Raw genomic sequence first — 65,297 nt, 5'->3', positions numbered from 1 at the left:
ATGCTTAGATGCACGGGGGGTGGGGGAGATAAATAGAAAAGAGAACGGTTTGCAAAACCCAGCACAGAGACATCTCTGCACCAGCTCGCCCTAGGGGAGAAACCGATGTAAACATCTCCCCCCAGGGCTGAGCACCCAGCAAGAATGTGGAGGTGAAACTGATCAGCCCAGATTCAGCATCTGCACTGAGTGATCAAGGCTCATTCATAGATTCCAAGGGCAGAAGCAACTGCTGGGATCATTTAGTCTAACCCGCTGTGTTACATAGGGCAGAGAACTGCCCCAGAATCATTCCTAGAGCAAAGCTTGGGAAAAACATCCCATTTTGATTTACAAATGGTCAGTGATGGAGAATCTACCATGACCCTTGGTGAGTTGTTCCAATGGTTAATCACCCTCCCTGTTAAAAGTTAGCTTTAACTTCCAACCATTGGATCCTGTCATACCTTTCTCTGCTGGACTGAAGAGGCCTTTTAAAAATATTTGTTACCTTCTCTTTTTTAAACTAAACAGATTGATTCCTGTAAGTGTGGCCGACGTTCTTTGTTCCCAGATGGAGACACTTACATTTAGCCATATTAAAACACATTGCAATGTTGTTCCCAAACTTTCCAAGCGATCCAGGTTGCTCTGTTTCAGTGACCTGTCCACTTCATTATTTACAAAAAGAAAAGGAGTACTTGTGGCACCTTAGAGACTAACCAATTTATTTGAGCATGAGCTTTCGTGAGCTACAGCTCACTTCATCGGATGCATACCATGGAAACTGCAGCAGACTTTATATATACACAGAGAACATGAAACAATACCTCCTCCCACCCCACTGTCCTGCTGGTAATAGCTTATCTAAAGTGATCATCAGGTTGGGCCATTTCCAGCACAAATCCAGGTTTTCTCACCCTCCACCCCCCACACAAATTCACTCTCCTGCTGGTGATAGCCCATCCAAAGTGCAGTTTCCACGGTATGCATCCGATGAAGTGTAGCTCACGAAACCTCATGCTCAAATAAATTGGTTAGTCTCTAAGGTGCCACAAGTACTCCTTTTCTTTTTGCGAATACAGACTAACACGGCTGTTACTCTGAAACCTTTCATTATTTACGACTCCCCCAGTCTTTGTGTCATCTGCAAACTTTATCAGTGGTGATTTTATGTTTTCTTCCAGGTCACTGATAAAAATGTTGAACAGTGAAGGGCCAAGAACCAATCAATGATTCCCCATGGAACTTGGTGGGCTGAATGAGGGGCCTTACAGTCCTAGCCTCTGCTTCTTGCAGCCACGGGGCTGGGAGGGCAAAGGTGCCTTCCTGATTGATTCCAGGGTGGTTTGGGGACTGATATGAGTCATGGCAGGGGCACCAGAACAGGGGGGCACAAGGGGCCAATGCCCCCCACCTTTACAAAGACTCCATCACCCCTGGGTCATGGCATAATTTAGGGCAGCCTTGGGGTCTGCTCTATTTTATGCAAACCATGCCAGACTGCCCAGAATCCCGACAGATTCAGCTGTGCACCCTCTCTCCCACATCACCCACACCTGCCTGGATCCATCTGTACACAGGCACCTCCATGTACACTTTCCCTCACACTCCAGCATACATGCACCACCCACAAGGCTCTGCACATATGCACCTATGCCACACACATATGTACCCCTGCACAGAGACACCTGGGCGCACACACGTGCACCGGTCCATATTTCTGCTACCAGGCTCCTAATAAAACTGGCTCCCTGGCCAGAGAAGGGAACTGCCAGCCCGCCCCGGGGAAAAGGCTGCTCCTGACCTCATTCCCTTTCACTCCCGCTCCCTGGGCTCCCCCAAACACTCCAGCTACAGAATGATGTGGGACTGCGAGCAGGGTCTTTGTGGCTGCCATGGCAGGCACAGTGCCCAGGGCTGCTTCCAGCTGCTGCGTGTCCAGACTCTGGCTTGGAGGTAGGTGACCTCAGGGCAAGACGGACACCTGAGATGGCAGCTGGAGCCCAGCAACGCTCTCCTGGGAGAGATGGGGACAGGCATGCTGGATGATGTGCCAGGGGACAGGCTGAGAAACACCAGGAGGCTGGATCATGGGCTGAGCCTACAGGGGAGACTGACTAAAAGGCAGAGTGTGCTCTGTAGCAGTCCGGAGCACTACAGGGCACTTGGCAGGGCAGCGAGCAGTGGGGGCTGGGCCAGCTGACATGTGCCAGGAAAAGTGTAAACAGGGCAGTTCACAGCTCTGGGTGAAGATCAGACAGGGTATGAAAGGACACAGGTCTGGGTATAAAGGCACCATATGGGGTGGGCTGGGTCCAAGCCCTGGGTGATCTTGGGCAAGTCACTGAATCCCAGGGTCCCATCTCCTGCTTGTATGGTGTATCCCTTTCTCTCCCCTCCGTTCCATCTGCTCTGTTTAGTGCCTCCATTCCTCCTCTTCCTATGCATTTGGACTGCACCTAGCACAAGGTGGCCCCATTCCCAGTCGGGACCATGAGGCACAGCTGTAACACACATTTTAATGGGTCAAACAGAGGAGCTTCCCAAGATCACCTCTCTGGAGGTTGTAACATAGAATCATAGAATATCAGGGTTGGAAGGGACCCCAGAAGGTCATCTAGTCCAACCCCCTGCTCGAAGCAGGACCATTCCCAGTTAAATCATCCCAGCCAGGGCTTTGTCAAGCCGGGCCTTAAAAACCTCTAAGGAAGGAGATTCCACCACCTCCCTAGGTAACGCATTCCAGTGTTTCACCACCCTCTTAGTGAAAAAGTTTTTCCTAATATCCAATCTAAACCTCCCCCACTGCAACTTGAGACCATTACTCCTCGTTCTGTCATCTGCTACCATTGAGAACAGTCTAGAGCCATCCTCTTTGGAACCCTCTTTCAGGGAGTTGAAAGCAGCTATCAAATCCCCCCTCATTCTTCTCTTCTGCAGACTAAACAATCCCAGGTCCCTCAGCCTCTCCTCATAAGTCGTGTTCCAGTCCCCGAATCATTTTTGTTGCCCTTCGCTGGACTCTCTCCAATTTATCCACATCCTTCTTGTAGTGTGGGGCCCAAAACTGGACACAGTACTCCAGATGAGGCTTCACCAATGTCGAATATGAAGAAGGGGGAGTTGAAGCAAGCATGTTATCCTCTGCACGAACAGTCACCAGAGAGGGCTTAACTCAGCGGCACAGCACCAGCGCAAAGGCCTGAAGCGGCGGGGGGGTCCCCTCTCTGGACTCCAGGGAGACACCGTTGGGCTGGAGGGCAATGGGCTCCTTACAACAGAACAGCAGAGGGATTCCACCACCGGAGCCCTGCGCCCAGAACTCCAGTTGAAAGGAGCGTGGGATCAGAGTAGGAGTGCGGTCAGCTCTCCCAGATGCTCTATGCAGGGGATGAAAGTGACTCGGAGCCTTCTAACAACAGGAGCAAATCCAAGCACCCCTCGGGGGACGAGCCGGGCCACATCTCGGGCTGCTGAGCGGGCCAGAGATCAAACGCTGCGTGGTCCCAAGGTGCAGTACTTTCCCTGAGAGCTGAAAAGAGCAAGCCAAGCAGCGCTGCTCACTTGTCTGAAAGGCCCTGCTGAGCTCCTTTGTCTGCGCGTCCGTCAAAGCTGCTGTTCAGGGCCAACCCTCAGGCTGCTGGGCTCCGAGCCTGAACAGCAGGCACAACATGTGCATGGGCGAGGGGGGAACCACCCCCATGCTGCAGGGCCGGGGCTCTGGCAGCACTAACATCCGGAACCCTGCAGGACTGACTTTGACAACTTAACTAGGGGAGGAGGGGAAGGAGGCAAGAGAGACCCTGGGAATAACAAAACTTCCCCATCCCACAGGGGTCTGCAAGGGTCAATACAGTAACGACTGCTACTGCTCAGACACTACCATACCATGGCCCAGATCAGTCCCATAGATCTACTGATCCCAGTGTGCTGGGGGCAGGGAGAGAGGCTGAGTTGCACCCCAGGGAGGAGTGACCTGGGGCCTGTGCTTGGGCAATGCATTCCGGGCCCAAAGCAGACAGCGTTTCTAGCCTTGGCTTGGTGCAAGATATGGGACTTCACAATCACACCGTCTGGTCCTTCCCCACCACCCCCGCAGGTAAACAAGCTGCTAGCATGCGGGATTGACTCGGGGCCACAGGCAGACTGGGATCCTCACTGTGTTTGACAGGACACAAAACGTTTGCCGGACGCTTCATGAGATGTCGACCTTTGTATCAGTCATCAATCCCTGGGTCTAGCGGGGGAGTTGGGATCTGGCAGCGGCCTACGGTCAAACATAGCTAGTCCCAGCATGGCACAATTTGTATCCCCCAACAACCAGAGCAGCCACACAAGCAAGGCCCTGGGAAACCAGCTTGGACTGTCCCGGGGGGTCGACAGCTGGAGAGAGGTGACACGGGTCCCTCAGCTAATCCTCACCTTTCCTCCTTGGCTTTCTGGATGCTGCTGTTAAGGTGACCTCTGGCTGACTCGATTTTACACATTATTTAATCCTCCCCCCCCGAAACATCTGTAGGGCCAACGTCCAAGCTCCTGTGTTCACACAGCAATGGTACCGGCTCTGTTCCAGGGACATAGGCTGAGCCTGGAGCATTCAGACAGCTTGGCTGCTAGCCTGAGCTGGTGCTGTTGGGGTGGGGGAGAAAGGGGCACATGCTCGAGGGAAGGCGAGGCAAGCTTGGCAGAACCGCAGCCCAGGGCTTCCCTCCAGTTACCCTAGTGGCTCTGTGGCTGGATGGGAACACAGAAGCTTTCGTCCAGCCTGTTACTGCAGCAGCCTCTCCCTGCACCTGGATCAGGAGGTTTTAGGGGCGAGACTGATGAGCGTTCAATTGCCGAGCTGTGAAGTATCCAGGCCCCCACAGACCAGTCCCGGCGAGCTCTGGCAGCTCTCCCTCCTTTGCAAACAGCTCCCCCGTGTGGGCAAACATCACCCCAACATTCACTGGTCCTGGTCTGTGCAGCTGAGACAGGGATGCTACATTTCTTCGGGGCAGCTGGTGCCTCCATCCCAGCAGCGCGCAGGGGGAGGGGCCGCTAGGGCGCATTCGGAACCCCCCCAACTCACGAGCACGGATCACTGCACGGCAAAGTGCTGGAGTCACAGGGCTTTGCACAAGGACGAGGCTGTGATCATGTATCACCCCTGTGATGCAAGGCTGGAGTGGCCCTGGTAGGGCAGAGCCTGACATTTAGGAGATCCTGGGTTCAATTCCCTGCCCCGCTGCAGACGGCCGGGGCAACCTTGGGCAAGTCACTTAGGTCCCTATATGTGCAGAAGCACAAAGAAACGATGGGGGTAACGGCACTGCCCACCTCACAGGGGGTTGTGCAGTGTGAGGTGTTCACAGTCCAGCAATGGGGACCATGTAAGTACCAGAGACAGCCAGTCTGGCCACCACATCCATCTCAGTTATGCCCTGGGACCCACTAGCTTCCCTCTCTTCATGGGGCAGAAGCTGATTTCCCTTTTCTCCCCGCCACCCTGGTGCCCATCAGAGGGGGCGTGGGCAGACGTCGCCACTCAGTCATTCTAGATCAGTGGCTCTCAAACTTTTTTTACTAGTGACCCCTTTCACACAGCAAGCCTCTGAGTGCAACCCCCTTCTAAACTAAAAACACTCTTTGATATATTTAACACCACTATAAATGCCGGAGGCAAAGCGGGATTTGGGGTAGAGGTTGACTGCTCGCAACCTCCCATGTAATAACCTCCCGACCCCCAGTTTCTCTTCTAGATGCTCAGTGCCACCCACGCTGGGCCTTCTCTTCCCTTCCATCTCAGGCCCAGCCCAGTGGTTTGAGCAGCAGGACTGAAGTCAGGAGATCTGGGTTAGCTGTGGGACCTTGGGCAAGTGTTGTTTCCTTTCTGTATCTCAATTTGCCCAGCTGTAAAATGGTAATAAAAATAACCGGGGGGTGGTCATGAGAATTAAGTGATTAGTGGCTGTGACATGCTTGAGATGCCACACAAGGCACAGTGCTGCTCACTCTTCACTCAGACCCACCGGCTTTGCGGCAGCTGCATGGGCACTCCTGCCCCGGAGAAATGAACGAGGCCAGACCACTTCCCGACAACACTCTGCCCGCCTTGAGCCCACCCCTGCCAGCCATGGGCATTAGCAGTTCAGTTAGCCCCCACCAGCCTTGCGAGTCAGGGAGGTGTTCCCCACATTTTACAGATGGGAAACTCCAGCACACAAGGGTTTGCCCATCGTCACGTGTCAGCAGCAGAGTGGGGAAAGGAGCCAGATCTGACTTTCAGGCCTCGGCTTAAGCCATTATCTTGTCTCATCCTACACGCCCCACCTCACAGATAACACACAAATGGCTGAGCTTCAAGCTCACAGCACCAGTCATGGCATCCCAGTACCACCCTGCCAGCCATGCCGCACGCCATCCATATGCGCCGCAAACAGAGCACACATCGGGCATAGCTGGGATTGACTGAGGTTTCATTGTTACACACATGAATTACATTCCATGACTGAGCCCCAATTACTGCAGAGCTGTGTATTCAACACACAACACAGGCTAAGAGCACATACAAACGCACCAGCCACACAGATGCCAAACACTTCTTACCCATTACAATGCTATTTGAAAGGTAGAGGACTGACAATGAAAGCAATAGCAGGGGGACGAGGCCTCTGCCACAGCGTGATCTAAAGTAACCTGGAGACTGAGATCATGGAAAATGAACCATTTGTGCCCTATTCACCTGTGACCCTCTTCCACTGGAGTTATTGTGTTTCAAACAGAATCCAAATCCTGCTCACGGTCTCTCCCTCCCACCCCATGCTGCTGACAAATTTCTCTGTGCCTTTTAGACACCTCTAATTAGATGAACTTTTTCTCTTACCCGTCCCCACAGCCACCCCCTTTCTCCCCTCCCCCCGAAGCTGGCAATCACAAGGGCAGAATGCTGGCTTGCTCAGCAAGCTGGAATCAAAGTTTGAACAGCAAAACCCAGCAGGTGTGGGATGTGATCAGAGGCCCAGAGAGCCTTCACTCCATCTGCACCCCTCCCAATCCGTCTGCCCTAGCAACCTTCAGTCCAACGCAGCCACTCATCTGTCTGCTCTCCCTCTCCCCCAGGCTGCAGCGCTTCTGGTTTATTTCCACTCCTGCTATGATCTATAACAAGATGTGCCACAAGGAGGTCTATGGAGTGAGATATCGTGAGGCTTGCTGCATGCGATGGTGAGCCAGACAATGTGCGACTGTACAAACCCCAACCCTACCTGGCCCATCTCTGAGGACAGCAGCTGCTGATGGAACCTGTCAGAACAAGGTCCCAGACTGAAGCTCTCCCAAGAAGTGATCTCAGAGAAAACAGCTGCTTTATACAGGTTTCCATCCCAACACAATGCAGGGGCAGCTCGGTATTTGTACAGTGCCCAGAGGCCCTCCCCAAGGTCAGCACCCCATTGTGTGAGGTGCTACAGACATGTAGGGCACAATCCTGGTGCTTGGCTCTGCCCTAAGGAAAAGCTCGGTCTGGATTCTGACCAGTGCTGCAGGGAGACAGTTAGGTGGGGGTCTCCAGCTCCCATGAGGTGGAAAGTTCCCTCCAATGGCTCTCAGCTGGAGTGCAGCTGTACATACATGTTTTGTGTCCCCAGCATCCAAAGCCTGAGCTCACAGGGCAGGGCGGGGTGGCCGTGGCTGTCCCACGGCACGCCAGGAAGCACCCAGCATGTGGAAGGCTCCGTATAACCAGACAGGAATGTGGCTGTCAGCATTTAGGATTGCACTTCATTAGCTCCCTGAAAGACATTCCCAAAGCCAATGCCTTTAGCTCACAAGGCATGGACTTGGCCTGGCTTTTTGGACCCATAACACAACAGAGAGAGGGGATTCAGCTGGGTTAAGGGAGCCGGAGCCACTCAGAATGCAGCTAAAAGGAGGAATGTACTGAGCTTGGGAGATGCAAGTATTGCTCCTGCCGGCTGCTGCCCACTCCGGCTTCGCAGGGCTAATCTAGAGTGACCCTGCAGGTGGGGTTTCAGAAAGAGTCCTTGGGGAGGGGAAGGATAGCTGGCAACCAAACCCTAAGTGCACAAAGGAATTGCACAACTCTTCCATTTTCCAGTCAAGTGGGATTGAGCAGAAGGGTTTCAGCAGCATGTTCACAGCAAGAGCCATCAAAGGACTGCACAGCCCTTCCATGGGTCTCCGCCCCTGCTAGCACATCTGCCTTGCCCCTGCTCCACCCCCACCCAGGCCCACCGCATGCGGACCCCACTAGCATAGTGGCTGATCCTCAGGAGGGACAGCAGCCTCGCAGAGCTACTCTTTAGCCAGGGCTGCGGTGCGGAGGGTCGCAGGAGAAACCCCCACGAGGGGAGGTGTGGGGGGCACGACACTGGACGTTCTGTTGGTGTGGTACCAGCACCCCGGAAAGGGAAGTGCAATGCAAGCCAGTGAAGCACCTTCCCGGAGATACTGGAGACAGCTGCCCCCCCGGCAAGTCCTGCCATTGAAATGGCTAAATATGGGAATAGTGAAGTCAACCAGCTCCCACCCCAAACACGACCCTAGGCGCTTCGCTGCTGACTGAGGCTACGTCTGCACTAGGGGACTACCGCGACACAGCTCCATCGCCGCAGCAATGCCAACACACCCCCGCAGCAGCAGCGCAGCCTACAGCTGGAAGGGGTTTTCTATCGGCGTAGGAACACCACCTACCCGGGCGATGGTAGCTAGCCTGATGAAAAACAGTTTCCGTCACCCCAGCTGTGTCAACACCGGGGGGGTGGTCAGCACAGCCGTGGTGCTCGTGAGCTCCGGAGCCATGCTGACCTACATTTTCAGCGGAGCCCAGGTCCAAAGCCCAAGTCATTGCGAGTTATGAAGCCCACACAGCTAGTAAACCTGCCCCCGGGCCACACCTGCAAAGCCATCCCCAGCCCATGAAAACCCCAGGGCCACTGCAATCTTGGTGCTTTCCCATTACAACCCACTGAGCTAACCCAGGGCCTCTGCCCCAAAGCGACACGCAGATACAGACCTGCCACTGCAGTGGGGGACAAACAAGCAGAAGTCAAGTGCTGCAACTGGCCTCTGAAACAGCGGCTTCTCAGGATGTGGAGGGTGCCAAGCAACCACCTCTCCGGGACCCCCCACGTCCTTGGCTAAGGTGAACTCAGTGCTTGTCAAAGGGGTTGTGCTGATGACCATGCAGAGCCAAGACCTTTGCTTACCCACTGGACGGGTCCAGCTTGGGCAGCAACAGTGCAAGTTTCCACGCCCAATGCCACCTGTCTATGGCGCTTCCCCGCAGGCCTCAGGCACAGCTAGATCACCAACTCATCTCACACAGGCCCATTTCACACCCCACCCGGTGAGAATCCAGGCAAAAGGCCCCATATCCTTCCAACTGCTCCCTCAGCCTGCTGGGCCTTTGGGGGGTCCAACTACCACAGAATCCAACCCTCCCGCCTAGGAAAAGCCTGGGGTTCTGTAAGGGCCTGCATGGGTCAGGGCCAGGGGGCGTCGCAGGGGGAGAGGGCAACGGGAAGCCCAGAGTAACATTAGGAACAATAATTAATCCAGTTTGAAGAGAACCTGGGGCCTATTGCGACGCTGCCAGCAACCAGATGCACCCAGGTGCTCTTCTGCCTCATTTACATCCGGGTCAGGACCAGCAGTGCTAAGGGGCAGGGACTCCAGTGTGAGCCAGGAGCTCAAAACCAAGCCCCTGGTCCAAAACCTGAACAAAAATACATGAAGTGTCTATCTTAGTTGTGATCAGAGAGCTCAGGATCTACGCCCACAGGGCAGCTCTGCTAAACACACAAGGGGAAATGCTCGTTAGTACAGACAGCGAAGGAATGTGCCCCCTATGCACATGTACATTGTGGAAAGGTAGAAGGGCAGGTGGGAGCTCAGACCCAGAGAGTATGGGTGGGAGGGGGGAGGGAAGAAGAGAGGGGGATGGGCACACCGGAGCTCAGAGGGGTGGTGGGGGAGAAGAGATGGGGATGGGCAGGCTGCAGCTGGGGTGGGGGAGGGAAAAGAGAGGGGGGTGGGCAGGCCGGAGCTCAGACCCGGGATGGGAAGAGGTGCAAGGAGAAGGGGAGGCCGGAGCTCAAACATGCACCCTTTTCTTCGGTAGCTGAACATCAGCGGTCTGGTTCACGATCACCAGGGCAGGGTAGAAGGGCAATGCCAGGCAGAAATACCAAGCCACCCCTTTGACCTGTGCCTGGAACCAATCAGAGCAAATCCCGAGGACTACAGTGAAGGTGGCCAGCAGACACACAACCAGGCCACATGTGACATGGTACAGCCTTAGCTGTGCCACAGCGGAGATCCTCAGCAGCTGGGGGAAGCGCAGGCTAAGCCCGCACAGAGCCTGCCCACAGGTGGCAGCCAGAGTCAGGACGCCCAGGAGGCTGTGCCAGGAAACCAAGTGCGGGAGCTCGCTCCGATTCTTGCTGGAGACGATGAAGACCAGGCCCAGTGTGGCAGCCACGACCACCAGCGTCTGCGCGGTCCAGTGCAGCCACACTTTCACCAGACGGGAGCAGAGGCAGAAGGGGGAGTTCTCGGGCGAGAAGAGCAGGATGGCTTCGGGCAGGCAGAGGCAGAACTGGGGACACAGGAGACCATTAGCAACATGATGCCTGGTTGCCCCCCATCCTGCCTGGCGGGAACACTGGCCAAGAACCCTGTGCGGGACAGCACGTTAGCCCAGAGACAGAAGAGTGCAAGGGGCCTTTAGGGGAGGAAGGAAAAGTTCATGCTTCCAAACCTCAGCTACTCCCGTGGGTAGAGCCATGAGATGGCCACCACCAGTGACAAGAGTGTCCTTCCAGCCAAGGGCTCAACGTACATAAGGGGGAACTGGGAAACTCGGCCTTGTCCCTGTGAGTTAGTTCAATCCTAGCAAATCATGCACACTCCTGCTCCCACCATTAGCATCAGGGCTTTGCAGGCCGCAGCATTAGCATGTCACATGCGGATACTGCACCCACCACCAACCTCTTTCCAGGGGTTGTTTTGAACCTAAAAAGCTCCTATTGCATGTTCCTGGGGACTTTCGAGACCCTCCTCTCACTCCAGTGGACCTCAGGTGGGATACGCTCCTGCAGCCCCCATGTTTCTATTCTGCGGGGTGGGGGGAGATAATGGTCAGAAGCAGGGCATTCCGGGCTCGAATACCTGTCCCACTTTTTATTATTATTTTTAAACCTTCAGGGCATGTTGCAGGATCTAGCTACTCCCTAAGGCCTGTCATGGGAAGAGGGTTTTCTGGGGAGGCAGAATTTGCCATTTTGTTGTTTTCATTGAGCTATGCTTTTAAACTAGTGTAAATGTGTTTGGAAAATGGTAACTGGCAGCCAGTTTATCAATCAAAATAAATAATTCTCATCTATTTCATATGTAATGGAAACCATCTTTGACTCCTGGCAGCGTAAGAGGGTCTGCCTCCTACTGTATATTCAGAATTCCCAGATACACATACTTCTCTTACTGATGTTACAGAGTCCCACTCTGATCCGGAAAAAGGATCACCCTGAACCCTCGCTCTCAGCCACTGTCACAGCAGCTTTCACTCCAAACTGACACTGAACCACTTCTGGAATCAGCCATCTGCTCAGGGCTAAGAACTACCATTTGGGGGCATCTTGCCAATCAGGAGAGCACCTACTTTAAAGATGTGGGTAATAAATTCATTGTTGACACCAGATCAGATGCTGTCGTCTGCGCTTCCCTCCAACCACCATATCCACCCACTGAAACGCTGGAAACCAGAGCTCAGGCGTGAACGGAAGCCAGCTAGGACCTCAGGAAGATAGCACTTGCTGCAATGAATCATGGATAAATGAGTGCATGCTGCTAAGGGTGGCTCCATCTGCACCAGTGGGGCCCCGGGGGAGGGAAGCCAGAGCTACATGCTAACATCTCCAAAAGCAAACCGAAGTGGCTATAAACCTGGGGACATTTCTAGTAGATAAACAGAAAAAAAAGAAACTTACCGCTATAGACATGAAGACAGGGTGCCAAGAAAACAGACCTGGGAAGGAAAGAGTTAACACTTGGGGTTGGGGCAACACTAAACAGAAAATGATGCTTCATTTACCCATTCTGTACCTTAGCACTTCTTATCACCATTACAGTTCCTCTCCCCTGGCTGTGGAGCCCGATGGGGACAATCAAGTATGGAGGGTGCACTGAACTGTCTGGTGCTCTGGTCTGAATCCTGTTTCCCTGATGGATTTGGGAAGGCGCGTGGAATACAGGGTTTCAGTCCCTTTCTCCCCCCCTTGGCAATGTTTATTTCTATCCTTTGGAGATAATATCCCTTCTCAGAGTTAATCAGTGGTTCTTAAAAACTACTGTGTGTTCAAACTGAGCAGAAGCCAAGATGAGTGCAGTCTTTTAAACAATGTTACATTGGCCTGAGTCTTTGCACTGCAACTCTTCCCAGATGCATCCAATTTCGCCCAACTTCTGCCCTCCCCCACCCCACACATGGACCTTCTCTAAGGCAATAAGCTGACCCAAACACAGGGAATGCTGAAACTGACGTGCTGGGAAACTTCATAGATGCTGAAAAACTAAGTGGTCCATAATTTCACACTCCCTCCCTCTCCTCCTGTGGAAGAGAAGAATGAGGGGGGATTTGATAGCTGCTTTCAACTACCTGAAAGGGGGTTCCAAAGAGGATGGATCTAGACTGTTCTCAGTGGTAGCAGATGACAGAATGAGGAGTAATGGTCTCAAGTTGCAGTGGGGGAGATTTAGGTTGGATATTAGGAAAAACTTTTTCACTAGGAGGGTGGTGAAGCACTGGAATGCGTTACTTAGGGAGGTGGTGGAATCTCCTTCCTTAGAGGTTTTTAAGGCTTGACAAAGCCCTGGCTGGGATGATTTAGTTGGGGATTAGTCCAACCCCCGACTCAAACCAGGACCAGATGACCTCCTGAGGTCCCTTTCAACCCTGATATTCTATGATTCCTCCCATTCTCTGCTAGGTCCCTCCACACTTTAAAAGCCAGCCTCACCCATTTTAGTGAGGAGGAGCGACTGACAACACAGTGGAGAGCAAGGAATAAAACTGCTGGCTCCTGCTCTCCAGTCCCTGGTTCCCTCTCCCAGAGGCAAGAGGAGATATGCACATGAGTAAGGCTGGGACAGACAGGCTCTGGCCAGCCCCGGGGCAAAGACACCCCATTTCAGAGATCCTGGACAGGGAAGATGTGGAATAGGGGTCCGGAAGTGGGTTGGGAACTGACTCAGTGCAGACCCCAATGCCCCAACACGGGGGTACTGTACTATAGGGAGCAGGGTGGAGGCTTAGGAGGGGGAGCTCAGGGGTTCTGCAGTCCACTTACCAGTAATTACTAAGAGGGGACCCCTGACTCTGGCCCTGCGTTCCCCGCCCTCAGCCTGCTGCATCCCTACAGCCCCATCACTTCCTCTCCCGCCACTCCGCCTCTGGGCTCCTGCACCCTCCATCGCCCCCCAGGGGCCAGGCCCCTCATCCAGCTTCACCCCAACTCTCACCTGGGCCCACCCAGCCCCTGGCCCAGTCCATGCCTCCCCTACCCTGCCCCCCCACAAACCCCCCTCAGCCCCCTCCCCAGATCATGCCTCCCCTACCCCAGCCCTCCGCACTGACCACCCTCAGCCCCCTGCCCAGTCCATGCCTCCCTCACCCAGCCCCCTCAATCTCCACCCCCCTTAACCCTTTCCCCACCCAGCCCCTCCCCAGATCCTTTCCCACCCACTGACCCCCCAGCCCCCGCCCCCTTAACCCTTCCCCACCAGCAGTCACTGACCCCTCGGCCCCTCCCCAGACCATGCCTCCCCTGCCCCAGCCCTCTTAACCCTTTCCCGCCCACTGACCCCCCCCCGCCCCTGCCCCCTAACCCTTCCCTCCCCCCCGCCCCTGCCCCCTAACCCTTCCCTCCCCGCCGCCCCCACTGACCCCTCGGCCCCTCCCCAGACCATGCCTCCCCTGCCCCAGCCCTCTTAACCCTTTCCCGCCCACTGACCCCCCCCAGCCCCTGCCCCCTAACCCTTCCCTCCCCCCCGCCCCCACTGACCCCTCGGCCCCTCCCCAGACCATGCCTCCCCTGCCCCAGCCCTCTTAACCCTTTCCCGCCCACTGACCCCCCCCCAGCCCCTGCCCCCTAACCCTTCCCTCCCCCCCGCCCCCACTGACCCCTCGGCCCCTCCCCAGACCATGCCTCCCCTACCCCAGCCCCCTTAACCCTTTCCCGCCCACTGACCCCCCCAGCCCCCGCCCCCCTAACCCTTCCCTCCCCCCACCCCCGCCCCCTTAACCCTTCCCTCCCTCCCGCCCCCTGACCCCCCCCAGCCCCTGCTCCCTAACCCTTCCCTCCCTCCCGCCCCCTGACCCCCCCCAGCCCCTGCCCCCCTAACCCTTCCCTCCCCCCCGCCCCCACTGACCCCTCGGCCCCTCCCCAGACCATGCCTCCCCTACCCCAGCCCCCTTAACCCTTTCCCGCCCACTGACCCCCCCCACCCCTGCCCCCTTAACCCTTCCCTCCCTCCCGCCCCCTGACCCCCCCCAGCCCCTGCCCCCTAACCCTTCCCTCCCCCCCGCCCCCACTGACCCCTCGGCCTCTCCCCAGACCATGCCTCCCCTACCCCAACCCCCTTAACCCTTTCCCGCCCACTGACCCCCCCAACCCAGCCCCCTTAACCCTTTCCTGCCCACTGACCCCCCCAGCCCCCGCCCCCCTACCCTTTCCCTCCCCCTACCCCAGCCCCCTTAACCCTTTCCTGCCCACTGACCCCCCCCAGCCCCCGCCCCCCCTAACCCTTTCCCTCCCCCTACCCCAGCCCCCTTAACCCTTTCCCGCCCACTGACCCCCCCCAGCCCCTGCCCCCCTAACCCTTCCCTCCCCCCCGCCCCCACTGACCCCTCGGCCCCTCCCCAGACCATGCCTCCCCTGCCCCCGCCCCCTTAACCCTTTCCCGCCCCGTCCTGTGCCCTGCCCACTCACTGGTGCCGGGCCGGGAGAGCAGCAGCAGGAAGAGGGTGAGGCCCAGCGCCACCAGGTGCGCCAGGAGGCCGGTGCCCCGCCGCAGCCAGCGGGAGGCGCGGGACCCCGGGGGCCCGACCTGCATGGCGGGCCTGGGGCGCCCCCGCCCCCAACACCGGCCTGCGGGGTCCGAGCGCGAGACGGGGCCGGGGGGAGGGGCCCGGGCGGGGTGGAGCTAGAGGGATCCGGGGGGGCGTGGCCAGAGGGGAGGAGGGGGCGTGGCCAGAGGGGAGAGGAAGGGGTGGAGCTAGAGGGATCCGGGGGGCGGGGCCAGAGGGAAGGGGAGGGGTGAAAGGGGCCAGAGGGGAGGAGGGGGCGTGGCCAGAGGGGAGAGGAAGGGGTGGAGCTAGAGGGATCCAGGGGGAGGGGCCAGAGGGAAGGGGAGGGGTGAAAGGGGCCAGAGAGGAGGGGGCGGGGTCAGAGGGGGTGGGGGGGTGAAAGGGGCACAGGGGAGAGGAAGGGGTGGAGCTAGAGCGATCCAGGGGGGCTGGAGGGAGGATCTGGAGGACTGAAGTCCTAGTGGTGGAGCAGGGGTCGTGGCACCTTCCTCTCCCCCCACCCACAAGCCACTCTACTTTCTCCCAGGAGCCTTGACCTCCGCCCTTTGGGTTCACGGGGCACAGCCCCTGTGCAGCGTGTCTTCTAGGAAGGCAGTCAGCCTGGGGGGCCAAAGCCCCATCGCCCCTTTCGTCTGGCGTCTCTCTGGGGCCGGTTCCCTCCTGTGCCGGCTGGCAGCCAACATAGGCCGGGACACCAAAGGGGGCAGCTCCATGGGTGTTTGAGACCCAGCCCACACCCCGGCAGCACGAATTCAGCCTTCTCACGCAGGGACGTCGCCCAGGGCTCCTGGGCCTGCCCCGTGTACACTGGGCGCGCTCTGCTGCCCCATGGCTAGCAGAATGAGGCGGGGGAAACTCCACGAAGAGGGCTCTGGTGACAGACACCCCCCCACCTGGAGGAATGGATGTTGAGGGCTTTTTCTAAAACACTGCCCTGCCTGCCCGGTCCTGGGCCAGGATCAGCTGACGGCTCCTAGGGCTCCCTCCAGGCCTGCTCCAGAAGAGCTGCCTTCTCATGTGCAGGGCTGGCGCCGCCTACCAGTCAGGTTCTCGGACGTTTCCCATTTTAAAAGCCTATTTTCAGTTGCTTATAACTTTGCCAAACTTTAACCAACTGGGCTGAAATTTTCCATGCTGGGTGTCTGCTCCAAGCTGATTTTTGTGGGGGATGAGGTGGGATTTCACACAAAACAGTTCAGCTCCTTCTGAGAAGGCTAGTGAAAAATACCTTGTTTTTCCCATGTTAAAAAATTCTGGTCCCCTTCTCTTTGGAAAGCTCTAGCACCTCCCTGCTTTGGGACAGGGACTTGAAGTTTGAGAGGGTGTTAGAGATGTGCCTTTTGCCATCCCTGGAGAAATCTGCCCATATTTGGCCAAGTTATGAGCATCTGAAAAATGGTGGTTTGCACATGCTCAGCTGAGACTTTGATTTTTGCAGCTCAGTTCTCCAAAGATTCTGTCTGCGCTGGGTCCATTCCAGGCTGGGCCTCACAAGCAGTTTCCCTGCAAGTGCAGTTCTGGGCTGCTGTGGGTCATGCCGAGGCCCAGCCAGGGTGCCCGAACTGAGAGCAAGGAGCCTGTCTCTCCTGTGCTGTCAGTGACCCCTCCCCTGGCTGGGGCCAGGCAGCTTGGAGGAGGAAGCTGCCTGATGTGAATGCAGAAGGAACGAGAGCTAGAACTGGGGCTGGGGAGAGCAGATTGAGGCTATGTCTACCCTGCACACCAGTGTCGGCAGCGTGTAGGGGACGTGTAGCGACACTGCAGTGAAAAGCAGGCTGTGTAGCTAAACACGTCAGTGAAAGGCTGGTGGGGCAGGCAGTGTGGGAAGGCTCCAGTAGCTGGGAGACAGTAGGACATGACATGGCTAAAAACGGCAGTACAGACTGGGAGGCACGGCTTGGGCCAAATAGAGAGACATGTATTACCATAGTGCCCAGCAGCCCTTGTTATGGACCATTGTGCTAGGCACTGTACATACATTAGCCTGAGGCACCTAAGTCACCACTCCCAGGTACCCAGTCGCAGCCTGTTAAAAGAACAGCCATAAGCCGAAAAGGGTCTCTATCCAAACCGCCTGTCTGGGCTCTCCACGGAATGCCAGCCGAAAGGAGCCAGCCCTGCAGCCTTTCCCCAGGATCTCACCATCCAGTTACAGACCCGACACTAACAAGCTTTCTTGGAAGAGGGGAAAAAAGGCAGCTGGACTAAGGACCTGGACTGTGGGTCAGGAGCCTTGGGCGTATTCCCAGCTTTGCCACTTGGCTGCTGGATGACCTTGGGCAAGTCACTTTTACCTTCTCTGCACCTGTTTTCCTTCCCACCCTTTGTCTAGTTGAAATTGGGGCAGGGACTGTCTCCAGCGATGGATTTGTACAATGCCCAGCCCATCGGGGCCTCGAGCCGTTAGCCCAATACAACAAATAATTCATCATAATACACTGGGGGGAGTTGGACCAGCACAGCATCGGCCAAGCAGCAGCTACAATTCTCAGCCACACCATGACTGGCTCAAGCCACCCTTCTGGTCCTAAGGACAGTGCAAGGTACTAATCTTCTCAAATGAAGACATGGGCTGGAGGAGAGTTACACAAGAACATGGGTGCCGGTTCAGAGCTGTCCCGTCGGGGTGGGGTATTCCTGTCTGTCACACAACCACTCCACTGGGTGCCAGTCGCTGCCCAGGGTTAGAACAGGAAGGGGGCACTGAGGCAGAGATTGGGCCAGGCACAATGAGCAGCAGAGGGAATCAGAAAAAACAGAGGCCTCATGAAGTAGCCAAGACGTTGCACTAAGGGATTGGTGTGGACATGGCACGATCCTGACATAAGCTCCATTCCGGAGGAAAACGCCTGCGCCACCAAACACAGCTTTGGGAGAAGAGAAGTGCCTACAGGCCAGGGGACTGCCAGCAGGGGGAGCCACCCATGGGCCAGGCATCGGCCAAGCACTAGCAGCAATGGGCGATGACGTGCAACCGAAACGCACGTCAGGGCACAGCCTGCAGAGGGATCCACCCCAACTGTGGCTGGCTGGAACATCCGCTTCCCAGCCCTGCCAGGAGGGGGCGCTTGCCCCACCCCCTCCCCCAGGCTGAAAGCCACAGGCCGCACCACCCTTTCAATACTGATTTTTCTTTTTTAAAAAAAGAAACAAAAGCAGCAATAAGAATTCTTATAAATATCCCAGCCCGGCTGTGTGGCTGCCTCCAGTCCAGTCCATCCGCTTCCAACCTCCTCCCAGTGTGGATCGGGTTTGCGTCTGGATTTTTTTCCCCCTTGGGATTTTGTTCGTTCGGGTTTTTTAGCAGCAACAGAACAGGAAAAGAGTCTTGAGGTATTTTTATAGAGTTTTTTTTCTTTTAAAAAAAATAATATAAAGTTATAAAAAGCAGTGGCCTCTGAATCCGACCCAGGGCCGCCCAGTCCTCAGGACCAATGGCTCCGTCTGCACTGCACAGGCACTTGCTTGTTAATGCGCTTTCGACTGCAAGGAGACAAGAGGACAGGGGTCAGCACAGAGGAACAAAGGAGCAGAACACACGAGCGCAGAGGGCCAGTGTTTCTCTGCCGCAGGGGCTCAGGGACGAGGGTGACTTGTCAGAAGCCCAAGGGCTGTGTCTAATTGGCGTCTACTTATAATAAAAGCACACCCTTGTGTTTGCATCTGAATAGCTGAATAAGAGCTCTCAGTGCCAGAGCCCTTCTGAGAAGTGCAGCATGCCCTGTGCTGCTGGAAATGGCATCGCGTGGCCCTTGTTAAGATCTGCGACTTCCCAGCGAATGTGCCCCCTCCCGCAAAAAGGTGATTCCCTCCCCCACAAACTTCCCCGGGAGACCTGAGAATCCAGCTGGGCTCTGTCTTTGTTGTAACTCGACAGGCCAAGTTAACCCCAGTGGGTTTCCACAGAGGTCACTGGCTGATTCTATTGATGCACAAAAAGGAATAGACTCTTTCCGGTGGCCAGGCCGGCCCCACAGGGCTAACAGGAATAGACTCTGTCCTGCAGGGCTAATGGGAGTCACAAGCAGAAACGTAATAACACCAAGAAGCCAGCAGCTGTGACGGACACAGCCAGAAAGCAGGTCGGCTGAGTACAGAGGGGATGTTTTTCACCTTTCAGAGCAGAACAGCACATCATAGCTCACAGCCCCTGAGAAGCAGGTTTAAGATCATTCTCCCCATTTTACAGATGGGGAAACTGAGGCCCAGAGAGGGGAAGCAATTCATGCAGCGAGTCTGGGGCAGAGGTGGGAACAGGAACTGTTTCTTGGCAGAGTTCAGCAGCTGATCAGCCCTGTTCTCACCCCACAGTCCCACAGACCTGGGGGTACCGATCGTGTACCCAACGCATACCAGCCGTGACCTGCATGCCTCCTGTTAGGAGAGGCCACAGTCCTTCCCAACAGCCAGCCCCAGCCCAGGACCATTCCCTGCAGTGCTGTGAGCTCCCACAAGGCAAGGCCCCTGCCTCAGTCCCACAGCACCTCCTACTGGGAAAAGCATGTCCTCCTGGCTGTCCTTAGCCTAAGCCCCTGCTGGGAGGGAGCACTGTGGGCACCCCCAGCCAACTCCCAACAGTGCCACCCGCTGGGGACGTGACATCTCCGAAGAGTGCTTGGAATACAGACCACTTTGCACATAACCACAGTCCTATTAACCCGTCTCATGCTGGGGATCTGCACTGTCTAGTGGCCAAGGGATGAGTTGCCAGCCAGCTGGGCTTCAAGGAACCTGCTTGCCAGGCACTGCCCCAGAGCAGAGGCTCCCATCCTGTGGCAGCCACTCCCTGGGGCTGCTCTGCTCAGACCCCTGCAGCCTGGTCCAGTCCCCCAGAGCTCAGAGGGGCCCCATGAACCATGAGGTCCATCTGGGAAGGCTCCGCGGGTCCCAGGACGCAGCCAAAGAGGACAGGGAGGGGGACTGTGGGAAAAGAAATGCTGTGGGGTGGACGACAGAGCAGCAGGGGGAGACCCAGGTGGACAGGGCAGGAGGATCAGCCTGCAGTGGGGGTGCACAGCGGCGGGGGAGTGGGGGGGAGACATGTACCTTCAGTGCGTTCCGCTTCTCCTCGAAGCCCAGCGAGGCAACAGCCTTCTTCCTCCGCACAGCGCAGCCCGAGTCGGAGGTGGCGGCGGGGTGCTTGGCCTTCACCGGCCTGCAGTAGGTGGCAGTGTTCTTGCGCTTCTTGGCCTCCTCCTCCGAGAGGCAATTTGCCTGTAGCGCTTTCGGCCCGTTCAGGGGGGAGCCCCGGTTCTCCAGCTGGGAGGCTTTGACTTGAGGGTGGCCGGGAGCCCTGCAGTCCAGGTGGCTGGCCCGCTTGACTCTGGAGCCTGGTGAGATGGCGCCGTTGAGGGAGGCGGCGGAGGGGGAGCCCAGGGAGGGTTTGGTCTTTGCAGGCGGGTGGGGGACCTGGCAGCCGGCCACCTTGCCCTTGCCCGGGTCCAGGAGGCAGGTCCGTTTGTACGGGGGGCCGGTAGCAGCACCCAGAGGCTGCTTGCGCTTTCGGGCTGAGGCCTCTGGCTCCGCGCTGCCCGTCGGCTCCTTGGCTTTGGAGGACTTGCTGGCCTTGGTAGAAGGCAACTTGCTGAAGGATGGCGAGGGGGTGTTGGCCGGGAGTGGGGAGGTGATGGACTGGCTCCCGCCCGTGCAGTCCGACTGGCTGCAGGCGGCCGCGGCAGGGGGCGAGCCCACCGTGTAGCTCAGGCTGGGGTGGCCGCGGTTCTCCCTGGCGGCCGTCGCTGTGCAGGACAAGGAGGTCCTCCCGGAGGCGCCGTGGGGAAGGCTGCATGCCAGTGAGGAGCTGCTGGTCTGGGAAGTGCCGGATGTGGAGGAGCCCGGGCCGGCGGGCGACGGGGCTGGGTGCAGCTGGGGGTCTGCGGCTGGAGGGATCTTCCTGGTGAGGCCAATGAAGCAGAAGCAGAAGCAGAATCAGAAAAGTTGGGGGAGGGGCGGCAGCTTATTTAAACAACACCGCACAACTCTCACCCCATCTGATCCCAGGCTGTGTCCCTCATCCACTCCCCCGACCTCTCCCCAATCTGATCCCAGGTTGTGTTCCCCCATCTCATCCACCTACTCTTCCCCCGTCTGTTCCAAAGCTATGTTCCCTCATCCCCTCCCCTGACCTCTCCCACATCTGATCTCAGGCTGTGTCCCCCGCATCTCACCCACCTACCCTTCCCCCATCTCATCCTGGGCCATGCCCCTGCATCCCCACCCCACACCTTTCCCCCATCTGATCCCGGGTTCTTCCCATCCCATCCCCTTCCACCTGTCCTTCCCCCATCTGATCCCAGGTCGTCTCCCCCCATTTTCCGCCCTCCACCTCTCCCCCATCTGTTCCCAGGCCACGTCCCCTAATCTCCTCCCCCAACCTCTCCCTCATCTGTTCCCAGGCTGTGTCCCCCGCATCTCACCCACCTACCCTTCCCTCATCTCAACCCGGGCCATGTCCCTGCATCCCCACTCACCTGCATCCTCACCCCCTGCCCTTCCCCCATCTGATCTCCAGCGCCTGCCAGCCCCCTCCCACATCCGATTCCAGGCTGTCTCCCAGTACTCCCCACCCACCTGCCCTGCCCTTATCCAATCTCTGGCCTCTCCCCCATCCAGTCCCAGACATTCTCCCCCCACATCCCACCCACCTGCCCTGCCCCTATCCAATCTCTGGCCTCTCCCCCACCCAGTCCCAGACATTCTCCCCCCACACTCCATCCACCTGCCCTTCTCCTATCCAATCCCAGGCTGTCTCCAACCCCTGCCAGCCCCCTCACCCATCAGATCCCAGGCTGCCTCCCCCACTCCCCACCCACCTGCCCTTCCCCCATCCAACCCCAGGCTGTCGCCTCCCCCATCTGATCCCAGGCCATGTCCCACCTCTCCACTGGCCCCCTTGCCCTTCCAATCCCAAAATGCTTCCTCCTCTCGTCCCCAACCATCTCGTCCCTACTCTGACCCCCAGCCTCGCTGTTTCCTCCCCCTCTGATCCCCGGCTGTCTCTCCCATGCGCCTGTCTATCAGGGCTGTGCTTCAAGCCCTTGCTGCAGCCCCACCTGCTGGGGGAAGCTGGGACTGAGAGTCACTGCAGGTGGCGGGGATTTGGGGGGTGGGGTAGGAACAGGCCAGGGAGGTGTTAACCAGCCTGATAAAGGTTAATAGGAATTATTTACGTTCCTGACAAAGCACTTTATAAGGACCCTGCACTTAATACTCTCTGCTGCTGAGATCTCAAAGCACATTCCGAACGCTAGCCCAGCCTCAGCCCCCCCGACAGACTGGGGACGTCACCCCTGTTATATAGATGGGGAAACTGAGGCACTGGGGCTGGCTCAGGTCACTCAGTAAATCAGTGACTGAACGCAGGTGTCCTGGCTCCCCAGTGCCTGCTGTAACCTCTTAACAGGCTACCGCTCTATTTGGGGTTCTGCTCACAATAGCCATCCTCTCTTGCTGCCCTGGATGCCCTGAAGGGCATGGAGGGACCCCACCTGCCACTCCCACTGCGGGCAATAGGGAAGGGGGGCTGGGGCAGGCATTACCGTACAGACTGAAATAGAAGCCACCCTCTAAATTTAGCAAGGCCGAAAGGAACAAAAGTGATTGACACATCAGCTGACCTCCCTTCCTGAAAACTGCCTCCTCAGCGCTTCCTTGAGTCCCCCAGGACTTCCTCGCAGCCTGCCACAGCTCCCCTGGCCTGGGTTACAATAATGGGGTCACGACACCCCCTCATGCACATAGGGTGAGCTTCCCCCATGAACGGCTGGAGATCTTACCATGCGTTTTCTCTGCCCACACGTGTCTGCGTGGGCTTCCCAACAGACTGAAGGCCAATTGCACCCAATGCAACCAAGGCGCTAGGCCAAGGCTGGGGGGCAGAGGTGCTGATGCTCACCCACCCTCTGGAAGCCGACTGGGGAGGGGAGTGGCTGGACTGGGAACTGCCAACTGTCCAACCCAGCCCTGGGCTGTCCCCACCACAGGGAAACGCAACTCTCCCAGGAGCTCAGCAGGGGCAGGTGCCACTTGGCCAGTCTCTTATCTCAACATGTGAGCCGGGAACAATTTCCTCCCACACTCCCGCCCCACTCTGGCCCAGGCGCTGCCTCCCCCAGCAGGACACTCACTTCCACATGTGTGAGCTGAGGTGTCTCTCCAGCATGGAGCTGAGGGCCGAGCAGAACCGGTCCAGCCGTCGGTTGAACACGTAACACCCGGGGCTGACCAAGCGGCTTCCAAAGGTGCAGAACTGGTTGGAATTAAGAGAGGAGGGGGAGAGAGCCATCAGGGAGGCCGAGACCCCTGTAAACCACATAGCGGCACCCTGCCATGGGTCAGGAGCCCAGCCCACAGCATGGCAGAGAGGACGGACTGTTGGCTGCATCCCCAACCTCCTATCTCCTTTCCAGCCCCAAATGTGGCAACTCCGCATGGGTGCCAGCTGGATTCTGAGATCCAAGCAGCTCCGTGGGAGCAGGATGCTGACAAACAGGCCTGATAATCACTGAACAGGTCATTGTCCCCAGTGCCACCAGGGGGCACTGGTCTCCGCCCAGAGAGGGGCAGAGACCCACCTCACCTCACGCCAAGCACTCACCGCCTGAGGCCGTGGTGGCCGTGTTGCATAATGACAGTCCAGCCTGTGGGATTCCTCGGCCACGTCCTCCTCACTCTCCTCGCTGGATCCCCGGCTACTGCCCTTGGGCATGGGGAAGGGGTAGAGCCCAGGCTCTCTGTCGCCACAGGTTGTGGACGGCTCCTCCGGGTCGCTCTCTGAGGAAACCCTGGACCTGAACCCAAGGAGAGGCGGAGGAGTGAGAGCTGCCGTCTCTGGGGGCCTGCAGAGGGATGGGGCTAGGCCAGGGGGGATCTGTGTGTCAACGGCACTGCTGGAAAAGGCAGACTGTCCCCACTGGGGCCTGGTTCTGCTGGGATCTCTGCACGGGGAAGGTGGGAGAAGCCAGCCCCGGAGAGGTGCCTGCACAGCACCCCCTCCTACGCCAGGGTGGGGGAGTCTGCCTGGACTGACACACACAGGTGGTAGCTGGAGGCAAACCCGAGGTTCCCTGCTGCTGTGTTACCTGGGAAGTGCACAGAGGGAGTGGGGCTGCTTTGCTCGGCAAGGGGAAGTGCTGGGTAGAACCAACGAGGTCTGCGCTCCGGAGGAGGCTTCCTGGGAGAGTCGGTCAGGAAGCACTTCCTTCCTCACCGGGCTCTTCTCCTTGGGGGATTCCCCCTTCCTGGAACTGGCCTTCAGCTCCGCCACCAAGACGTCAAAGTCCTTCGCCCGGCCCTGCACTTCGCGGCGCTGGTGCACGGAGTGAATCTGTGATGAGGGCAGGAGGGGAGAGCGTCACAGCCTGGGCTCACCACAGGATGCTATCAGACCCCCGGGGGACCTCCCCCTCTACTGCCTAGAGGCTCGCAGGAGCTACAGACCCTCTTACTAATTCAGCTAGTGGAGATTCTCCTGGGCTTCCCGGGGGGACAGGCCTGAGGCTCCACATTTCCCTGTCTGCATGCATGTTGCTGAGCCATGAGATGAAGCGGTGTCTCTAGTCCATGGGGGCCTCCTAGAGCCAGTCAGCACGAATCTCTCACCCCCTCTCCTCCAACAGGCTAGAGCAGTGGCTCTCAATCTGTGGCCTGCGGCTGCTTGAAGCCCAGTCAGTGCACAGTTGCGGCCCATGTCCTCTGGGCCGCACACCTAGTACTGCGTGGATGTGTGTATTGTATGTATTGTGTGGATGTGGCCCACATAACACAAAGAGCGGCATGTGCAACCCACAACGGTAAACAGGTTGAGAACCACTGGATTAGACCTTCACAAGGTGGCACTTTATAGCCATGCAACCAAACGCTTCTCTTCCCCAGGGGGCTCGTCAGCCTGGGGCCTCTTGCAGAGCCCTTCCTCCAGCTGGGATGTAGGGGGACAGGAACTCACCCCGCCTCCTACTGTTCTACCAGGAAACAATCTCACACATGACAGTACCTTGCAGGTCAGCAGCCGGGTGCAGATCTTTTTGGTGTCAGGATTCACAACTCCACACTGCCTGTTCAAATCACACTCCTTCCCTGCAGGGCAGAAAGACAGAGCTGAGATGCATGAGGGGAAAGCAGTGGTGACAGGGCCTGGCTGGATCCCCTGGGCTTGCCCTGCTCTTCAGCGTCTTCACCAAACTTCCTAAGATCCCTGCGTTTGGCCTGGAGCTTTGGTTGACTGTTGGAACAGGCTTTGTGCTGGGAGGTTCTCGCCATTTCGAAAAGGAAAATCTTGCTTCTTGCCTCTGTTTTAAAGGAACACTGTCATCACCAGCTTTCATGCTCTTTGAGGTTGGGCAGAGCTCAGGAACAATTGCAGTAGGTGCTATATAAAACCTTACCCCCAAGAAATGAGGCCCAGTACTTAGGGTCTGTTATTATAAAGCAAGGTGGGGATGTGGGCTTACTAACCAGAGCAGAAATGGAAAGGTTTCCATGGGCTTGCCGGGGTGGATTGAAACATCCCGAACCCAGACAAAAGCAGCATTGGGCCAGTGCAGGAGGTGCAAAGATATGCAACCCCTTCCATGCAAGGATCTCTGAACACTGCAAACACAATCTCCAGGGTTATTCTCACTGGCCAGATGGGGAAACCAAGGCACTGAGCATTTAAGTGACTTGCCCAAGTCCGCCCAGTGGGTCAGTGGCAGGGGACTAGGTCACAGCTGGCCTGACTCCCAGTTCTAGGTTTGAGGCACTGGCCCAAGGCTCTCTCTCACGGTACCCAGCGGACAGCCCCCTAGCTGTGTGCAGCTCTTTAGGTCTATACAGGCACCAAATGAGTCCCAGGATCTGGTTAGTGGCCTTCTCACTCTTTTGGGCTCCAATCAGGGGAGCACTCCTTGGGCTGGGAAGGTGCATGTGTGGCAGGAGAGAAAAGGAAATGCCAGGATCCCTGCTCCCACCATGGGACAGAGAGGAGGCCGGCCCACTCGCCCAAGGAGAGAGGCTGAATTGAGCTGCTAAGCGATCATGGCTGGCAACCAGTGCTGAGCCACGCAGCTGCGTCATCGCACAGGGCTGCTGAGTCGCCACCACCCAAATGCCCTGTCGAGCTGTCACCTTGGCCTGATTCAGCATCACTCCCACTGGGCAGCAAAGGAGGAATAGCAGGACTCACGCGCCATCTTCTTGTGGGATTTGGGAGGCGGTTTGGTGGTGCCCGGCTCCTTCTCCCCCGAGGCAGAGGTGCTCTCTGGTTTCCTGTCCAGGCCATCAGCGGGCACAACGGAGTCGACTCCTGCCTTGGCTGGCACAAGCGGCTCTTTGGGCGACAATGTCAGGGACAGCTTCCCCATGGGCTCTTTGGAGCTGGCGGGCGGCTGCCCGGGGGCAGAAGCAGCAGCAGCCTTCGGGGGCACCTTGATGCCATGTCCATCCGGTTTGGGAAGGCTGGAAATCTTCTCCAGGTTCACCACTGGCATGAACAAACTGGAAGGAGAAGGGACAGGCTCCGAGAGCTCAGCCAGGGAATGCACTAGCGGCAGCTGCAAACCTCCCCAGCAGCAGAGGGTGACTGAGGCCTGTCTGGGCCAGGTCCCAGCCCCCAAGCCACATCCTGGGGCAGGTGCTTTGGGCTTGTGAAACCTGGACTCTGGGCTCCCCTTCTGAGTCCCTGGACTGGGCCTGCTGCCCACCAGCCTTGCGGTCACGTGTGCTCCGGCCTGCCACATACCTTGGGCTACCCCTGCGTCGCACACAGACACCAGTCCGACCAGCCACGGTGGCTGGGCTAAACGGGAGGTGGCAGGCACTGGCAGGGCCGAGGCTGGCTGAGACAGTGCAGGTCCCTTATTCCCTCATGCCTGTCCTCGGAGGGGACCATCGGGCTGGAAAAGCCATCCCTCCTGAGCGCAGTGCGGGTGAGCGAGGCCTGGCGCATGCGGATGGAGACGACACCCTGCTCTGGAAACGCCTGTCCACTGAGGCCCAGGCAGCCGGGGGCAAAGGCGCAGTCTCCATCGAGACCCTGCCACACAGCCGGAACAGCGCATCTCCCGAGCCCCACAAAGTGGGGTGGGGCCCCCCCTTTCCCAGCACATCGGGGAGGTCAGGTTCCCTCCACTGTCTCCCTTCATCCCCCTCCCCACATCAGAGCCAGCAGGGGTTTCCCTGCAGCCCCTCCTCCCATGTCAGAGTGCAGTGGGGCTCCCCATGACCTCCTCCACCCATATCTGAGTGGGGCTCCCCCATTCCCCCAGGTATGAGCCAGGTGTGGCTTCACCTATTGCCCCTCCCCCCATGTCTCTCTCCATTGCCCCCTTCCTCCTCCCCACACAGGAGAGGAGGTGCACTCTCCCCAGAGTGGGGCTGCCCCCCAATCCTTCTCACATCAGAGGAGCACAGGGTCCCCCACACCCACATGAAAGTGGAGCCAGGCTCCACTCAACCCCTCTGTGTTGAGCCCACCCCGCTCCCTACGTGAGAGCAGGCTCCCCCTTCCCCTGTTCCACTCACCAGAGGTTATCTTTCTGCGCCTTGTCCGGCCTCTCGGGCAGGTGCTGGGCCCGGCTGCGGGAGCTCTGCGACTTGTCCCGCGAGGCCTTGGCGCTGCTGTGGCCCCCGCAGGCAGGGGGCTGCCCATTGACCGCCTGGCACTTCTGGGCATAGAGCTTGCTGAGAGGTCCGTGCCGTCTTTCTGCGGGGGAGGTGGAGGCTCTGTCAGTGATGCGCTCACATGAGGCCCTGCCCATCAGAGGAGCGGGGCAGCCCTCATTGCCCTCCAACACCCCGAGGGAGTGGGGCTGCAAAGGCTGCCTGAGTCTGAAGCCAAACCAGCCCCATAGGAAAGGCCTCATTCATCTCAGCGTGTTGTTCACTCTGAAGGCTAATGACGACAACTGAAACAGCAACAGTCATCTCACTGCTGATCATTTTAACAGAACCATGAAGCTGGCCTGGGGTGTAGCCTGGGCACTGCCACTTTTCCCATCTCCAGTCTGCTTGTCTGAATTTAGCAGCAGTACTGGCTAAGAACCCAGGAGTCCTGGCTCCCGGACCTGTGCTCAGCCCAACATGCAGTCCCCTCACTCTACCAGCCTGAACTGCCCTGTACGTCACCTCTGCATGCAAAACCATGTGTTTGGAAGCCAGCGCAACAGACCCCAGCAGGTCCAACACGTGATGACAGCTATCAGACCCTTCAACGCTGCTCCACTCCACCTTCCTGCGGGCCCCCGGAGAACCATGCTCAGCACCAGAACCAGACTAGGCAGAGCAGCCAAGCACCCCTTGCTCTGCCCACCCCAGGAACATGGCTCCCTGTGCTGCTCTTCTCCCCACTGTCCTTTCCAGGATGCCAGAGGTAGCTCCTCCGCTCTCCCACCCTGCCGCTGATTGCCGGGGGCCTCCCAGCAGCAGGCAGCTCCTGCTGCGAAGGAGCCGGTGGGATTGTGTCGGTCACGAGAGTAAAGAGGACGACAGCTGGGTTGGGAAACAAGTTGCCAGCTAATTACTCACGGATGCTTTTGAAGGTCCCCTGAAAGAGCTTTTCCCAAATGGCGGGTCCTGACCGAACGGAGAGTCATGGGAAGGATCTAAGTGGGTTGCCAAGGCCTAGGCAAACATACAATTCTCCCAGCCCAGAGAGCAAGCCCTCCCCACACTCTCCCCATAGTGGCAGCTCCTGGTCCCATGGGGCCAGGCCTGGCTTGCCACAGGAGTTGCAGCCTGGCACGGGGGTCACAGTGTCACTCAGGTTTGGCCCAGCTGCCCCTCTCTCACAGGCATGCGCAGGTTCGCAATGCCACTCATTCGAAGGTGGTGGGGTGGCCGGGCCAAACCTGAGTGATGTTGCGACCCCCTACACCCAGACACGATGCCCAGAGCAGGGAGCCAGGCCCAGCCCCACAGGGCAGGAGCCGCGGCTGCACAGTGAGTGCGGGGGACTCCTCTCCTAGACCTTCACCCCCCGGGGCTGCCCCTCCACACCAGGCCGCATTAGGGCTGCGGGGCCAGGGCGAAGGGTACATACGTGTCGCAAAACAAGACCAAGTGCGGCCGATGGGTGGCCTCAGTGGTCTGCAGCTTCCTGCACAGCCCCACACCGCTGCCTCTGCAGCATTTCTCTTCTCACGGCAGACGGAGGAGGCAGAGTCTTCCCTCCAGACCCACGCAACCCCGGCTCAATCAGGAACACAGCGGCTGTGGCCACGACACCAGCCGAACTGTCATTCCAGAGCCGCTTTGGGTCGGCACCTGAGGGCCCAGAGAACGCGGGGGAGAAGAATAGAACCAGGTCCCCATTGCCGGCTGGCGCGGAAGGGGCCCGGCTGCTGACCTCACCCCGGACATTCAATCGGCTTACCGCAGTGCTTCTGAAAGGCTTGAGGCTTGACCACTTGGCTACAGTGGTTACACACCACCAGGTAGAACTCGTCGTGGGCGGGGCAGTGCCCAAAGATAGACATGTCTGCCAGGGCAAGAGATAGAGCGGTAAGGGAGAGGCCACGAAGGGCCCCCTGCGGCCTTGTGGGGCTGTGGCTGGCCAGGCCAAAAGACACGCCTAAGGAAACCCAACTTTGTACCCAATGCAAATGGACAGTCACTTCCCCCCTCCCCAAAGGGAGACTACAGGGGCTCCAGCTCAAACCCAGCCCAGCTCAGCGCTGCTGCCAGTCAATGGCTGTTCACGGCCTGTGTGCAATGAGCGTGGCGGGTCTCAGATCTCACTGGACACAAAGCAGCTGCTGCCACCACGAGTGGGGCCCCCTCCGGGCAGTTTCAGCAGAGGCCAAAGGTCAAATGGGTCATGGAGCCTGACCTCCCCACTCAGTCCTGGAGAAGGCCCCTCAGGGCAGGCTAGCACAGAGGAGGGGCAGCTGCCACCTGTGCGGATGCTGGGGCTAAGGGCACCTTGGCGTCCGGTTTATGGGTGCGCTGCACAGACGATCCAGAGAGAAGGGCCTCGCCAGGGGCTCCAAAACCTCTGCCTCTCAAGCCTTAAACTGGGGGACATCCTGTGGCCCCCACACTGCCCCACCCTGAGAGCGACTGGGCCAAAGCGACTGACTTAGGGCTACGCTGGGTTTCTGGGGCTCATCCACTCGGATCACAGGACTGCCTGGTGTGATGCTAGGGGGGATTACAGAGCACTGGGCCAGCTTTCAATATCTGCGGGAGCCTCCCTCGCAGCAAGCCAGATCGAGGCCCCAGGCTGCCAGGTGAAGCTGGGGATCAGTCAGGCCAGGAGTACTGGAGCTACACCAACCTTGCAAGGGATGTGGGGATCCCAGACGAGCACAGCCCCCAACAGCCATGTTCTGTGCTTGGGCTCCAGGCCAGCTCTGCAGAGCTCCACAGCGAGCGAGGCCAGAGGCGCAGCCTGGGCTGAAGTCTGCCCCGCGTTTGCTCTGTGCACTGAAGCCCATTTCTCCCTGACCAGCTCCACCCAAAGGGGACGTGGTTTGCACAGCCAAGAGGAGCTGCCGCGACGAGGACCAGGACTATTTAGCAGCTCTCTCCTCCGAGAGGGCCAGACAGGTCTGAACGGCCCAGGCCAAGGGAAGTGATGCTGAGAGCCTCAACCCATGAGCAGGGCCACAAAGTTATCTGCTGATGCCAAATTCACAATAGCTCCTGTGCTAACCACCCCCCACCCCTGGCACTCACAGATAACAAGAGCCTTGGCCGGAGCTGGGCATCTTCCCCTCACACCAAAGGAACAGATCATGCTCACTACAGAATTGGGCAGCTCCCTGAGCTGGAAGGAGCCGGACAAGCTCTTACCTTCCTTAATGAGTGTCATCGCATCCACTTTCTTGCTGCCGTTCTTGCTGCTCTCCTCCACCTCAGACCCTGCTAGAGACAATCAGCCCCATCAGTAACAGTCAGGACCTTTCCCCGAACCCCAGAGCCCCCTAACCCAGAAGCCAAGAGAGCCTGCTCCCTACAGGCTGACAGGGGGGTTAATTGCTTGCAAAGTGGGAGGATGGCAGGTCGCCAAGCTACCAACAGACTGAGGAGCCCTAAGAATCAGCCAATTAACAAGGTGCAGGGCCTTGGTCCCAGGGACTCTCCCGCTTGGCCTCCCTGAATCAAGCAGAAGATGCAAACAGCACCATCAATGGGCTGTTTGCCACACGACAGGTGGGGGTGGAACCAGGGTGCGGCCCCAGGGCAGAGAAGGGTCTTTATCTGGTTCTGTGAAGGGCCTTTAGCACAGCTCCTTTCCCTGCAAAGCATGACAAACTCTCTGCTCGCCCTAGCGGATCCTGCAGGACTCAAGGATTGTCTGCATGGGGAAGTTATTTCAGATTAACGTGAATTCCAAGGGCAGTACTATTCTGGAAGAGCTCCCTTTGGGGACACTCTTATTCCGTCTTTTTCCAGGTTGGTATAGCCCATTTCCGAAGGGCTCGCTCTTTCCCCACTGACCATCTCGGCAGCCAATGTGCTCAGCCAGGGCGGCTGGAGATCAGAGTCACTTCCAGGGCTTAGCCCAGACCTGCTTGAAGAGACCTGAGCTCTGGGACTGCCCCCACCACACCTGGGACATGATCCCCCAGCCAAGTGGATCTTCAGAGGGTGCGGGAGATCCAGCAGATTCCACATGTTGGGACATTTTCCTTTCCTTGAGCTCATAGATTCCAATGCCAGAAGGGAGCATGTGACCGTCCAGCCTGACCCCCAGAGACCTGCCCCCAAACCATCCCTACAGCAGAGCTCTGAGAGAGCCATCCCCTCTTGATTTATAAATTGCGAGTGATGGAGAACCCACTCTGACCCTTGGTATCACTCCCAGTTCTACCCCTGTGCACCGAGAGACGGGGGAATGGGACAGCAGCCACAAAGGAAAGGTAAATGGATGGGGGCCAGCAGCTGGGAAGAAAGGTGGAGAGGATCAGAGGGATCAGAGAGAGGGGGACATGTGGGCATGAGTAGCGTCCCACCACTCCCTCCTCCCGTTCCGGTTCCCATGAACACCTTGGGGTTGTGCCACAGACCAGCCGATCGAGCAGCGCCCTGCAAACACAATGGGGTGCAAGGTGCAAACACACCAGCTCCAGGATTCCAAGTATCCCTTCGAATCAGCCCCATGGTGCTGTCTGAATGCAAGCAGGGCTGGCTGGGAATGTCTAGCGGGGAAGAGAGCTGGGGCTTTAGGGACAGAAAGAGAATCCACTGCGGTCGCACAGGTTGGAGTTGATGCACCTGGTTATTGCAGCTCCAAAACTGGTGGTCGTGTGGCTAAAGCACCAGACTGAGACTCAGGAGATCTGGGTTACTCCCCTGCTCCCCAAAGGCTCCCTGTGTGATTCCGAGCGAGTCACTTAATCTCTCCATGCCTCAGTTCCCCCCATGAGATGGGGCAGACGGTTCTTCCATTCACCCACCCTTTGTCTAGCTGGGCTAGGTCGACTGTACATGCTTCAGGGCAAGAACTGCCTCTTAGTGTATGTCCAGGCAGCCCTCAGCACACAGGGTCCTGACAATGCTACCGTACTACACACAACAACAAGATTCACAATCCTCTCCCCCACACTGCACCCTTCTCTAACAAGTTTCACCCAGGCATCCCCGCACAATGAAACCTCAACAAGCCCCATGGGAAACTGGGCCTGAAGAGGCGAATCTGCCCACGATCACACAACAGCAGAGCCAGGTTCAGAAGTCCTGACATCCAGGGCCTTGCTTTCTTCACTCAGCCATGCTCCCTCTGCATCCGATAGCCGGACACCACAGCCTGCACTCGCTGCAGACAGAGCTCAAAACACGGACCGACTCTCACGAACCAGCGGTTCGCAGGATGGGGCTGCGTTTTGATGCAGGCATCAATGAGACAGTAAAGCATCCACCCTTCTCCCAGCGCTGTCATTTCTCTCTGGCACTAAACCCAGCCAATGCTTTTTAAAAAGTAGATTTGAAAATGATCCTAGAAATTAAAGCCAACCAGGGCAAATCCACGGCCCAATCTCAGGGAGAAAATGCCAACAGGCTCCCAGAAACGAACAGCCTCGAGAAGGGAAACTTCATATTTTTATAAAGCAACAACTTGCAAAAAGTTGCATGGATATTAAACGCCACAGTGTGAGTTAGTTCAGACCAGCCAGGACAAACCCTGACAAACACACTGTAGGGAGAGTCCTGCCCTGCACCCTACCAGGAGGAGACATGAGATACGAATTAACAAGGCTTTCTCCAGCTCTTATTGCTGTACCATTTTCAATCTACAGGGAAAGAACTTAGCCGACAGTGTGAACTTGTCTGCAAAGGGAATTTGCTTCACAGCCCAGCTATAAATCCCTGAAAACACAGGAGTCATTATGCAAACTCTGCCGGAGCCCTAAGTAGATCAGGAAGCACGATGCTCTAACTACATCTAGTGCAAGGGAAAGATAATGGAGGGGGAAGGGACACCGCTCCACAATGTAAGAAGCGTCACCAGGGACAGCTCCACCGTCCTCCGCTCCCCCACTTCCAGGGCCTTTCCAGAGTCCAGCCTCAGACTGTGCTGGAGAAATCAAATTATCCGCCCCTCAAATGATGATGCTTCTGAACGACTCCTGGGATTTCAAGGGCAAAAGTCTCAAGAGACAGCTATCAGCTCCATCTCCCTGGGGAAAGAGGGCAGAGGGGCGCGAGCAACATGGGAGTGAAGAGCAGCATGGGATGAAAGAGGGCTCAGAGGGATGGTGAAGTGGCTGGAGCAAGCGCAACAGAGGCAGGATGCAGGAGTTGAGGGTGCAGAGGTGCAGGCTGGGGGCAGCAGGGGTTGGAGCAGGATGGGGGTGTGGCAGGAGGAGATCAGGCTTGGTAAGGCTCAGGGACCATGTTCAGGGAGGACAAAGGTCAGGATCCTGGTGCAAGGGGAACATGATCAAGTTCAGGTCTGGTGGGGAATCCAGTGGAGGAGAAGATCCAGGGAGAATCAAATCAGAGGACCATGAGAGACTCTGGGGTGGGGTTGAGAGATCAGTTTCAGGGCATACCATGCTGGGGGTTCAAAGGTCAGGGACAATGTGGGGGGGGGGTCAGGGAAAAATCAGGGGGCATGGAGATGGAGGCGGACAGATTCAGGGAGTCAAGTGAAAAGTTCAGGGGGTGACAGGGCAGCGAGAGGAGACACCAGGAGCAAGGAGCCTTGAGGGCATGGGTTTGTGAGGAATCAAGGCTGGTGTGGGGGCACAAGTGATGGGTGCAAGGGACAGCGGGGCAATAAGACAGGCCTCACAGAGCGCAGAGGATCAGGGTGGCTAGGGAGCTGAGGACAAGTGTCTTGGTGGGATCTGCTGGGCAGCAATGGGTGAGAAGGATCTCCATGCATCTCAAGAAGTGGGATTTTTACCCACGAAAGCTTATGCCCCAATAAATCGGTTAGTCTTTAAGGTGCCACCGGACTCCTCGTTGTTTTTTTTTGGTTCACGGGGTGAATCTGTGTTCAGGGGCCACAGAGGAGGTCAGGCAAGCAGGGGTCACAGAGAACATCCAGTGGGATCAGGAATCCACGCCGTCAGGGTCCAGAGAAAGGATCAGGGCTCTCAAGGATCACAGCAGGATTCAGTGGATCAAGATGCAGAGACCCTGGGGGATGCCGCGAGGCCAGGGGTCAGGGGGCGCCCCGGATGCACAGAAGGGATCCAAGGGGATCGGGCAGCGCTGGGGGTCACAGCATGCACAGAACGGATCTCACAAAAGGGATCAGAGGTCGCAGGGGATCCAGTGGGGTCAGGAAACGACACGCGCTCAGAACCCGCATCAGGGATCACGGGTGCGTGGGGGGCAGCCACGGGATGGCAGGGGACCCGCGGGGTTGGGGCATCCAGCGGGCCCGGGGATTGCGGGGTGCTCAGAAGGGACGCGGGGACGCCGCGGCGCTAGGACCCGGCGGCGCGGCCGGCGCAGGCGGCGCTAGGACCCCGCGGCGCCTTTGTTCGGGGCGGGCGAGCGGGCGGCCGGGCGGGGGAGAGGAGCCGGACGGCGGCGGCAGCTGCCCCGCTCCCCGCCCCGGGCCCCCGCCCGCCGGCCCCGCCCCGGCGGCGCGCGCGGCCCCTCACCTGGCTCGGCGGGCGGCCCCGCCCTCTCCACCCAGGCGCTCCAGCTCTGCCCCGCGAAGTCATCGAGGCTCGGCAGCCGCCGATCCACAGCGGCCATTGCTGCCGCCGCCGCCGCGCGTCCACGCACCGCCATCACCGCGCGGGAGCGCGCGCCCCCCCCCGCCGCCCGCCCGGGGCGGCCCACGCGCAGGCGCGCCGCGCATCCTGGGAAGTGTAGTCCGCTGCGCCCGCGCCACGGCGGCTCTGCGCAGGCGCGCCGCGGCGGGCGCCACGCAGCCGCCCCCTCCCCCCCCGGCGGAGGTCGGGGGTGTGTAGGGAGATGCTGGCTGCGGGGCCGGACGCCTGGGTTCTCTCCCTGCCCTCGGGGGGGGGCGGCACTGGGAGCCGGGACGCCTGGGTTCTCTCCCTACCTTCGGGGGTGGCCCTGGGAGCCGGGACGCCTGGGTTCTCTCCCTGCCCTCGGGGTTGGGGGGGGCGGCACTGGGAGCCGGGACGCCTGGGTTCTCTCCCTGCCCTCGGGGGGTGGGGGGGCACTGGGAGCCGGGACGCCTGGGTTCTCTTCCTGCCCTCGGGGGGGGGCGGCACTGGGAGCCGGGACGCCTGGGTTCTCTCCCTGCCCTCGGGGTTGGGGGGGGCCGGCACTGGGAGCCGGGACGCCTGGGTTCTCTCCCTGCCCTCGGGGGGGGGGCACTGGGAGCCGGGACGCCTGGGTTCTCTCCCTGCCCTTGGGGGGGGAGGCACTGGGAGCCGGGACGCCTGGGTTCTCTCCCTGCCCTCGGGGGGTGGGGGGGCACTGGGAGCCGGGACGCCTGGGTTCTCTCCCTACCTTCGGGGGTGGCCCTGGGAGTCGGGACGCCTGGGTTCTCTCCCTGCCCTCGGGGGGGGGGGCGGCACTGGGAGCCGGGACACCTGGGTTCTCTCCCTGCCCTCGGGGGGGGGGCACTGGGAGCCGGGACGCCTGGGTTCTCTCCCTGCCCTCGGGGGGTGGGGGGGCACTGGGAGCCGGGACGCCTGGGTTCTCTCCCTACCTTCGGGGGTGGCCCTGGGAGCCGGGACGCCTGGGTTCTCTCCCTGCCCTCGGGGGGGGAGGCACTGGGAGCCGGGACACCTGGGTTCTCTCCCTGCCCTCGGGGGGGCGGGCACTGGGAGCCGGGACACCTGGGTTCTCTCCCTGCCCTCGGGGGGGGGGCACTGGGAGCCGGGACACCTGGGTTCTCTTCCTGCTGTCGAGGGTGGGAGGCGGCGTACTGGGAACGAGGACGCCTGGGTTCTGTTTAAGGGTGACCAGATTGCTAGTGTGAAAAATCAGGGCAAGGGAGGGGGGGTAACAGGTGCCTATATGAGGAAAAGCCTGGAACATCAGGACTGTCCCTATAAAAGCGGGACAGCTGGTCACCCTATTCTGTGTCCAGCTCTGCCTGGGCTCCCTGCACGGGAGGGCGTTTCACCCTCAATCTTTGTACAGCACAAAAGTTATCTCGAGAGTCATAATAGCCCCTGGGGTTTCCATAGGGCCCTACACAGCACAAAGATCACACATGCTCTGCGGACTGTTTCTCCTGGGCGGGAGGGAGCGATTCCTCACCTACCTCTGAAGTGCAGCGGGTTCTGGCCCAGAGCCCAGCAGCTGTCTAAGGCCGCACAGCAAGACAAGAATGGCCGGGGTGGGCCAGCCCAGCGGCCCCCCAGCAGCAGCGCAGAAGTAGGGGTGGCGATACCAAACCGAGCCATTCCTGTTTCTGCGCGGCTGCTGGCAGCGGCCCTGCCTGCCGAGTTGGGCTCCCGGCCAGCAGCCGCGGCTCTCCAGCCACCCAGCTCCGCGGGCAGCAGGGTCACGACCCCCCGACGATAAGCTTGTGACCCACTCCCACACACCCAGCTCCTCTTGGGTCAGGACCCCTACAATTACCACACCATGAAATTTACAGTTTTCGAAATCATACGACCGTGAAATTGACCAAAATGGACCGTGAATTTGGTAGGGTCCTACTTATTATCTGGCCCTTTCCTAATTCTGTTCGCTTTTTTGACTGCCGCTGCACACTGAGTGGATGTTTTCAGAGCACTCTCCCCGATGACGCCAAGATCTCTTTCTTGAGTGGTAACAGCTTAATTTAGACCCCATCATTTTATATGTATAGTTGGGATTATGGTTTCTAATGTGCGTTACTTTGCATTTGTCAATATTGAATTTCGTCTGCCATTTTCTTGCCCAGTTTTGTGAGATCCCTTTGTAGCTCTTTGCAGTCTGCTTTGGACTTAATGGTCTCAAGTAATTTTGTGTCATCTGCAAACTTTGCCACCTTGCTGTTTACACTTTTTCTAGATCATTTATGAATATGTCAAACAGCACTGGTTCCAGTGCAGATCCTTGGGGAACGCTACTATTTACCTCTCCACTGTGAAAACTGACTGTTTATTCCTACTCTTTGTTTCCTGGTATTTTTGTTAGCACTTACTGGTCCAGGAGAGGATCTTCCCTCTTATCCCATGACTGCTTACTTTGCTTATGAACCTTTGGTGAGGGACCTTGTCAAGGCTGGATCTCCTTCGTCCGCATGCTTGTTGACCCCCCTCAAAGAATTCTACTGGATTGGTGAGGCATGATTTCCCTTTACAAAAGCTGTGTTGACTCTTCCCCAACAATCACGTTCATTTACGTGTCTGATAATTCTGTTCTTTAGTAAAGTTTCAACCAATTTCCCTGGTACAGAAATTAGGCTTACCAGCCTCTGATTGCCAGGATCACCTCTGGAGCCTTTTTTAAAAATCGGCATCACATTAGATATCCTCCAGTCATGTGGTGCAGAGGCTGATTTAAGCGATAGGTTACATACCACAGTTAGTTCTGCAATTTCATATTTTAGTTCCTTCTGGACCTGGAGACTTACTGTTTAATTTATTAATTTGTTCCAAAACCACGTCTATTAACACCTCAATCTAGAACAGTTCCTCAGATTTGTCATCTAAAAAGAACGGCTCAGGTTTGGGAACCTCCCTCACATCCTCTGCAGTGAAGACCAATTCAAAGAATTCATTTAGTTTCCCTGCAGTGGCCTTAACGTCCTTGAGTGCTCCTTTAGCACCTCGATCGTCCAGTGCCAGTGGTCCCACTCATTGATCGGCAGGCTTCCCACTTCTGATGTACTTAAACATTTTTTTGCTGTTAGTTTTTGAGTCTTTTGCTAGTTGCTCTTCAAATTCTTTTTGCCCTGCCTAATTATATTTCTACACTTGGTTGGCCAAAGTTTATGTTCCTTTCCATTTTCCTCAATAGAAAACACCACCCAACAGGTTTGGACAGGAAGTGAAGAAGTATCTTGTATCACTGGAAACTGCCAGGGGAAATTGAGGGAAGCAGAAGGCACTGACCCGAGATACAGGGTCTAGCAGAAACCATCCATCAGGATACTGGGGTGACAGAACCCCTGCAGCCTCACCCCACCACCTAGGATGAGGCCGTAAGAAGCCTGCACCAATATGCCTGAGAGACTCCAGCAGAGCTGGCCTGGCTCTCCTGTCCTGGTGACAGAGGACTCCCTGGGGTCAGCGAGGACTGCCGCCAAGGGGGCCCGCTGGGGCCATGAAAGCTTTTGTCTGTTTTCAGTGCCTGTGCTGATCCATTTCTCTCCCTTCCACATGGAAATCAATACAGCCGGCCAGCCGGCAGAATGAGTTCATCCATCACTTTTGCTCCTTTTCTAATGAATATTTTCTCTCCTATAAGGGCTGTTGCTAAAGTCTCCAAACGGCGATATTTCTCCAGGACTCTGTCACTCCTCTTAGCGGGCTGTGATCACAGTGTCCAGATCCTCCTCCTTCCCCCATAACCCTGCCCCTTCCCATCAGATTACACAGATAAGTCAGTCTCACTGGGGTTCTGCCCACCTGCTTTAGTTCCACATTTGGTCTGAAGGCCTGGAGAGGATTCAAGCTCTGGGAATACGCCTAGGGGTTGGAAATCTCAGGGCTGGGGGGAGAAAGGGCCTCAGTGCTGCACTGCGGGCACCAGGGTTAAACTAAGGGTGTGTCTACACGAACAGTGCACGGCCCAGCTCTACCAATGCAGCTGCGCCCCTGCAGTGCGTCCGGTTAAGACGCTCTGTGCCGACGGGGGAGAACTCTCCCGTTGGCATAATAGAACCATCTCCACGAACGGCAGAAACAGCTCTCCCGCTGGCATAGCACTGTGCACACGAGTGCTTGTCGGTGTAACGCAGATCGCTCGGGGGTGGTTTGTTTACCCTCCTGGGTGACATAAGTTCTGCTGACATAGGCTGTAGTGCAGACATAGCCTAAGTCAGCGGGAGCTGTGCAGAGACCAGATTCTCCTAGGAGAAATCACAGCCTCTTGCATCATTAGCACTTTGCATAGTTCGTTATCCTGCACAGCTCAGTTTCACCTGTCAGTCTGGGCAGGTCATTACAAAGGCTCGTTTCCTCTGTGTGCAAAGGTGAGGCCTGCCCAGGGGCACATGCAGCAGAGCCTGTTAAGCACTGGTAATTGAGGGAGATTTGGGGTGTAGTTCAGGCAGAGAGCGATGGCCATTGCAAATGCCCTTAAAATGAATCCACATGGCAGTCACTGACTGCAGAGTCCCTACTGCACCTGGAACCAAGGCTGTAAGGCCCATCTCTCACTGGCTGCAAGGCAGCTACCTACACCAGCACTAAATACGATTCAGAGGGAGGAATTTGGGTGTGAGCCATGAGCCTTGTTTGGAAGGATGATCCACAAGAAAGCCACTGTGCTTTTAGCACTCAGTCTCCACAGGAAACTGCATCCCCTTCTTTAGCACTGCCATGTCCATCCCCTCTGTGTCTAGCACCCTTTTATCCTGGCTTCAGCCTAACACAAGACCAAAAGATCCTGGCAACAAAGAGCTTGGACCAGTTTCTGATCTAAGTTATGCTGGTGTAAATCCAAAGTGACTCTGTCCAAGTCAGTCGAGTTCCTGTGGATTTTTTCCGGTATAACCTAGATCACAATCCAGCCCCTCCTTTTTCTAGGTGCGATGTACACTCATGAGATGTACATAGTAACATGAAACAATGGCCACCCCACCCTTGCAGCCTTTTCCCCGTGTGCTCAAGCTGAGCCATGGGGCACCCTGGGGCTGGGAGCAGCTCAGAAGCATTTTCTCCCGTGTGTTCAAAGGCAGGGAAGCATTTTACCCTGCTTGATTGGCACTTGCCTGTAGGCAAAGAATGGTACAGCAGCTTGTTGGGGCCAATATGACCCCAACCTATCTGCCAAGTGGGATTTGCTCTGCCCTTAACAGATGGCGATTTTCCCTTTCTGGGGAGTTCCTAGTTGTATGGCTCTGCTAACATGATCCGTCAGACATAAAGCAAGGGCTCTTCCCCTTTGATCCGTGGGGCATATTGTGGTGGGTGAGATGGCAGTGTATTCCCAGGCCAGGTCAGTGGGGATGGTGCGACTCTGGCATATGGGTGGCTATGGCTGCGTACGATATGCCCTCCCTGCCTGGATGCTGTGGGCAATAGAACAGGTGGTGGAGACACTGGTCAGAGATGACACTGCTGCAACAAATAGCAAAGCTGTCTTAGGTCACCTAATCACCTGCCCTGGAGGTGAGTGCAGGCTTGTTCCCTTGGGGCAGGGGAGGCAGCCAGCCAAGCAGCATACCCACCCCTTCCCTGGAGTAGTGCAGGGCCCATCACACGTATGGCCACTGCGCTCCAGCCCACTCTGGGAGACACGGGGGCCACAGGCTATCATCCAGAACTCTCAAATCCAACAGCACAGGCCTGCACCTCTCCAGCGAGGGGAGCATCTGCTGGCAGTAACAGTAGGCTGTTATCTAGCTAGACTAGCCCCTTGAGGAGGCGGCCCACCACAGGTTGCAGGTGTGACAGCTGTAGGAGCCCTGTGGACCGGGAGGAAGCAGGGTAGAGAGTGACTGTTGGAGAAGGGTGGGGAATGCAAAGGAAACCGGCCTGGAGCAGCACCTTGTGGTAACAAACCCTCGCAGCACTTTTTATTCAGTCATAACAACAAGCACCAGAAAACCATGCAATGTAATCCAGGGCTGGGGAGGCCGAAGCAGCCAGGCAGTGCCAAGCGCACACAGCAGAGCGCGGGATTGGGCCACTGCCCCCTTCTCAACTCCTGCTGCAATCAGTTGCTTTAACAGTGGTCAAAGGGGCTAAAGAGCAGTTGCCTCCCCCCTGCCCCCATGACCCCGCTCCCTGCAGAGTCACACACATTCAGGGCCCTTTGCTGGCACCAGGCCTGCCTCCACCCACAGCCAAGAGATTCTCCAGGAAAACACAAAGTCAGCACCAGCTAAGGTTGGTCCCTCCCCCTCCGCCTAGCCCCAGGAGCCCCCTCCTCTAGGATCTCTGTCACGGGGCAGGGCCCAATGAGGAGAAGTCCCTGGCCTGGAGCCTACCGCCTGAGCTGGGGGGGTATTCATGAGGGAGGGCTGCAGGCTGGCATAGGAGCTGCTCCTGGTGCTGGGCAAAGGGGCAGGTGCCACCTTAGCACCAAAGCAAAAAGAAAGGTATTATTTTCTCTCTCCCCTTTCAAATAAATAAATACAGGCAGAACACAGCACGCCCCACAGCAGAAACGGTTCCCAGCCCCCGCTTTCCCAGGAGGGCAGAGGTTACAAAATGCAGAGAAGTGCCCTCTCCTTCCCCGCAGGTTCTGGAGCCATTATTACTAATCACGGATAAGCGAAATAAAGACCCGGCCATTCCACCCTCCCACTGTGGCAGGGATGGGCGCCAGCTCAGTTGGCCGCTGGACTCTTGGAAGATCTGAGCAGCACAGGTCCCTGCGGTGGCTTATCCACAAAGGGGCCAGACCCTCAGCTAGCGTAAAGCAGCGTCACTTCCTGACTGTAACGGAGCCTGGCAGCTGGGGATTGGCTTTGACTATCCCCCCAGATTAGCAAACGGGGCACAGGCAAAGCAGAAGGAACCAAATGCAACGGTGGCACTTTGGTGGGTTGGTTGTCCTGGTACCCTCAAAGCCACCATGGGAGCGTAGGAATTGCCGTTCCACATCAGACCAGTGGTCCGCCTAGTCTGGGATCTGGTCTCCAGCATCAGCTGCTTAAGAGGAAGGTGCAAGAAAACCCATACTGGACAATTATGGAATAGCCTGGCCGCAAGGGAAGCTTCTTCCTGACCCTTGGTAGCTAGTGGTGGCTTATGCCCAGAAACATGAGGGTTTGTACCTCTAGGAACTCAAGGACTGGAGAAGTTGGCCCAGAGCCGGCTGGACTGGAAGCCTGGGTGGGGAGGGGGAAGCCCTCCAGCAACAGATTGGTCGATTCTTTTGTCCTGCAGGGCATCCCAGGGCCACCGTAAGAGGACCACAGCATGTGGCACTGGGGCTGTGCTGCAGGGAACTGGGCATCACAGCCCTGTGGGACTCAGTCCCCTGTGGTTCTGGGGCAGAGACGCCACAGGGCTCCCTACAACTGGCCAGAGCCTGGCTGCCGTGGAGGGGCGAGAGGTGGAGGGGAAATGTACAAAATATTCAGCAATTGGGTCTTTGCTGAACAGACGGTCCCCAGCAAACAAAGCACCATTAATATCAGTCTCTCCTTTAGCAGAAAGGAGGCACCCCCATCGTGGAGGGCAGGGAGAGGAAAGGGAGAGAGTAAGACCCGAAGAGTCAGCGTGGAGCTTGGATTCCCCAGGCCCTTGAACCAAAGCTCTCGCCTGTTTCTAGGGAAGGCAGCAACCCCTTCACAGCAGAGCAATACCCTGAAGCTCAGAGGGGTTTACAGAGTTCAGCACGCTAAAGCAGTTGCTGAACAAGCCCCTTCTCCGTGAACAAAGCAGGGCTGTCTTTGGGACCTGGGATGCTAAGCTACCATTCTGTCCAGCGGCTCCGGGAGCACAGAGCCCCTTGCGGGGTCAGCTGTTACAATGCCAACAGGCTTGGGGCCAGCTGCCTCGTGCCCCAGTGGCCGGTGGGATGACAGGACTGTTCAGGGGTTGCATGACCAATCAGTGTTGCTGGGCTCCAGGGACAGGACTAGTAGGAGCAGCTAGTTTAGTGCCAGGGGGGTAAGGGGTCAGTATTGCTACTGCAGACATGGGCACTGACTGTGATCTAAACACACTGTTTGGACAAAGCCTCCCTTCTGCTTGTGCCCATGTCAGCACAGCACAGCTCTGGCTCCTTCCGCCTGGGGTCTAGGGTCATGAACTAGGCCAGTGGATCCTCTGGCTACGAGAAAAGTCTCCTAGAAGCCAAGCAAAGCTCTCTGGCTCAGGGCCCCAGAGAGGGCCAGTCACCTGCTGCTGCCCCATAGGGAGCCATTGGAGCGGACGCTCACGCACACTCAGAAGTTTTATAAGGAGGTTTCAGAGGAATCTGGGGCTGCTCCTCAGCTGTAGGACAGGGAGGGGACAAGCACCAAGAGCTGCTAAAACCCACCATCAGCTTCCTCCAGGAGACACACAATGCTGCAGGCAGAAGGGAAGAGGAGAAATATACCAGCCTTCTCCTCCCAGGAGCAAGAAACAGCATATTCTCCACCTTCCCTTTCGGCCTCTTGGCTGGCTCCCTTGTTCCTAATCAAGTAGGGGGTAGGTATGACACAGCCTCTGCCTTTCCTTGCTTGGGCAGTAGTGGGTGTTCTGTGGTCATAGAATTATCATAGAATATCAGGGTTGGAAGGGACCTCAGGAGGTCATCTAGTCCAACCCCCTGCTCAAAGCAGGACCAATCCCCAGTTTTTGCCCCAGATCCCTAAATGGCCCCCTCAAGGATTGAGCTTACAACCCTGGGTTTAACAGGCCAATGCTCAAACCACTGAGTCCTGTAGTGCCCCAGTCTTAAGTCTCCCCAGTGCATCCACTCTCACCCGTAAGTGACTCCGCACCCCCTCCTGTGGCATCTAAACTCCTGATTGGTTTAGGCTCACACAGCAGCTGTGAAGAGCAATTCCACACAGCCGCAGGCTGGGGGGCCAGGAACGCAGAAACAAATAAATTACACATATTAACAAAAATAATAAACCCTGCTACCAGAACCACGAGTTGTGTAATAGCCCCTTGGAGTCTGCAACAAGTTACGTATACCTGGGACCGAGCCAGGACTCCCGCCTGCCAGTCACTCAAAGGTGGGCATCCCAGAATGCTCAGGAGGGATGCCAACACGATGATGGAGCTTGCACGAAGGCGTGTATGTGACAAGGTACAGGCTGTCCAGGATGGGAAGAGGTCTTGGGGGGGGGTCGGCGGGCAGAGAGGGTCTTTATTGCTTGTCGATGGCTCCCTGTTCAGCAGAGTTCTCCTTGTTAGTGGCCTGCACGTGCCACGAGGTCTCTTTAAACACAAACCAGCAGTTTCCAGCCCACAGAATAAAATTGATGAAGCCAAAGAGCTAGGGGAGAGTCAGAGAGAGCAAAGGGCACAATTACCATCAGTGAACTCGCAGCAAGACCTGCCAGCCTCAGGCGCGTGCGTGCGTCCAGCTGTGCACACCCCGCTCCCGGCTGGAATCAGGACGGCTCGGCGCTCTGCTGCATGGCCCCCCCGGTAGCTGGGGGCTCAAAGGATATAAGGCTGCCTACTGCTACAGGCAATGGAGAACCGCCCTTAGCTCCCCAGGCCTAGAGGCCAAGCGGACTTGGCAAAATCCCCTCAACCCTTCAACTGCTGCCTGCACCCCGTTCTGGTGCTGAAGAAGTAGCTAAGTCACTCAGAGCGCACACATCCACTGCCAGTGACTGCCTCTCGGGGCAATGCACTTAGTACAGAGACAGCACCCAGTGCGCCATTTACACCAGGGTGTCTGAGCAGTTCCTGGCGCCCTGACTGCCCTTGGCGCACTGGTTAAACTACAGCACCACCTGGCCATCTCCCCTAGGCGCAGACAGTCCATGTACAGAGGTCGATGGGCCCGGTCCATCTCTGGCTAACAAAGCCGGGTGCTAGCAGCTCATGATCCCTGGATCAAACCCCGGTGCTGGTAACCCCCCTACCCCCATCCAGGGCATGGCACAGCCCAAGAGGCGTCTCCACCAGCGCTCTACTCCAGTTGTGTGGTCACAAAAATGGCCGCTTGTGGGCCAGATCCTGAGCTGGTGTAAATGGGCCGTTCATTTCAACGGAACATGGCGCATTTACGCCAGGTGTAAATCTGGCCGAATGGGTCCCCTGCCCCCTTTGCTTGTGCGCAGCTGTGGCGCTGGCTTGGCCGTGGGCTCTTACCACGGAGATGTTGGCCAGCCCCATGGCCGGCGTGGCCCCAGCGTTGCACACGGCCTGTTTGAGATGGCACACGGACATGGCGGCGATGAGACTGGACGGCCGTGTGGCCCCCTTCACGTCTGACAGGCCTTTGCCCCAGGCTGCAGCCGCCACCAGCCAGAAGAAGGTGAAGGAGACGCTCACGCAGAAATCCTGGGGGGCGGGAAGGAAACGTCATGCTGGCTCCGGTGTGGTGCACAGCAGGGCTCCTCTCACTCTCCCCAGCCCCAGGCATGGAGATGGGAATGCTCGTCTAGCTCCAGGACCTCCAGCCCACCTGGCCTATACCGCCTCCCAACACCACCTGCCAGGGACCAGACCCCCAGCCCCGCCCCAGCCCCACCGGCTGGTGGACTAAGGCAGACTCCAAAAGATCTAGGCCCAATGCTCCAGAAAGGCCCCTAAATTCCCTGGCGGGTCCCACTAGTGTTCCAAGCCCTCACACCAATGTATGCGACTCCCCTGTTCTTTGATAAGCAAAGGGGTTTAGGACCACCTGGCTTGCATTGCACAGCTTCAGTCTGCCCTTGCTGCCTGCATCTAATGCCTCCCTTTCTTGACCTGCAGCCCCAGGCACCAAACAGACATCCTGCTACATCCCAGTGCGGGGCCTTCAGCCTTCATCTGTGAATCCTGGCTCTGAAACAGCCTTCAGCCTTCGCACCGAGCACCCAGAGCTGAAGGCTTAATCACTTGGCTGCTGACCCTGGCCGGGATTAGGGGGACAGTGCCTGCTATGGGTCAGCTCTGTCTCTCCTCACGTTGCCAGCGTGACAGCACCACAGGGAGAGAACTCCCATCCTGGAAAGGGGTGCAGGGACAGAATGATGGCTTAATGGTGGGGGAAGCCCTCAGATGCTCAGCTCTGCCTCCTCTGACTTCCCCTCCCAAGAAATGGGAAGTAACTTGCCCAAGGTCCCATAGTGAGTCAGTGGCGGAGCCAGAAATCAGATCTAGGAGACCTAACTCCCAGCCCTGTGCCACAGGTTCTTTAGCGCAAGCCCCACAGCTGTAAGAGCCACCAAACAAACCCCAGCCCAGGGGGCTAAGGCAGGGATCTCACCGCAAAGGGAAGCTTCTTGTTCTCTGTGTAAAGGGAGTGAAATCGCAGGTAGATCACCAGGGCTGCCATGCTGTAGAGGAAGGAGAAGACTCCCAGGGTCACGAAGAACTCGGAGGGGGCCGAGAAGTCCCCCATGAGATGCAAAGTCCTTTTAGTGGCATTGCCCTCGCAGACAGGCATCTCAAAGGGAATCCTGGATAACCTGCCCACAGAGAAAGGGGTGGGGAGAGAGACATATTTAGCAGGGAGGAAGGCGCAGTGCAGGAGAAAGAACGGGCTGAGACCTACATCCACCCTCTTGGGTAAAAGGAGCCAGCCTGTCTGAAGGCTGGGATTGGTGGGCGCAGCCTTGAAAGGCCCACCCCCTCAGATACGGGAGGGGCCATGGAATCCAGATATGGTGGACTGAGTATGGGGGACAAGAGAACAGGATTGGGGGGTGCAGGTCATGGGATAAAACCAGTGATGCAGAGGGGAACACTGAGCAGAGAACCCTGCAGAGCAGCTGCTGCCCAGAGGAGTCCAAGGAGCTAGAGGATGGCACCCATAGGAACCCTGCCTGGCTGCAGGACAAGGGCCTGGGAAAAGGCCCCACAGTCACAGAGAAGGGAAATGCATCTAACGAGGAGCACTGTCTTGCCTCCTCCTCCTCCTGGACAGATGGACGGCTGTCTTGGCCTGCCTCTGCAGCAGGTTGACAGTGTGGTCTTGGGGCTGTGGGGTCATGGGCGGGAGTTATCCACAGAGCAAGGACAGTACAGGCAGTGGCAGGGTAAGGTCCCTACACTGCAGCCTGCCAACGGGCCTCATCCCTTCTATGGCTTGATCTACACCAGTAGCCCTGCCCCTGGCTGTATAAATGCTGGTGTCCGGTCTACACTTGCTCTTACACTGGAGCAGCACTACCCCTTGATTATTTGCTAGTGTAGACACACTGTAGGAGTGAGTTCAGATTCCAAAGCAGTCAGTCTTAGCCACTCTGTCTATCCGGGTTTCCATAAGATTGACCATCACCATGGTATTCAACCACCTCTCTGCTAAGGCTGCCAGCAGTGGGCCGATCCATGCCAGTAACAGAAAGGATTTTAGAGTAGCAGCCGTGTTAGTCTGTATCCGCAAAAAGAAAAGGAGGACTAACAAATTTATTAGAGCATAAGCTTTCGTGAGCTACAGTTCACTTCATCGGATGCATGCAGATGAAGTAAGCTGTAGCTCATGAAAGCTTATGCTCAAATAAATTTGTTAGTTTCTAAGGTGCCACAAGTCCTCCTTTTCTTTTTTAGAAAGGATTTTGTGACTTGTCACTTCAGTTCTGATATGACACCCACCCACTCATTTCACAGAGGCTGCTAAGAGCCATCAGATGGCACCAGCATTCCAATTCTGTACGCTCTGATAAGACTGCACCGTGCCCGGGGCAGTGAGCTCTCCTTTGTCCGTGTCAGTCAAGCCCCATACAAAAAACAGGTAACTTTCCGTCACCACCTTCCGACGCTGAATATGACACAGCCACCGAGGGGTGAAAAACTTTCTGGCCCAATCACCCCTCCCACTGAATTTGACTTTAAAGGAAAAGAGGGATTTTCTCTTTGACCTGACTCTCCCCCTGCACTCTCATGCAGCTGAATACAACAGCACCAGGCTAGTACCCCAGAACTACAGCTGGAAACTAAGCAGAAAGTGAGGGCCAGGTCAGAGCAGGTCTAAATGGAAAACGCTCCACTGAGCTCGGCCTGTGTACGTCAGGATGTAGGATGAGGACCTGACCTGCACAGTGAAACAGAGCAGCCTGCTTTCCACTTAGTGAAATGTATCAAGCAAACAGGGACTATCAAATGGGGGACAAGTTCACTAGACGCTTAAAACTCTCCCTGTGTTCATCATCTCAGGGTGTGAGTTTGGTGACGTGCCCTTAGCAGACTGGGACGAGAGCTATACTCTTCCATCTTGTGTAGGGAACTGGGCAGGAGTCTTGTGTATGTTGGAGGTCCCTAAAGGAGCTCTGATGGTGAGAGCACTTGTTAAGGAGGAACTGAGGTATGCCCAAGGCCTTCTTGCCAACTGTCCCTATTGAGCTGGGACAGTCACTGTTATTTCAGTAGCACAGTTCTCCATTTCTCCCCCCTCTGAGCCTCCTAGCAGTGCTCCTAAGTCAGTGGAGATCAGAGGTGTGCCTCTATTTATAGTCGAATGTTGGCAGGCAGGCCGAGATGTGTGGATAGATATAGCCATGTTCACACTTTTCATAAGTTTAGCTTCACAGGCTGGATTTCAATCTAATTCTGGCCTCTTTTCTGCTCACCCAAGAGGCCTTTTTGCTGATCCGTAACAAACGGGGCTATTCCGTGCTCACTTTGACTTCCTTACTGCTTGACAAACCTTTCTGGCTTTGGGGTGGCTGAGGGATTAACGAATGCTGGCCATAATGGAACAGACCATTGGCTCATCAATGCCAGTACCCTGCTTCCAGCAATGGCCTATACCTGAAACATGAGCTGAAGTCTGCAGCAACCTGCCTCCTGACCTCAGCAGCGGTCAGGAATGGGGGTGACGGATCCTGCAGTATATTCCCTCTCCCTACAGCACCTCCAAACAGGTGACTGAGGGACATTTTCCAAGGCTAGCTGCCCCTTTTGCAAGTTTGCAGCCAAGGGAGTAAAGGAACAGCTGTGCAGGATGGGGGGAGGAGCGTGTGATGATTTACGAACACTCTATGTGACCTGGTTGTTGGCTATGGTGGGTTGTTGTCTCTGTACGAATTGGTTTAGCTTAAATAGTAGGACTGACTAGGAAAAGGTAGCAAGGCAACACAACGGCTACAGATAAGCAACCAGCCAGTCATTAGAAGAGGATGCCTGAGCTATTCACTGTGAAGTTGCTATTTCCAGGCTCCAGCCAAGTTACAAGACTTGTTCTGCCAGTACTGGGAGCCAACCAATGAAACAGAAACCAAACAGTTAAAAAGTCTCTCTCCACCTTGTCAGGGAGGGGCAGACAGACACAGACCCCATTTGGGGGAACTGAAGAAATCAGGCCTTCTAGGCTTCCTAGGGGGTATGCCCACACATGAGCCCACAGCAGGTGCTGATGCAAAGTATGATGGGAGTATAACAGATCCATTGCAGCTGAGTGCAGACGGTTTCTTGTTTAATCCCTCTCTCATTTTATGCCTGGCGCCTACTGTTAAGGCTGAACAATGCTTTGGTGTAAGAAGGCTCTCTGGTTATTTGTACTAACCACTGCTCACAGGTTCCGGAAGGGATGACCCACTGGTGCTGAACCCACTGGGACCTGTCAGGGTAAGTACGGTAGATACACAAGATGCTGAAGCACAGGGTCCAGTCTAAGAGTGAGAGAATCATGTGATTCCACCCCCAGGGAAGTAAAGGCATGAGGCCTGACTTCTGAAGGGGCTCATTCAGAGACACCAGAGAGAGAGTCAGGCGTGCAGCCAGCCCATAGCATAGCACTCAGAATTCACAGCTGTGACATTGACACCTGTAAGCTACAAGGAGTTAAAGTAGTCACCTCTGAATTATGATGGTTTTCTCCATACACCCACATTAGCTGATTAAAAGGATCTCTGAGCCCTCCAACCTACAGAGAATTGAGCAGAGAAACTGCTTGACTGAACAGATCAATGGTTTATCTATCTAGACCAGCATCTCATCTCTTAATAGTGACCAGTGCAAGATGCTTTAAGAAAAATACCTGGTTTTAAATGCCATACTGGGGGGCAGGGGGAAGATGAATTTCTTCCTGACCCAGCTGGTGATCAGCATATGCCCTGAACCATGAGGACTAAAAGCCCTTCCAGTATTATCAGAGCTACAACAACTGAAGGTGCTGCTCTCATTCATACAAATACCTGGAGCTTTGCTACGCTATTTGCCTCAGATAATAGTGGCACAAATTCCTCTCTTGTGGGAACTGACACTAGGTCTATTCATGCATTCACCTATATAATGCAGCCTGAAGATGTCCAAAAGGTTTCACCTCAGTCATACAGCCTCCCTAGCTTGTCTTGGGCAAAGGGCTCCCTATGCTCTGGGGTCTGTGTTTGAAATGCTCTCTTGGACGGAGAGCTAAAGGGGTCAGAACAGATCTGTCCATAATGGACTGGCTCTCCCTTGGGTATTCCGTCTCCAGGAGATGCTCAGAGAGGATACACCTTTAAATAGGATGCAGTCAAAGCTAGTCAAGCATTGATTATCCCTGCTTTCAAGGTCCCTAAGTCACCCAGCAGAGGGCAGGAAAGACAGGCCCATACAGAACACTGCATTCCTGAGTAAATCTCCAGCGAGTCGGGGTCTACGTTACTGGACAAAACGTGTTACAGGAGAGAGAGAAAAAATATAACCAACAAAACACACGACCTGCAGGCGCGCGCGTGAGAAAGCCTGGCCCAACTCTGGCCTGAGGAGCGGGGTCTGCTCTGCTGAGGCGAGAAGAGATCTGGACTGGGCTGAGGGGGAGGTTTCTCCATTGGACATAACTTTATTTCCATCTTGTGGCCTGACTGCAGCTCCCTTTTATACGCAAAGGGAGTTTTCGAACATTGCTAAGCCCAGCATTGCTGCAAAGGGAGTTTTCGAACATTGCTAAGCCCAGCTCAGCTCCCCGGCGGCAGCAATGCTGGGAGCCCTAGGGAGACAAGGCAACTGCTGCTGGCGCCATTTACTCCTCAGAGCAGGGCTAAGACACGCTGATGTCCAAGGATGCAGCTCCACTAACTTCAACGGAGATAAACTGATTCACACCAACTGAGGATCTGAGTTACGGGGCTTCAGTGACCATAGGAGCCTTGCATAGAAAGGGCTTCGGCAGAGCATGGAGGGAAAGGCTGGCAGCTCCTCTCGCTGTCTCTCCCCACTTGTTTATTTAAAAAATGCCTTGTTCTCTTTGCAACTAAGCTGGCATAGGAACCAACTTCCCTGCCACATTGTGGGATCAGGCAGTGTCCATCCTGTGCCCACTTGCCCCCACTCTTCAGGCATCCAAAGGCCATTTCTTTGGATCCGTTCCCTCACGGCTTCCTATTTGCAGTAAGTTTTGGGTAATTAAGACCTATACCAGCCTGCCCTCTCCCCTCCCTTTGCCCACACCCATTGCAGAAGGGGTTTCCAAAACCCCAAGGAGAGCCCAAATGGGAGTCATTTTTCAACAGGGGCAGTTAAACAGCCATCCTTCAACTCTGTTTAGGTACCATTAAAATGAAAGAAAAACCTGCAGTGAGAGTCCTGTTCTAGCAGCACTATCCTACAGCAGTGAGTTACACAGATTAACTATACATTGCCTCAGAAAGTATTTCTTTTTTTTAAAACGGTAGTAAAAGCAAGTCAGAGTGTACTGGTTTGGGAAGAGCACTCATCTGGGAAGCTGGGGGTAGGATATGGGTTCTGGTCCCTTCACAGACATCTCTCCATTGAGTCAAGCATTGGTGTCAGGCCAGTCTGTCTATTCTGATGGATTAATTACCATCTCCAGTGGCATGTAACTCTGGAGAGGAAGCATCCTCTGGGTTAGTGTCCAGCAAGGTCCCACATTACCTGAAAGGGTATCCGAACTGGACAGAGATGGCTGTCATCTCTTTCAGGTCATCATTGCATTTTACGGTAGCCCCTGTCTCCCCACTGAAAGAGCCGCAGGAGCCGAAGGCAAAAATGGCAAAGAGCTGGAAGAGAAAAGCAAAAGGTTTTGAAGTCGGGGGACTCCAGCTGGTGACAGTGAACTAGCAACAGGTGCTAGCAGGTCTTCTGGGCTCATCGCGCCTTCTGAAATTTACAAGATAGCCCCGGTGACCACAGGTAAATAGTCCTCAGTTTAGTTGGGGCAACACAATATAACAATGGCGCATCCACACATCATAATCAAAGCAACATCCTCAGCACTTGCAATGTAGTGCCATGGTCATATGACATCCCTGTCACCTTGTGCAAGGACCCAGCAGAAAACCCAGTCAGCAAGGTCTTTTCCTTGAGTGATAACGTTTGTAACAAGAAATCAGAACAGGCCGACACAAGCAGAACATGGAGAAACAGAACCCAGGGCTCCAGATCACCCCTGTCTCCCAAGCAACCACTCTTAGAGCACTTCCCTGAGCAGCAGGGAAAGGGGAGGAAGAAGCGGAGCTGGAGTCAATCTCTTCCTCACAGAAGACCAGGCAGTGCTGTGACCCAGAGAGAGACGGAAGCCGTCTCCGTAGTCTATTTTGGCTACGGCCGAGTAAGGGAGCCAGTCAGTGCCAACTGGGATAGAGGTTTTGTGATATGGAACTGGAGTGAGAGCACCAGTGGAGAGTTATCACCAGAGCTCTCACTCACTGCTCTCCTGACCGGGAGCTGGCCAAGCTGGCAGCCTAGCAGTGAAAGTTCTCTAGATCCCAGCAATCCTCTGAGCCAGCCTCTCTTCCCAGTTCGGTTGGTTGGGATTCTGCTTGCTATGTTGCATACAAACTAAGCACATACCTTCCTCAGAGAGAGCCAGACGCTTTTGCTGGGACAAAGAGGTGCGATCAGAGACTACAACCTCTCTCCGGATGCACGTTCCCCGTCACTGGTATGTGCCCCCAGACTGGTGCTCTGACTTCAGCAGAGCTACACCAGTTTACAGCAACTGTGGGGCTGGCCCATTGATTCCTACTGAAGGCAGAGATAAGGCCCAGAGCAGGGAAGTGACTTGCCCAGGGGCACAAAGGCAGGTAATAGCAGTGCTGGGAACAGAACCCCAGTGTCTTAACTCACTGACCCTGCTCTAACAAACACCACCACCTCCCATCTGCACCAGCCAGGGAAGGGAACAACAGCACTGCTAGGATGACTCCCATAACTCTCCTTTCTAACAAGGCCTTTTGTAGGTTCTGGGGCTGAGGGGGGTCAGCACAGGAAGATACCCTAACGGACAACATGCAAGGTTGGCAGAGGAATTTACACAGGATCCATGTCTGCTTTGCACCACACCCACCTCCAACTACTAGCAGCTAAGAAACCAGTAGGTAAGGGCAGAGAATAGCTGCAGAGACTGACACAGGCATCATGGCTTAAAGACAACAAGAGCTGTCCCAGTGCTGGAGACAATGGGGCCGATGCCTCCCCCTGGGGCACACTATGGCACCCGGGGCTCTGCTCACAAAGGATACACTGAGCCACACGGGCAGACAGCCCCCACTGACTGCAGCACGGCACCAGGACACCTGAGCACACAAGGCAGTGAGCACATCGCTGGCTCATTAAGCTTCCCCATTCCAGAGACCTGTCACCCCAGCGCTTCCTGTCGGGGCTCCATGGGGCCTAATCCCCACCACCAAACAGCTGACAGCACTAGTAACCGTCCAGCGCAGCTGATAGACAGCCCACGCTCTCAGGGATTCCTCCTCCCTGCTGAGCTCCTCTGTTCCATCCCTGCCCATCTGTGCCAGCAACACAGGCTGGCCAGGCGCCACACCAGAGATCTCTTCTTACTGGCTCCCTTCCCCACATCGCTCACTAACCCCTGGTGAGCTGGCCAGCTTGGGTGCACTCCCTGAGGCTCTCCGCCCTCACTTGGCAGAGGGAGGTGCACAATGGATGGGGGTGTGTGGAAGGGAACTGCCACAGGCAGATAAGGGACCTGGATGGTGTCCCACGAGACCTAGAGCTGCACACTCTTCTTTCCCGCCCCTGCCCCATTGGCCTCAGTGGGGATTACCTGCCCATGTGGATGGGTGAGCAGGGTCCTTGGTATCTTTGGAAGAATTTTGCAGCAGGGCCACCTGTCCCCCTAAAGCCCGGAATCAGCAGTTCAGAAACCTCCCAAAGAAGCTGGTGTTTCCAGAACGGCTGATGCGGAGACATTTGGGCAGGTGGTGTGGGCAGAAGCGGAGACTTCATTAAAAGAAAAATCTGTGTTTTCACAAGAACCTCAAACTTCCTGCCACATTGCAAAATGCAGCCCAATACCTGAATGTCTCTCTCAGAACTGTGAAGCTGAGGGCCTGAGCCCCCAGTAGGATCTTTTTCCTTTGAAGCAACTTTTAATTCACTTTCCGGCAACTGATGATGCTCAGGGGCCTTTATGCCTCTAAACCAAAATCAGTTTTCAATTACACGACCAATAAACTGATGTCTTGTTTTCTTTGCCTTCCCCCCCTGTAATGAGAGTGTAATTCATCCATGCAGGAAATGGTTATGAGTCTCAAATGACATTTCCTGTTCTTGGTTCTGAGTTGAATTTCTCTTTCTCTTCCACTGGCGGGGGGGATGAATGTGGCTTCTGAATAGTTTTCTGGTAACTCATGTAGAAACACTCAGCTCTGGTTAAGTTCATGCACCCTGAACTCTGGCTCCCACAAGCGACAGGAAGAAAAAACAACTCTCTGTTTGCGTGTGTACAAGAGAGAGAATGAAAATGTAGGCTGAATAGACTGAGGGGTTCCCACTTCATCTATAAAGGACTGATCTATGTAACCAAATCCTGAACAGAACAGGCAGAAAATCACAGCAGTCAGGGGCAGACGTCATCTTATGTCGCCTCGTCCATTCTCAGCCAGCGCGGGACTGTTCTGTACTGTATATTCCCAAGTACTTTGCCCAGCATATTTCTCCCACCATTTAACTTAAGACTCTATGCCATAAAGAGCTCTGACCCAGATGCTCCAAGGTATTTAGGTTACTAACTTCCACTGACAGTGTAAATACCTTTGAGGATCTTTGCCTTTGTTACCCTGGTTTTCCTGCATTCAGCTTAAGTTTCTTTGTTCAGTGTCCCTCCTAGTTATGTCCCTTCGAACTGCCCTGTATCATTTCTTTCCCTCCCCAGGATTTATACCCTTTTGCTACTATTGGTTGAAGGGCCTGATCCTGCAGCATGCTGAAGCACTTTCCATTCCAATGGGTACTCAGCACCTCTCAGGTCTGACTAAGCGAGAACCAAGGCTGTTTGTGAGACCATCCACTGATTTTGGATGCCTCTCTTTTGGGGTGTTTGACTTGGGATATGTTGAATTTTCAGAGGTGCTGTGCACCAGCAGCTCCCATTGACTTTAGTCAGGACTGCAGACACTCAGCACCTCTGAAAGTCCGGCTCCCAGTGTCTCAAGTTAGGTTCCCAAAAACAGAGGGATCCAAAACCAGAGCTACTTTGGGAAGGTGTCAGCCTAGAGGTGTGCACCCAAAGTAAACAGAGTCACAGCCAGCTTCTCAGGCTGTGTGGGTGAGGATGTGGGGCGGGATAAGCAATGTGTATCTATTCCTAGCCCTGCCAGTGACCTTGTGCAAATCACCTCCCCTGTCTGCTTCACTCTCCCAGCTGTAAAACAGGGGCCATGACACTCCCCTACCTTTGTGACATGATTTCTGGATGAAGAGTGCTACAGAGGAGCTGAATGCTGCATACATGGCACACCATACACCAAGTACAGGCTCCCTGGATCCTGGCAGATCAAGAGTGTGACCTGCACACCACGAACACATGCTGAACAGTTCCGTCACCACATGGAGGCATGAAACAAATGCAGCACCCTTGATGTGCCATGAGATATGCTAGCTAGTGCTGCGGTTCCTCATTCAGACAGAAGGCCTTTTAAAGTTACCTTTGCAAACATAAGAAATCATAATTGGTGTTATTCAGAACACCAACGCTACATTCTTCTATGGCCTGTTTCATTCACAGTGGCCTTGGCGAAACACTGCTGAGAAGGGGGGTGGGTATCTTCGTTTTATGGATGGGTATGCTGAGGCTCAGGGGGGTGAAATGACTTGCCCAGGGTCCCATGAGAGTCAGTAGGAATAGAACCTAAAGGAGTCCTGGCTCCCAGCATCCTGCCCTAGACAGGCAGAGTCAGTACATGTAAAGCTCTTTGGACAATGCACACAGGCCGAGTGGAGACTGACTCCGACTATCAAACAATGGCAACTTTGCCCTGGGAACACACTTCCAACAGTGCGGTAGCAGACAACTCCAGCTACTACCACCTGATTCAGTGCTCAGAAGGGGGCAGAAGGCTGTTCTACAACAGATCTGTTCTGAGAGGGGTTTCCCACACACTCAAGCAGTCTGAAGGTTTCCCACACACTCAAGCCCCAAGCACTGGGGTCCAAATAAGTGCAGGACTCCAGTCTCTCCCGCGGGAGGCGGAAGAGGAGAGTTTAGCGAGCTCAGGGACCCACCGAGGCCTGGTATGTGCAGCATCAGAGCTCTGGAAAGGTTAAACCACGGCAGCCAGCTTTCCCCCCCTCTCCCCCGAGTGAAACGTGAGCAGGGCTAAGGCCAGTTCCCATACCCCTCCCCATAAACGGAGACCTTCCTTGCACACAGAGGGGCTGCCTGGGAGGGGCACCGCATGCCCAGCTCCTTCCCTCCTCTAACCCCACCCCATACCCCACTCACCAAGAACTCGCCCCCAGAAAGAGCCGCCCCCCCGCAGCCAGCCAGCCGGCGCTGCCTTGCTTTGCAGGAACGTCACTCACTGGTACCGAAATAGAAAGAGCCTCTGTAGCAAACTCACCCACTGCAGCACCTTAACGAAGCCCAGGGGCTCCTCCAGGCGGCCCCAGCGCAGCCCGAAGAGCCGCCGGCCCTGCAGGGGAGAGACAAGGGCGGGGAGCTAGGGTCAGCCAAGCCCGGAGGAGCCGGGGGAGCGCAGAGAAGGGGCAGGAGAGGGAGAGGGAGAGGGAGGGGGCGGTACCTGCTGCCCGGGCTCCTTGTGGCCGGCCGCGGCGGTGGGCTCGGACATGTCCAGGCTGCGGGCAGGGCCGGCCGCCGTGTGCGCCGCCGGGCGGTGGGCTGCGGGGAGCAGGGCTGGGGGGCAGCCCAGGCGCGGAGGGGGCTGTCGGGCGGGCGCTGCTCCGGGGCCGCCGCCGGCTGCTGCCGCCGCTGCCGTCTGCGCTCCGCCCTGGCGGCCGCACGCACCCGCGATTCAAACTTCTGTCAAACTCGCAGCGAAACTTCGCGGAGTCACGTGGGGACCAAACCCAGCCCCGCCTGCCCCTCCGCCCCCTGCCCGCGGCACTGCCGGAGGGCCAGGGCCAGGGCCAGGCCGGGGCTGCCTCTCTCGCCCGCCAGGGCCCGCGGGGGGACCTCGCCCTGCATCCCCCCCGATGAAAACCAGGGACAGGCACGAACCCATGGGCTCGGATGAACCGTTTTCTCTACTGCACAATTAACTGATTAGGGAATTTAGCGGAGACTAGACCCCAGCAGCGCCATGGGTCTGGCCCCACTCACCCACCCCTCCTGGGGGCTGGCCACTAAAGCAAACACATAGTCGAGTTTCCCCACCGCCCCAGGCAGTGCGCAGGAGCATTTGTCACCTCCAAGCCCCTTGTGCACCCCTGCGCTGGGGCACAGCCATTCTCGGCTACCACATACCAGCTACCAGCGCTTTCCCCCGTTCCTGGATCGCTTTTTCATCTCTCCGCCCGCTCCGTGCCCGCCACTGCAGCCGGAGCCCTTCGAAGTTCCGGGGAGGGTCTCCAGTGCTCCGCCACTGTTCACGGTCAGGAGCCCTTCCTGTTTAAAGGACAATTCTTCCAAATGCTCTAAAAGCTGCATGCTTACTGGCATTGCCTTGTCACTTGGTGTGCTTCAAGGGACCGCAGGGTAGAACCACTGTGCCAAAACTGGGGCCTTGAGAATGGGGTTCCCAAGATACAGCACCCCCCTACACAAAAGTATTTCTTAAGGTTGACACATTCTGCCATTTTTTTGTTTTTTTGCTCAGACCTGGGGCTCAAAACATGTTTCTGATCATGCCCCAAAATGATCTCAGGACCAACATTCATCCCAGCTAGCGCATGGCATTCACAGCCCCTTTGGGGAAGCAATATTGAAAACAATATTTTAAAAAGGGGTTAAACTCACCAGATAGGCATGAGCCTAACACTCACATGCTGAACAGATTACAGTGCACACATGAAGAAAGACTAGCCAAGAGAGCTGCTAGCCTTCATATAGCCTCAGGGAGTGTGGCCACTGAAAACTGACCAACATGCAGGCACTTTAAGTTTGAAACCTACTCTTATCAGAAATCTGAGAATGAAGTGTAAACATTTTGCTAAAATTGACATCTCTCCAGGTTTGTTACTTTGTTTTTTAATCATTATTATTGTTTTGGGGAAATGTAATCTCAGCAGATCAGATAATTCAGAAGGCATTCAAACTATGTTTGAAAAGGAAATGTATTATATATGTGAATGGTTGGTGGAGGGAAGCGGGAACTAGAGGCAGAAGAGTGGGTGGGAAAAGGGGTTGGGGGTTGCAGGAAGAGAGAGGGATAAATGGGAATGGGCAGGAGGAGCGAAGAATGGGGTAAGGAAGGAGGAAGGGATAGTAAAGAAGAAACACGCCACTTTCCTCTCATGGGCTTAAAATTACTGTAACCACCACATAATAAAACTCTCAAGAATTTAGGCTATAGACCACATCTGTGATTTCCCTCAGCAACTATACACTGCAAACATTTAAAAGGATGATTATTATCCTCAATGCACTATAACAGTGTACACATATGGGAGTGGGACAGAGCACTTAGGACTCATACGGCAACTATGGCCTACTGGAGAGACCACTGGACTGGGATTATTCCTGTCACTTCACCTCTCTGTTCCTCAGTTTCCTCATCTGTAAAATAGGGATAATGGTGTAAAATGCTTTCAGATCTACTGATGAAAAGTTCTATATAAGAGCTAGGTATAATTATTACCTAGCCACAGAAGCATACCAACTACAAACCTACCTGATAACTACGACTACCTAAATGACCACAAACTCCTACAACAAACACTTCTCTTTCTATTAAAAAAAAACAAAACTAGGAAATTCACTGACAAACATAATTAATACAGAGTTCAGATTGCTCTGTAGGCCTTCCAGAACATACAGTTCAGCAAAACTCAAACCTCTCAAAACCAGTAACGCAAGAATAAAGGTATTTGAAGCATAAACTTCTGAAAACCAGGAAATACAGGCTTTGAGGCATGTGTCCACACAACCTTAATGCTACCCTTCTTGAGCGATGACCAGTATGTCCATAACAGCCATATTTGTACTCTGCCTTTGCAGACAGTGCATATCATTCAGGGAATAAGGGCACATGACAGCTGTAGCACAGAGTCAAGCACCTTCTCTTTGCTAAGGCAAAACTTGAGTTTATGTGAGCAGTGCTGATCAGGAGCTACCTACACCCTGTTCTACACTCAAACGCCAAGCCTACTCCCCAGAAACAACCCCATACTTGTTAAGTTTTACAGCCCCTTCGCTTCCTTTTGCAATCCATTCACCTGTACTCCCAGGAGTCCATCTAACATTGTATTTTCAGTTATCCATCATTAAACCCACAGACCACTCTCATATTCCTCCTCTCTGCTGACAATCCCATGGCAAGAAGACCCTTGTGCACTGCTACTGACGTAACCTACAGAATTGCGTGCTGACATGAGGCATACTGGATCCCTTAAGGCAGTGGTTCTCAACCAGGGGTATGCGGCTCCCTAGGGGGCTATGAGCAGGTTTCAGGGGGCCTGCCAAGCAGGGCCAGCATTAGATTTGCTGGGGGCCAGCGCAGAAAGCTGAAGGCCCATCACATGGCCCTGAAGCCCGGGGCCCTGAGCCCTGCCACCCAGGGCTGAATCTGAAGCCTGATCAATGTAGCTTCACGGGGCCCCATGTGGCATGGGGCCTGGGCAGTTGCCCTGCTTGCTATCCCCTAATGCTGGCACTGGCTTTTATATGCAGAAAACCTGTTGTTCTGGCAGAGGTGGGCCGTGGAGTTTTTATAGTTTGTTGGCGGAGCCTCAGAGACAAAAAAGGTTGAGAACCTCTGCCTTAAGGTACACATGCGCCTCTTTCCTTTTGTCACACACTTGAGGGTGGGAGGAGCTTAGCCCCCCATAGAGGCCTCTCTGATCTCCTCATATCACAATCAGAGCTCAGTCAAGTTGCTCCAACTAATGCTTCCACCATTCAGTACAGCTACACTTCAAACAAGGAATGCAGCTGTAGGGCAAACAGGTAATTCCCAGCGGCTTTTGCCAGATCCAAGGGGGCAGAGTTAAGGTTATGTTGGTGTGTACCTCAACTCTTCATTTCCTGGGTTTCAGAGGGTTGAGTGTAACTGAACTTGACATTCTGAAACTCAGCAACCTGAATGTGATGCTCTGTACCTCGGGGGGAACACCCTGCACCCCCATGTTCATCCTTATGATTATGTGGTATCCAATGCAAAGTTTGTCATGTCAGGTGTCTTTAGAAGGCTCATGATGCACTGAGCATTGTTGTTATAGTAATGTTATAGGTTGTAATTTCATGTATATAGTTATGAGGCTGAAAATGTGTCCTCATGGCTTAAAACAAGCCCGGGCAAAACTCTCCAGGAGCAGAGGGGCAGTTCACACATCATCAGGTCATGTATGGGACAAACCCTGCCCAGCCTCACAGGAACAAAGGACACTGGCCTAGACAGCAACAAAGGATCTGTTGGACTCTCGATTGAGCCACCCCCCTTCCCTTGGTCAGTTTAGGACTATGATGAGGTAATGCTCACCTGACTCCAAGGGCGGAGGGGAAGCCAAGAGGGAAGAAAGAACGCGATAAAAGGGAGAGACGTTTGCCATGCTCTTCCTCTCTCTCTCTCTTCCACCTACATCTACAGACATCACCACCAAGTGAATGAAGTGCTGACAGAAAGCCAGCCTGTGGTGAGAAGCATCTAAGTTTGTAAGGGCACTGAAAGTGTTAAGATCAGCTTAGAATGCGTTTTGCTTTTATTTCATTTGACCAAATCTGACTTCTTGTGCTTTGACTTATAATCACTTAAAATCTAGCTTTTGTAGTTAATAAATGTGTTTGTTTAATCTACCTGAAGCACTGCATTTGGTCTAAAGCACATCAGAGACTCCCCTTGGGATAACAAGTCTGGTATGTATCAGTTTCTTTGTTATACTGACTAACTCATATAAGCTTGCAGTGTCCAGCAGGCATAACTGGACACTGCAAGACGGAGGTTCCTAGGGTTGGGATGGGAGATAATGGCTAATGTCATTTGATTGCACAATCCAAGCAGTGGCTGGCCAAAACTGCTCACTCACATAGCTGGGAGCAGCTTACATGCTAGAGGCTGGTTTCAGAGTAACAGCTGTGTTAGTCTGTATTCGCAAAAAGAAAAGGAGTACTTGTGGCACCTTAGAGACTAACCATTTTATTTGAGCATAAGCAATTTTAGCTCACGAAAGCTTATGCTCAAATAAATTGGTTAGTCTCTAAGGTGCCACAAGTCCTCCTTTTCTTTATGCTAGAGGCCGTGCATGACCAGCCCAGGAGTGGGGGTTTTCACAGCAGAGCAGGGTAAGTCTGGCTCCCAGAGTCGAGGATTGGAATGACCTAGCAGATCACTGGTCCAGATAACACCAGGAGAACATCTCACTGAACTCTGTGTTAACAAAGTTTTTTGTCAGTGAATTAACAAATGAACCCTCTTGTCTATATATTCTTGCCTCCCTGAGTGGGGTCAGGACCATTATTATCCCTGTTTTTACACATGAGGAAACTGAGACAGGAAGGGAGGAAATGACTTGCCCAACATCACTCAGCAAATCTGTACAGCCAAGAACAGTCAGGTGCCCAGCCTCTTCCATACTAGGACACATGTTACCACAGAAAATATTTTCAAGGCACTCCTCCCATTTATCCATAAAGAAAGCATGGATGGGTGTGACCCCATCAAACCTGTTTGTGAGCTCCTGGTTAATAACCCATTCAGCACCCCTAGCTCTGCTGCTTCCCAGGTCCCTGATTTAACCACTATACCTTGCTTTCTTTATCCCTAATTTCCCAGTTCCCCGATTTATGCTGGCGATCCGACTGTCCTCTACATATGAATATGCTGCACAGGGGATTAGAACCTCATGGAGTTTTGCCAGCCTTGTTTCTCTGATGGACTGTTCTCCTCTCCCATGGAATGACAGGGGGTTGCCCCCTCTAATGGCAAATCATTATGCCCCAGTTCATTGAACACCAGGTTTCTTCTGTGCCAGCAGAGAATCCCATAGCCTGCAGTCCCTACTGAGCCTACCTTGGCACTGCTGGGGTGGTGGTTCCCTCTTGGCCATTCTTCTCCCCAATGTAGAGGCTTTGTTGTCTCCCAGTGTGGTGGATCTGAACTTGTTTCCTCACTAGTAACAGATCTCGCTGATAGGCACAGTCAGACCAGAGCTGGTCTGAGAAAGAGAAACAGATGAGAATCAAGGATGGAGGCTAGTGCTTGTGCAGACCCAGCAACAGGAAGCTACGCTACCATGGGGTGGGAAATGGAGGTGGAGGTGGAAAAGGGTGGAGGCTAGTAGTGGTTTCTTTATGTGCCAGTCGCAGTGTCCCAGTTCCTACTTGCTCGTGGAGCTGACAGCCTCTGCTGTTTGCCCCAGAATCCATCTCCCCTATTGCAAGGAAAGGCTGTTCTAAGCCAAGCCCAGCTCTTTGTCTTTAATTCAAGAATGTCATCATCCCCTTAAGGCTTGTCCAAGCTTCCCTTTGTGAGCTGGGGAGGCCCAGCATGGCATAATGGGTTAGTCTCAGAGTGAAATGCAGGGCCAGTACAAGCTAAGGGTATGCATCACTTAAGTCTTCAAAATAGTCTGTCTGTCTGCATGGGGGTGACTTCCTAGGTTTTCAGAAACAGACCTTCACTAATGCAATGCCATCCTCCCCCAAGCACATCCAGCCTCCCCAAGGCCCTGTGCTTCTACATCAGGGGTTCTCAAACTGGGGTCGCAACAGACTTATGTAGGAGCCCTGAGCTGCCCAGCTCTGAAGGCAGCATTGTTGCCAGCAGCGGTGCAGAAGTAAGGGTGGCAATGGGACACTAAGTCTGCTGTGAAAAGTGATACTGACAATGTTTCTTCGCATGCTCCAGTATTAAACAACAACAATTTAAAAGAGAACTTTTCTGCTTATAACAATAATTTGATTAAAACGTGTGTAGTCTTAATTTAAAAGAGAAAAGGTAAATTCATTTTAAACCATAAACTTATAAATCTATCATTTAAACTAGTGTTAAATTTAAAAAATGTGTTTTTAATTTTTAGGGGCGGGGTGTCACACTCAGAGGCTTGCTGTGCGAAAGGGGTCACCAATACAAAAAGTTTGAAAACCACTGCTCAACTCTAACTCTTAGACCACTCTGGTCATCTCCTGGCTAAAGAGCCGCATGGGGCCAATAGAACACTCCCCTGTCAATAATGCACTCCCAGAGCCTCCTCTAAAGGGAGCCCCATGGCATGGAGAAGTGCAGCACCTGCGTTAACTGATGGTAGCATTAACTGAAATGGGATTATGGTAGCATGAAAGATTAGATTATGCACGGGGAACAAGGCATGGGGAGGGTTCATTTCCTACCCCTGCCACCTCCCCAGCTGCAAATCCAGATTCTTACAATGGGGCTTCACCAACAATACAATCCTTCCCACAGCCTCTCAGAAAAGGGTTCCCCCCCTCTTCCTGCTGATACAATCTAGCCCATGGGGATTTGCACACGGATGGATTTGAACATGTGGCTGCAAATGACTAAATCCAATGAGACACACAAAGGAAAAATTAAAACCAGCTAGAATTAGATTCACCCCAATCAGTGAGACTTGGCAGATCTGTGCTTAGTCGGTCTCAGAGAGTCCATTTCTTACTACTGATGCAGAATAACTTCCCCTATCTGCCGCACAGAAAAGGCCTGGCTTATTGGTTTAAATCTACAACTGAGATCTGATTTGTTAAAAAGTTAGGGACAGGAAGTGAAAAGCAGAGATCAACAGAGATTTGCAGAAATGGTTTCACAAAATCCAGGAGCTGAAATTTAAAAGGCAATTAGAGCCAGTGATCTCCAATGTTCAACTTTAGACAGAGCAAAATCCTGGCCCTATTGAAATCAATGGCAAACTCCCATTTACTTCAATGGGGTGAGGCTTTCATCCTATAAACCTAATTTTCAGAGATGCCCAAGCTCCACAACTCCAGATGAAGTCAATAAGAGCTGTGAGTACCCAGCATGTGTGAAAATCTGGTTCTAGGAGTCAAGTTGGGCTCTCAAAAATGATGTACCCAAAATGAGAAGCCGCTTTTGCAAGTGTGGGCCTTAATGTCATGATGTCTGAGCCCACGACTCATTCTGCTGTCTCCAGCAGTGCCTAGGTTCTATACAGTGATGGCCACTTCCTAAATACCATCAATATTTATTTCTGCTTGCTATTTCCCTCTTCCACGTTCCCCAAAGCGTGACTGTGGGGAGGGGGTGGAGCCAAGGGCATATGGGGAAGCAGCTGGGATAGTGGAGTTTGCAATTGCTGGGAGGAGGAGGGCAAAGACTGAAAAAACAGGCAGCTGGTATCAGCGTCCCAGTGGAGCAGCTGTTTTAAAATGAAGTAGGAGCTCTCCAAAGGGTGACATCAATGGAGTTTCCAAGCAAAGGGGAAGAAGGTGATCAGAGAGAGGAGAGTCATTGAGAAAGGGCATGGGGTCATGACGTGGGAGTGAGGTGGTCTCAGATTTGCTTTGAGGAATGAATGTTATTCTCTCACTAGTTAAATCTTCAAATTAGTCCACTGTGTATTACTGGGAAATACAAAATAACTTGGAACTTACAGGTGATGCTATCATTTGTGCATGTTTTCTCCTCAAAAAGCAGAGAGTAGTTCAAACTAGTGAGTGATACAGACCTCTAAACACGCTCTAAATTAGCTGTTCTGTACATAATAATAGGGTGATCTGAAGGCCTGATCTCTCACCACTTGCTGAGGGTCTCACTCCGATCTCTCTTGTTGATGTAAAACTGGTGCAAGTGAGAGGTTAGGCCAAGTCCTGAATTCCAAACCCTTCTCCAGAGAGGATAAACTATTCAAGCCAGACAAGTGCAAAGTACATATGTGCA

The 65,297-nt window shown here is 55.3% G+C and overlaps 3 protein-coding genes and 1 long non-coding RNA gene across 7 annotated transcripts; 1 reads left to right on the top strand and 3 right to left on the bottom strand.

The window, feature by feature from the left end:
* Positions 1 to 6,423: 6,423 nt before the first annotated feature.
* On the bottom strand, positions 6,424 to 15,162 carry CYB561D1 (cytochrome b561 family member D1). Its single transcript, XM_073319694.1, has 3 exons — positions 14,973 to 15,162; positions 11,973 to 12,010; positions 6,424 to 10,582 (listed from the first exon to the last, which is right to left on the bottom strand). Exons 1-3 carry the CDS (start codon positions 15,094 to 15,096, stop codon positions 10,079 to 10,081), a joined length of 666 nt encoding a protein of 221 aa, XP_073175795.1. The 5' UTR covers positions 15,097 to 15,162; the 3' UTR covers positions 6,424 to 10,078.
* A 1,614-nt stretch (positions 15,163 to 16,776) lies between these two features.
* ATXN7L2 (ataxin 7 like 2) lies at positions 16,777 to 35,264 on the bottom strand. Of its 4 annotated transcripts, none has more exons than XM_073319733.1 (11): positions 35,107 to 35,264; positions 30,839 to 30,910; positions 29,418 to 29,522; positions 27,569 to 27,749; positions 26,232 to 26,542; positions 25,062 to 25,144; positions 24,151 to 24,395; positions 23,667 to 23,859; positions 23,197 to 23,318; positions 20,117 to 20,963; positions 16,777 to 18,553 (listed from the first exon to the last, which is right to left on the bottom strand). In XM_073319733.1, the coding sequence occupies exons 1-11, from the start codon at positions 35,237 to 35,239 to the stop codon at positions 18,539 to 18,541; spliced, it is 2,307 nt and encodes a 768-aa protein (XP_073175834.1). In that variant the 5' UTR covers positions 35,240 to 35,264; the 3' UTR covers positions 16,777 to 18,538. The 4 variants fall into 4 exon arrangements, with proteins under 4 accessions (XP_073175834.1, XP_073175836.1, XP_073175835.1 ...); XM_073319734.1 differs by having other exon boundaries at positions 16,778 to 18,553; positions 30,839 to 30,907; XM_073319735.1 differs by lacking the exon at positions 29,418 to 29,522.
* Positions 35,265 to 36,279: 1,015 nt separating this feature from the next.
* LOC140901250 (uncharacterized) lies at positions 36,280 to 38,786 on the top strand. Its single transcript, XR_012155814.1, has 2 exons — positions 36,280 to 37,702; positions 38,384 to 38,786. It is a non-coding gene; the product is annotated as an uncharacterized lncRNA (long non-coding RNA).
* Positions 38,787 to 41,091: 2,305 nt separating this feature from the next.
* On the bottom strand, positions 41,092 to 62,595 carry SYPL2 (synaptophysin like 2). The gene is made up of 8 exons (XM_073319789.1): positions 62,457 to 62,595; positions 57,758 to 57,898; positions 57,075 to 57,333; positions 56,895 to 56,966; positions 51,961 to 52,085; positions 46,412 to 46,613; positions 45,310 to 45,501; positions 41,092 to 44,479 (listed from the first exon to the last, which is right to left on the bottom strand). Exons 3-8 carry the CDS (start codon positions 57,120 to 57,122, stop codon positions 44,351 to 44,353), a joined length of 768 nt encoding a protein of 255 aa, XP_073175890.1. The 5' UTR covers positions 57,123 to 57,333; positions 57,758 to 57,898; positions 62,457 to 62,595; the 3' UTR covers positions 41,092 to 44,350.
* Positions 62,596 to 65,297: the final 2,702 nt, after the last annotated feature.

Source organism: Lepidochelys kempii, chromosome 21, assembly GCF_965140265.1.
Source record: "Lepidochelys kempii isolate rLepKem1 chromosome 21, rLepKem1.hap2, whole genome shotgun sequence".
Lineage (NCBI taxonomy): Eukaryota > Metazoa > Chordata > Testudines > Cheloniidae > Lepidochelys > Lepidochelys kempii.
Note: the sequence above shows the minus strand (reverse complement) of the source record. Positions and strands in the feature narration are given on the sequence as shown.

Excerpts from the sequence above, each read along its gene's own strand:
- ATXN7L2 (XM_073319733.1), bottom strand. The coding sequence starts at position 35,239 with ATGGCGGTGCGTGGACGCGCGGCGGCGGCGGCAGCAATGGCCGCTGTG. Across the intron at positions 27,750-29,417 it reads AGCCTTTCAGAAGCACTGCG|AAAGACGGCACGGACCTCTC; the intron begins GTAAGCCGATTG and ends CCTCCCCCGCAG. Across the intron at positions 23,860-24,150 it reads TCCCTCTGTGCACTTCCCAG|GTCCAGGGTTTCCTCAGAGA; the intron begins GTAACACAGCAG and ends CCTTGGGTTCAG.
- CYB561D1 (XM_073319694.1), bottom strand. The coding sequence starts at position 15,096 with ATGCAGGTCGGGCCCCCGGGGTCCCGCGCCTCCCGCTGGCTGCGGCGG. Across the intron at positions 12,011-14,972 it reads GCTCTCCCGGCCCGGCACCA|GTCTGTTTTCTTGGCACCCT; the intron begins GTGAGTGGGCAG and ends TTTCCTTCCCAG. Across the intron at positions 10,583-11,972 it reads CTGTCTTCATGTCTATAGCG|TTCTGCCTCTGCCTGCCCGA; the intron begins GTAAGTTTCTTT and ends CTGTGTCCCCAG.
- SYPL2 (XM_073319789.1), bottom strand. The coding sequence starts at position 57,122 with ATGTCCGAGCCCACCGCCGCGGCCGGCCACAAGGAGCCCGGGCAGCAG. Across the intron at positions 52,086-56,894 it reads TCGTTAAGGTGCTGCAGTGG|CTCTTTGCCATTTTTGCCTT; the intron begins GTGAGTTTGCTA and ends TTTCTCTTCCAG. Across the intron at positions 44,480-45,309 it reads GGCTGGCCAACATCTCCGTG|CTCTTTGGCTTCATCAATTT; the intron begins GTAAGAGCCCAC and ends ACTCTCCCCTAG.